At 34.9% G+C, this 72,089-nt stretch overlaps 1 protein-coding gene and 1 long non-coding RNA gene across 2 annotated transcripts; both read left to right on the forward strand.

The window, feature by feature from the left end:
* Nucleotides 1-34,133: 34,133 nt before the first annotated feature.
* LOC149264804 (uncharacterized) lies at nucleotides 34,134-34,480 on the forward strand. Its single transcript, XR_016250162.1, has 3 exons — nucleotides 34,134-34,195; nucleotides 34,279-34,310; nucleotides 34,464-34,480. It is a non-coding gene; the product is annotated as an uncharacterized LOC149264804 (long non-coding RNA).
* A 4,892-nt stretch (nucleotides 34,481-39,372) lies between these two features.
* LOC149264805 (lysine histidine transporter 2-like) lies at nucleotides 39,373-42,339 on the forward strand. The gene is made up of 7 exons (XM_089390414.1): nucleotides 39,373-39,425; nucleotides 39,710-40,093; nucleotides 40,720-41,113; nucleotides 41,339-41,444; nucleotides 41,559-41,650; nucleotides 41,897-41,965; nucleotides 42,241-42,339. Exons 1-7 carry the CDS (start codon nucleotides 39,373-39,375, stop codon nucleotides 42,337-42,339), a joined length of 1,197 nt encoding a protein of 398 aa, XP_089246540.1.
* The last annotated feature ends 29,750 nt before the right edge of the window (nucleotides 42,340-72,089 follow it).

Genomic DNA, 72,089 nt, shown 5'->3' on the forward strand with positions numbered 1-72,089 from the left:
TAATTACAATATTTTTTGTTGTTTATCACATTGCGATATTGTTCGTTGTTTATCACATTATGACATTGTTGGTTGTTCATCATGTTGTGACGTCATTTCTTGTTTGTCAAATTACAACAATGTTTCTTCTTCATCACACTATGACATCATTATTTTTTCTAACTATGACATTTCTTGTTATTCGTAACATTACAACTTTATTTGTTGTTTGTCACATTACAATATTGTTTTTTGTTCATTATATTGGGATGTTATTTGTTGTTTGTCATGTTGGGAGAAATATTAAAGACGATTCCCATGTTGACTATGATTTTCCATGGCACCCATGTTGACTATGATTGACTTTGATGCTCATGTTAACTATGGTATGTCATGTTAAACATAGCCAACCGTAGTCTACCATAGCTGACATGTTTTAATGTATAATTAACATGTTATCAATGTATAATAGAGCTTGTAAGCCTAGGTCAACCTAGTTGACTATGGTTGACGATGGTTACATATGGTTGACTTGGTAAACTTGGGTCAACCTTGTAAATGTAAATCAACCTAGTAAATGTAGGTCAACCTACTAAACCTAGTTCAAATTATGACAACATTTATTATTACTTAAATTGTGATGTCATTTGTTTTTCATCATATTGTGATGTCCTAGATTATTTTTATTTTGAAATGTTGTTTACGGTTTGTCACATTTCAATGTCATCACATTGCGATGTGGTTTTCCCATTTCCAAATTATGACATTGTTCATCATTCATCACATTGCGATGTCATGTCTTGTTAATCAAATTACAACATTATTTGTTGTTCATCACATTGCAACATTATTTGTTGTTCTTCACATTACAACATTTTCTCTTTTGTCAAATTACAACTTTGTTTTTTGTTTGTCACATTGTTTATTTTTTGTTACACTGTGATGTTGTTTGTTGTTTGTCATATAGGGAACAATACTAAGGTTAATGCCCATGGTGACTATGATTCATAAAGCATAGAATGACTATCATCTAACCTTTTTTTTTTGCTCTCATTTTAGATTGGAAATTATTTGCTTACCTTAATGTTTCTAGTTCATGACCTTTTGACTACCTATGCCTATATTGAGACGCATTTGTTTGATACATTTCAATGTTGATATTTATTTGTGATATTGCAATGTTAATACTCGAACATTGTTCTCTATGGTCAATAGTGGTTGTCACATTGCAATGCCAATTTTTTAGCATGGGTGTCTATGATTAAATATGGTTCACCATGTGTGAACATTGTTGACTATGGTTTTCAATGTTCTATTATAAATGCATATGGATGACCATGTTCATTATGGTTATCGATGTGCTCGATGGGCCCATGGTTACCATGGTTGACCATAGTTGAGCTAGTTTGTCCACATGGTTGAATATGATTGCACTGAATAAAAAAAATCCATAAAATTATTATTATAATTGATAAACCTTTTTAAGTTTTTTCCATGGACTATGGTCAATTATTGTCAAGCATGGTTGACTATAGTTGAATATGGTAGACTAAGGCTAGCTAAGAATGTGTTGGGCATAGTGTCTATGGTTAACTATAGGCATGCTAAACATAATTCTTCTCACTAATGATGGATGAACACACTATAAATAAGGACTATGATTGATTAAGTAATTCATGACTAACAAGCATTAATATGTAAACTAATATATTAAATTTAATGGATACCTTAATATCATAATGTGTATATTAATATGCTATTAATATGTAGATAAATGTAATTTTTTGTTTGTTTGTTAAGTAAAGTGAGTCTTGAGATGATTGACATATATAACCTGGGGCTCTAGTAGCCATGACCTAGGGGCATCTAAGTAGTCAAAATCACAAGGGGATCACACGAGGCCTAAGCTACACTAGCCCTTAGCATGGCTGAATTTTTCCCATGAGATTTCAAACCTATCACCTTTCCACCACATAATGCCTTAATAAAAAGTCATGCCATTATCTGTTCCATACCCATGGGAAATATATAAATTAATATATTAGAATAAAAATAAATGTATAGTTATTAATATATTATTATAAATTTATTAAAATTTAAAAATTATTGTAAAATTATTTATATTCTTAATAAAGTTAAGAGGCCTCATTGATAAAGGTTATTAAATGGTATTATTAAATATTATTGACAAAACTTATAAATCTCGTTAATAACTTTAAATTTTAATGTTTTTTCACAAACTTTATTAAAACTAAAATTTGTTAATAAAACTAAACATTATTAATAACTTGGTTAAAGAACCTTAAACGTTATTATTATTATTTAAAATTAAAAATGGTATATTGCTTGTGTTATATTTTTAAATTTTTTATAATGTTTGTTAGTTTGATATTACTAATATATTTTTAATAATTAATTTAAATAAAAAATAATTATTAAAATAAAAGTTATAAAAAAATTAAATCATATTTAAATTATTAAAATAAAATACTAAAAATTAAAATGATATATTATGTTTAAAAAAAATTATATTATGTTTAAAAAAATCTGAAATATGATATTATGCCTAGTGGTATCTATTTCTAAATTGGACTTGCAAATCCTTAGTTATATCATGGAGAAAAATTAGGTTTAGGGTTTAAATTTTAGGTTGAGGGAATTGCAAATCTTCCATCATTTAGATTTTATGTTGAAGGAATTTTGTTAGTGGGATATTAAAATGACTCAGCTTTATTTGTCAACCCATCATTTGGTGCATTCTCTGGTCTTTTCCTTTTTAATTAAATTTTTCCAATATTGTCGCTTGCGACTAATTTTCATGTCCAACTACAATTTCCTCACCCGATTGGAACCGCTGTCCGTCGATCGGTTTCAATCTTGGTCATTTCAATTCACAGTTTCGACATGTTTCCATCTTTCCATTGGCATTCTCTCGCTCTACCCACATCACTACAATTTCTACGAGGCATATCAAATTCAGGTCCAAAATTCATCACGTGTTTCTCTCTTTGGAGGAGGCCGAGTGAGAACACAGTGAATGGAGATGTCCGCAATGAGGAAAAATGCATTCGATTTATCAGTAAGGGATCAGGATGTGGTTAATGATTGTATCAACAATTTCTGTATGGCAATATGCACCTGCATATTTGTGGTTCTATTTCACGGCTTCAGAGTCGCCTGACCTTACTCGCGACATTCAGCTTTTGCAGGTGACATTCATTTTGTAGATTCGGTGACATTTTGATTATTGTTCATAACATGGATATCGAGTTTGGTAGCTCTAGTGTCCATTCAATTCTCTTTGTCTCTATCCATTCTCTTTGTATGTGCCTGTTTGTGCTTCTATTTCACGGTTTGAGAATCGCGTAAGTTTAGTTCCCCAACAACTCAATTCGTGGTATATTTGAATTCTGTTTACAGTCAAACTTGGCTCTACCCTATTATAATTTAGGGTTTTGTGTTCTGTTTGAATGTATATCATTAATATAAATCACTGAATTAGAGCCGTTAGAACTTTGAATGTCGTAAGTTGTGTGGACCATAGTGGATTTAAGTGCTGTGAATAACAGACCTTTAAGGTTACTAAGTACAGGCATTCAATTAGTATATCAGTTGTTTGTGGGTGAATCATACCATTTTTCTTACAAACGCATGAACATAATCATTGTATCACCCGCAAAACGTATTGAAATGTAACGGTTGAATTTAAACTTTAACAAAAGTGTTTTACTACCATGGTGTTTATGGCATCCTTATAGTTTATCGCTCGAGGTTTATAATCTCAATAAGTGTTTTCCTGGCATTGTGAAAATATTGCCACTATTCTTTTTCCATAGTTGTGCTAAAAGAAATGTTAGAGAGGATTCAATTGTTCATTATTGAGAGAGTCCGTAATTCTGCCGTGAGAAAACCTTAGAGAGAACTTTATCCTTAAAGAAACCATGTCTTCCGCGGTGAGTTACTGTTTACAATTTTATTGGTGGAAACCATGTCCTCCACATTGAGTTATTGTTTACCATTTTTTTGGTAGAGACGATGTCATCCATAGTGAGTTATTGAGTGACTCTCAAAACTTAAACCCTTATAACACCATATATACTCCCTCCTCCTTCTCACTTGGTTTAAGTTTTAATAAAGCAGTTCTGCACTAAACGATGGAATTGTATTCTATACAGATAACAATCAAACTAAGGATAAAACATTTTATATATGAACTCTACAATATTTTACATTTACATATTAGTTTACACATTTAATATATAACTCCATTTCAGGTTTAAGTTAACGTCGGGATGCTCATCTTACCCTGATTTGTATTTGTATTTAATTAATTAACTTTGAATTTAATTTCTAAATTAATATATTTTAATGAATTGAAATATTAATTAATATTTTAATCAATTAATTAAAATATATTTATTAGTATAATAATTACTTAATACGTAATTGATATATAACATAATTAACCTATTAATAGCATTAATAACATAATTAACATATTAATGTAACACTCAAGGGATAAATAACACAAGATACGAGATGATGATTGATGAAAATAATACTAAGTTGTGGTTCGAGACAAGATTGATGGTCATGTCTGAAGGAGGTTGAATGGATGATGGCTGAGATGGAACAGAGAACCGGCTGGGGTTAGGGTTTCGCCCAGTCTCTGCAGTTTTTACTGAACACCTATGGTCGCTTGCGCCTGCACCTCACAGCCCTCCCGTACACCGGCACCGTAATATCATCCACTCCTGTTGAACCGTTATGGTCTTTCCTTCATTCTTATCGTATAGGGTTTACCCACACCCTCCTCAACTCTACCCCGCCTGTTCCTAGTCACTAAATCAACAAGCACCCTTTGGTTCTAAAGGTAGCTAGCGCTGGAAAATAGCGATGGTTATGGAGGACCTAGTAGACTACTTGGAAGACCCACTAGCGGGTACTTCCATCTGGACATCTCCCCAGGTAAACCCAGCAAGCGGCTACCCTTACGGCTGTGATTTCTATGACATTGTTGCTTCGCTGCCGTCAATCTCAAGGCCTTTATGCTCGGTGGTTACCCTCTCAAAGGTCTCCCCCTTCATACCAGATCTCACTGGTCAACCTTTGTCACCATCTACCCTAAACTTTATGGACCAAACCTTGGAGCCTAGCCTTGGAATTTCCTCAGAGGATATCTCATCCTTCTCATTCTCCGATGGCTCCCGTGTTCCTTTGGCAACTCCCACCAATGACCTTGCTACCTTTGCTTCAAGGCACCCCGTGCCGCCCTACTCGGCCACCCCATCTAGTAATATTACTGAGATTCCCCCCATTTCCTGAGTATTCCCTTCTGAACCCCATTTGGACGTCCCTGCATCTGAGTCTAGCCCTTCCTAGGGCGTCCCCCAGACTACCTCACCTGATGAAGGAACCCGAAAAGCAAAGAAACCGAGGATCTTGAAACCAAAGGCTTTTTAGGTCTTCCTACATTTAGGTGAAGATTTTCAGTGGAGTGAGACCATGGACACATCCGATCGTGTGTTGGTAGGAAGAGTCAGGGGCAAGTCCTACAGCGCCTCTAGGCTGAAGCAGTGGGCGATAGAGGTATGGGGGCTTCATTTGGCTAAACCATCGTTTTTTCAAACCTTTGTGAGAGGATGGTTTTCGATTTGATTTGCCAGGGCAGAGCACACCAATTGGGTACTTTCAACAGTTTGGCATCTTGAACAGGCACCAGTGCTCCTTCGCAGGTGGACTACACTTTTTGGTCCATAACGAGAACACCTTGGAGCAAGCCCTCTTTGGGTCAGGCTACCTGGTTTTCCATTACAGTTTTGGTCAAAAGATATTTTCAGGCGTATAGGGAACTCCTTGGGAACTTACATAGAGTATGATAATTCCTATCTCTCGACAGGAAGGATGGCATATGCAAGAATATTGGTACACACTGATACCAGTGATGGGATTCAAGAATATATCACTATTCAATGGCGGAATTTCTCTCGGCAACCGAATTTGGACTATGAAGGGGTCCCCTTCAGATGTAGGAGATGTCACAAGGTTGGGCATCTCTATAGGAACTGCCCTCTCAATAGTAACAAAGGAAACGAAGATGTTGGGCGGATAATTCCTCCAAAGACAGTTCAGGATTAGGGGGAGTAGCCCCCCAGCAAAGAAGTAGGAAATCAAGCCGATCCATCTCAAGATGACATGACCCACTCTCAAGGGATCCTGAAGAAATGTGGGAGGCCTCCTCTTCGACCTCCCTCTGCTCCTCTCACCAGGGCAAGGGCAGCTGTTGGGGTGGTGGTTTCTTCGGGTATGAATTCCACTCCTCCTCGTCCCTCTAATATGTTTACATTTGATGGCTTAAATGAAATTCCTGCTGCTTGTAATATTAATGGTATTAGTATCATTCCCCTCCCTTCCCCTCTGGCCTACTCCTTTCGCACCCCGGCACAGACCTTCTCTAACACCACCCCATCTCTCCCGGATCCCCCCCCAGACATTACACCAACACCTAAAGCTGGACCTCCCTCCCTACGTTACCAAACTCGATCCAAGGCTAAGCAAAAGTTGAAGGCCCTAGATCATTTCTGGCTTGATCTTATATTGTCCCCTTTCCCTCCTAAGCTTCTTAGGGGACGACCCTCTTCCCTCTCAAAGGCTCAAATTCAGGTCAAAGGTGAGATCGCCATGGGCAGGCAATCAACCATTCACAGGGCACGTAGAACATTGAACCCCTCATCTGACCTCCCCCCATGAAGATTGTTTCCCTCAACTACAGAGGGTTGGATAGCCCCGATAAAAAACTAGCCCTTCGCAGATTGATCCTTGCCTCTCTCATTGATGTCATCTTCCTTCAAGAAACCCTGGGGCCTGCTGATTCCATTACTCATCCCCTTGAGGCTTTGTTCCTTAGATGGACCTTTATAGGCCTAGATGTTAATGGAAGATCCAGACGACTTGCCCTGGGATACAACAAGTGCTCCATCAACCTCTGTAACTGTTGGGGAGGATGTCGGCATATTGGGGCAGAATTTTGTTTCATCTACTCTGGGCATACAAGTGCGAGTCATAAATGCATATTGGCCATGCCAACACAGACTTTCCATATAGGACCATCTCCTCATTTCAGAAGTATTTCAAAAGGATTTCCAAATCTTGGGAGGGGATTTAAATTTCTCCATTGGACATTCTAAATCCTGGGGACACCATGCTCAACTGGACCCCTTATCTACCTATTTCGAGAACCTTCTGGATTCCCATAACTTGTTGGACATCCCCTCAGCCAAGCTATTACCTACTTGGAGGAATAATAGAGTCAAGGAGGATTGTCTTTCTCGAAGACTTGACCATTTCCTCATAAAGGAAGGCCTTCTGACCTTGGGACTTCTCCATAGATAGTGGGTGGGATCGGGGGAATCTCTGACCATCTGCCTATATTCATGGAGATCAGTGGGGGGCCTCAGAAACCCAAGGGACCTTTCAAGTTCAACTCCTCTTGGTTAAAGGATCCCACATATATTCACATGATTAGGGATTTATGGAAGACGCATCCCCCAGATGCCGGTGGGAACATAACAGAGGGTTTCACCCACAACCTTATAGAGATGAAGAGGCTCTCTAAAGTCTGGGCTCATAATAAGAGAACAAAGGATGATCAAACTCTAATGAATGCTGAAAAGGAAATTGCTGAGTTTGAAAATAACTTGGATGGGGTCTACAGAACAACCGAACATAAGGACAGACCCACTGAACTATATGCCATCGAGAGGAAAATCCTAATGGACCGTGAAGAAGCATGGAGTTTGAGAAGTATGGCAATCTAGTTGAACGAGGGTGATGACAATACAAAGTTCTATCATAAGTTTGCAAATGGAAGGAAAGCTATTAATACCATCTGGCATCTCTCCAATGAGCAAGGACACATTTTTAATACCTTCCCTCAACTAGCATCTTTGGTGACGTCACACTTTAAACAAATATACATAGCCCCCCAAGTGTAAATCTGGCCGAAAGCATTCAAGTAGCTTAATTATTCCCTCTATTTGTGGATTAGGAGGCGGGCAGGGAACTAACTAAGGCAATTGGTGAATTGGAAGCCACCCTCAAATGGTTCAAGAAGAACAAGAGTCCAGGGCTGGACGGATGATTGATCAAATTCTATCTAGCTTTCTTTGAAAACCTGGGGGCTAGTCTCCTTAAGGTTATTGACCACTCTAGAACTTGGGGCAAGATCCATGAATCCTTCACCTCAACTTTCATCGCTCTCATTCCAAAATATGATAATCCTTCCACTTTTGATGATTACATACCTATATCATTATGCAAATGCATCTATAAAATCATGGCTAAGATCATAGCCAATCGATTATGGCCCATCCTATCCGAATATATATCATTGGAGCAATTCGCCTTCCTACAAGATCAACAAATTCATGAGGCAGTGGGAACTACCCAAGAAGTCCTGCACTCTAAGAAAATAAAAGGTATGATCTTAAAGGTAGGCCTATCTAAAGCTTTTGACAGAACAAACTAGTTGTATATTAGAATACTTCTAACCCACCTAGGGTTCCCTTTTGATTTCATTAAATGGATCATGAGTTGCATCACTAACATTGCATTCATTGTGATAATTAACAGAGAAGCCTCACCATTATGTTATTCTGAAAGAGGTCTTACACAGGGCTGCCCCCTATCCCCATTAATTTTTCTCCTAATAATGGAAGGACTCAGCTGGCTGGTCAAAGAAGAGTTCAGAAGGGGCAGACTAAAGGGGATAAAAATCACAGACGAATGCACATTGACTCATCTGTTGTTTGTGGATGATGTCTTGCTATTTATCAATGGAAGCATAGGTTACTTGAAAATCATGAAGAACACTTTTGCACTATTCCAAACAGCCACTCGTATGGCTATAAACTGCAATAAGTTGAACCTCACAGAGGGTGGATGTTCCCCACCCGAAATCCATTTTTCACTGCAAAGGTTCCATTATACACTCCTTAGACTAGATGATGGACTCAAATATCTGGGTTACAAGCTGAAGCCATTGGGGTATAAAATCGCAGATTAGACTTGGCTTATTTCCAAGATGGAGAAAAGACTTAATATTTGGTACCACAAATCCCTCTCCAGGGCGGGCAGAGTCATCCTCATCAAAGTTTTCCTAGAGGCCACCCCAATCTATTGGATGTCTCTAGCATGGATCCCTCAGGATATACTCTCTATAATCCAGGCCTTATGCTGAAAATTCCTTTGGAAGCGACAACAGACAGGAAGAATTTTTGCATCGGTCAATTGGCAGGCCCTAAATATGCTCAAAAAATGGGGAGGATGGGGCATCAAGAAATTAGAGGACTTCTCCACTACTCTGGTAGCAAAACTTGGGTGGCAGCTTGTTACATCAAATAGTCTATGGACAAGGGTGGCCATTTCAAAACACATTTCCCCCTCAAATCTGATGGATTGGTTAAGCCAACCACAAAGAATACACTCAGGGGTATCAATCACATGGAAGGCGGTAATAAAATCCTTGGACATCATCAAAGCTGGCATCACATGGAAAATACAATTCAGAATGAATGTGAGGATTGGTATGGATCCATGGATCAGATGCGAGAATGCGCAAAGACTATCAGACGATCTTAGATCCTTTCTCAGAGACAACAATATTATCCATATCAGCCACATAGCCAACCTTGAACACTCCACCCTATTTCAGCAAGCCTGGAAATCGGCCCAGAGATTGAACATTCCCCATCAATGGAGACAACAGTGGAATGCATTGATCAAGGCCCTCCCTGAGGCTCACATTCAGATTAGCGAAGGAGAAGATGAAGTCATATGGGCACTCTCAAAAGCTCGGAAATATACCCCTAAGGACGGATACCTTGCCTTAGCTAAAGATCATTGTCCTCAAGCCTTAGAGTCATGGTGGAAGAATTTTCGGAAGCTAAATGCCTCCCCAAGGAGCAGACTACTCATGTGGAGCATACTTAAAAATAAAATCCCCACTTGGGACAACCTATTCAAGAGAGCTCATCATGGCCCTTTCTGGTGCCACCTAAGTAAATGTAACAATGAATCCGTCTCGCACCTATTCATTGAATGTCAGTTCGCTCAAGACCTTTGGCAATCGATAACAATCGTGATTCAATCCCCGATAAGGTGGCAAGGTGCGACTTTGAAGGAGACCTGGACAACCTGGTGGTTAAGAATTGCTCCAAATAAGCTCAGGAATCTCCCCCTATTAATCTTTTGAGGACTTTGGATCGCTCACAATAACATCATTTTCCTAAACTCCACTCTGCATTAGACTTCCATTGCATCCCGTATCATCTCTAACTACTTCATCATACCAGATGACCTCGAAACGGCTCGAGCCTAAACCATCGTACCCGAATCCATAAGTAACTCAAAGCCTTCGGCTTTTTTTGACGGTTCTACCCAAGAGGAAGGATGCGAGGGAGGGGCCATACCTCATCTCAATACTTCGCATTCCTTCCACATTCAAATGGGTCTAGGACGGGGTACAAAATTTTTTGCAGAACTATCCACTGCAAAATTCCTTATACAATATGCATTGAAAATCCAATGTCAAGACTTCTAACTCTTTGGGGACTCAAAAGTTTTTTGCGAATGGCTAAACAAAAAAAATAGATGTTATGCATACCCATTGACACATATTCTAGATGAGGCTCATCGTCTTATTATCTTTTTTTGACACATTTACATGTCATCACATTTACAGGGAACAAAATGCAGATGCTGACAGATTATCCAAAGAAGCTGCGCATAGGCCATCCGGCACTTGGATGATCCAAGAACACAGAGAGGGGACTTTTTACCAATACTACCATCGGTGTTTCATGGGCATAGATGATTAGCAAGCTCACAGGGAGCTTAGATCATGTTAACATTTTTTGTTTTAAATTACCATCTGTAAATATTCATATGCTCTCATTTTCAGCAAAGACCCATGGACACGTTTAATGGCTACAATTATTCATTTTTGATAAATAGTATGATGAATAGATCAGAAAATGATGCCTCCCTGCGTGGAAAAAAGTCATCAATAGTTAATATTTTTCTGGAACCCTAATTATCTGACAGGCATTGACTCTTACAACATATGCTTTTGCATATACAATACGTAATTTTCTCAATCAATGAAAATTATGCTTTTTCCAAGGGAAAAAAAAAAGAATATTAATATATTTAATTATGAAATAAATATAACATTAAGATATATATAACATAATTAACATATTAATGGAATTACTATAAAATTAAAATAATATTAATAAGATTTTATTATGACATAGTTACACATTGATAATATAAATATATACATTTATAATGTATTATATAAATTAATTTTTATATTAACACATGTTAACTATGGCTCGCATGGTCAAAAATAGTCAACATGAGTTTCATATTAAAAAATAGTCAATATGGCTACCATGGTGAACCATACTTACATTGGCATCATGGTCTATCTGTAGGTGACCTATAGTGAACGATAATGGATGGCCATGGTTGACCATGGAGGCCTATAGTGGATTACCATGGTTAACCATAGTTAAACCATGGTTAACCATCAACAACCACCATTGCAATGATAACCATAGTCAAATCATGGTCAACTATAGACAAAACATAGTCAAAATATGGTCAACCATAGTCAAATCGTATTCAAACTATGATCAACTATAGTCAATCATATTCAACTATGGTCGATCTTAATCAAACAATGGTCCAGTGATGGTCAATAATAGTCAAACCATGCTCACCCATAGTCAATCAAGATCAACCATAGTCATACAATCATTAAGCATAGGCATTCATAGTCAAAATATAGTTAGTGATTACACATAGTGAACATGGACAATTATTGTTAACTGTAGTCAACCATGGTCAAACAATTGCTAAACATAGTCAATCATAGATAGAAAATAGTTACTGATGTTTAAATATGGTGAACATGAAAGAGCATAATCATCCATGGTTAACCATAGTTAAACAACCATTAACCATAGTGAAAGCATAGTTAGCAATGTTTAAGAGTCATCACACATGGTAAACCATAAACTAACCATGATCAACCATATTCAATCATAGTCAACCATAGTTGACCAAAGTCAAGCATTTTCAACCATTATGGCCAATGTTTAAATAGCTGAACATGATCAAACTCAATATCAATCCTATGTTTACCGTATTTAACAATACTCAACCTTGTTCGCTCATAGTCATTCTCAGTGAGTGGAACTAAACCATATTCAATTATAGTCAAGCATGGTTCACTAAAGTCAAACATTGTCAAACATAGTCAACTAAGGTCAAAATTGGTTAGTCATAATCAAGATTTATAAAAGTTTAATCATATCAATGTTAATAAAGTTAATAGTTCATAAAAATATTAATATTGTGATGTTGGAATGGCACAAAAATATGTCCGACATTGCAATGTTACAAACATTGTCTCTATGATAAATTACAACGTGATTTGTCCAATATCACACTACGACATTACAAAATTACTAAACCACATTTACTAACGTGGTTGACTATGCTTGAATATGTTTGATATTCAACACTCTTTAACTTTGGCCAAACATAATTGCCTATTATTATTATTGATTAATATTAATAGTCAACCACATTAGTAAAACATAGTCAAACTTTATATTTAATGTTTAAATAGTTAATTATGATCAAACTTGGCCAATTATTTTTTACCATGTTTAACAATACTCAACCTTGCTCACTCATAGCCATCCCCAATCAGAAAAACTCAACCATATTCAATTACAGTCAATTGTGGTTGACCAAACTCAAATATTTTCAATCTTAGTCAATAAGGTCATCCTTGTTCGGTCACAAACAAGATTTACAAATGTGTAATAATAAGAATATTAAGATTATTAATTATAACTAATAATAATAATAATAATAATATAACATCAGAATGGGAGAGAAATCTAACGTCACAATGTGACAACACAAAAAAGTCAACCACATTTACCAATGTGGTTGATTATGTTCGTCTATGCTTGATAGTCAAGAACCTTTAAATTCAGTTAGAGATAATCACCTATTAATATTAATAATTAAACATAGTCAACCACATTAGCCAAACATAGTCAAACAATTTCAACCTTTTTAGCCAAATTATAAATAGTTGAACATGGTTAATCAGATGTTTGCCGTATTTAACATTAGTCAACCTTGTCCACTCATACTTGTTCTTAGCCAATGTAACTTAACCATATTCAATTATATTCAACCATTGGTGACCAAAGTTAAACATTTTCAACCTTAGTCAATTAAGGCCATCCTTGGTTGGTCACAATCAAGAATTTTATGTGTTTAATAATAATAATATTAATATAAATAAACCTGAATAATAATAATTATAATCATAATGATGTTGATTATATTATTATTAATATTATTATATGACTTGAACTATATTGTTATTGTTATTATTATTATATGATTGAATATATTATTAATAGTTGACATGATCAAACTTGGTCAACCATATAATAATAATTTTATAGGGTAGATGAACCTTATTCGAAATTGCTAATAAGATTTAATATTGAATAACAATATTAGGATTTGTGAATAAAGCTTAATATATAATAATTTTTTAATAATAATAAAAGTAAGAAAGTTACCAATAATAATAATAAGGTTGACTTTATTACCATCATATGAATGAATATATTGTTAATAGTTTATAATGAGTTAATTTGGTCAACCTTAATAGCCAACATTGTTCATTCATAGTCATACTTACTCGGCATATTTACGAATTTAATTATCTTAAACTGTGGTTGATCAAGGACATCCTTATCAAACCAAATCAACCTTGGATGGTCATAGTCATGCTTTAAAAATATTTAATAATAGTATTAATAATAATTATCTACTATTAATAATATTAATATGACCAAGATCAACCTTGATTGGTCATAGTCATGCTTTAAAAATGTTCAATGATAATAATATTAATATCAATAAAATTAACTATTAATAATATTTTTTACTATTAATAATATTAAGAGGAGACATGTGGTGGTGATGCCAATGCCATTTCTCTTTCCTTTTTTAACACATTGTCACCGAGTAGCATTTATTTATTGTGCAAGAATGACATAGGTTTATGTGTGAAAATAATATTCTTAGGAAATATATCTATATATATATATATATATGTCAAAAGTATTTAAAAGAATGAATAATGTTTTAAATTTTTTAATATAGAATTTATGTCTAATATCTATATATTAAAAATAACGCAAATTTATATTAATTTTATATTTATTATAAATACTTAAAGATTAATTTTTTTAATGAGAGATTTGTATTTAGAAAGATTTGTTTTTACCAGTTAAAATGGATATATATTATAGATAATAATAATATTCTTAATTTAAGAAAATAAAACTTGATGCCTGAGATATATTTGTAGGATAATGTACTTACTTTTCAATCTATGACTTATTATAAGAAAGCACATATTCTTAACTATTCAAAAAATTTAATAATGTGCCACATTTTTGGGAAAAATATGCAATTACTTTTATAATTAATATAGATATAACACACCACACATATTAGGGTAAGTAAAAAAAATTAAAACAAATCTCAAAAAATTAACAAAAATAAATAATTTTTTAATATATAATAAATTTGAAACTAAAATAGATTTAATTTTAAAAAAATAATGACATTTATTCAATAACTGAATCTATTAACTTAAATTATTATATATTAAATAAGAGGAAAAAATTATAATTAATTAGATGAATTAATCTTTTAATCCTATAATTTATAAAATTATAATCAAAATAATTATAACTACAAGTAAAGAAATCCAATATGCTAACTTTATACAAATAATCAACAAAATGCTTGCTTTCGTATCTTGGAAAGCCATGATGTTGATGTTCACCAAGATGAATAGTGCCAGCAATTTAAAGGTTAAATAATTATTAAACGAAACCCTCCATTAACTCGATAAACCTAATACTAATGACATTATCGATTTATAATTTACAGGTATCAGACCTTGACCTCATGCTATTTCATTGTTTCACAACATAGATAGAACTGACACGGGCCGTAAAGAATGATATAATATGTTGTATTTCTTCCCCAAAAATATGTCGCAAATATTACACTGAAATTCTTCGAACTTGGCAACGAATTATTCAGCTAATCTATCAACATCCCCATCAGACCTGGAATTTGACGTCACATGGAACGTATTTCATATTTTCGGATGTATTTGAAAGTTGTTGTAAATTTTTACATGTGCTTCATAAATAAAAAATCGTCATTTTGACATTTAATTTAGGATTTGTCTCGTCAAAATTTATAGTACCTATTGTAAGTTAAAAACACCAAAGTCAGACTAAGCCCAGGGTCATAACGCAAATGCATATAATACTTCTGGTTCACATGGCAATGGTGCATAGCACACTTTCATAGATTTAAATCATATAAAAAATTATCTGGCTATAGTCCTTTCGTAGATTTGAACTTTATGAAGGGAGATCTCGCCCTAGGCAACTAAGAACAACTATATTGTGATCTAGGTCTTACATTCAACAAACCGACCAACCAGTCTACATCAAGAATGTGAATTCAGCCATCAAACTGTAAGCTAGTACATGATTGAAAAATACTAACAATATACATGCATTTTTTGGTGTGTATAACACTGAGAAGGGGTAGTGTGCTTTTTTTTGTTCCATAGGCTTCCCTCAATCATTCCACACTCTCCCTCCTGTTTGATTTCACCATCTTCCAACATCTAAGAAGAAGTGCGATCGAAAAATAAAAGTAGTTGAGGAACAACTAGTGACATGAAGGGCAGTTGCAGTGTTTAATTCGACAACATCTTTGCCGAGGATTATCAGAAGTCACACCAAATCAGAAATAATGGTAGGGCTCCATGCTGTGAAAAAGTTGGGCTCAAGAAGGATCCTGGATGCCCGAAGAAAATCAGAAGCTCGATACTTACATACTGTATTATAGCCATGGAAGTTAGAGGACTCTGTGGCAAAAAGTTGGGTGCTAAGATCAGAAAGAACTAGAGATTGCATTGGGCTAACTATCTAAGACCAAATATCAAAGGGAAAAATTCAGCATGCAGGAAGAGAAGACTATTATTCAACTTCATGCTTTATTGGGAAATAGGTGGTTTTCCATTTCTACTCACCTTCCCAAGCAAACAAAAAATAATATAACAATGAAAAGGGGTGAGCAAAAGGTGGACCTCAAACTCATTCAAAATAGTAGTCACTGCCATGCTATTTTTTTGAAAAGCAAGGATAGTTATTGATTTGAAGCTCTTGCTATCTATATTATGTGTGGTGTTGTTTTTTGGAGTCATTGCATATAAATTTTTGGAATCGAAGTTTCGAACCATCTTGAGTGGTTCATGAACTACGAAGAATAGTTCGAAACCTCGATTCCAAAAATTTGTATATGATAAATACAAAAAACAACACCACAACCAAAAATAAGCCGCTAAAAATAAATGTTGGAGCTTTCTACTGAACTTGCCCTCATCATTTACTTCACAATCGACAAGATTTCCCAGTTTTCAAGTCCCAAGTAAGTTGCCTTCTTCAACCAGTTTCAATCTCATTCAGTTGTTGTTGTTTTTTATTTCTTTCTTAGTATTTGTTTCATGTGAAATAAATCTTGTGAAATTATATAGGCTTGTCAAAATGAATTTCTCTTTGGTCTGGGGTTGTAGGATTGACGGGACGAAGGTGGAGCGGAAGAACAGCGAGGGTTTCAGTTAGTCACAGAGGTTGACCTTCATGGAGGGGCGCAGAGGAGGGAGCTCCACTCCTTCCTACAAGGATGCCATAGCCATTAGAGGTAAGAAGCCTCTAGAAAATGACAATGATTCTGCAGAGGAAAGGAGAAGGAACCTGGAAGAGGAGATAGGAGGAACCAAAATGTTATGAAACCAGCTCAAGAAAAGATAGAAAAGATAGATCAACGCCTTAGAATTCAGCCTCTTCGAGGGGGCAACCTCCTTTACATTACATAAATGAACAATTCTTGGATGATACAAATAAAAAAACCTCCTTTCTATATATAGGAGTCTAAGGAGTCACAATATAATCCAGCCGACCTAACAATAATAATATAAAGCCACAAAAATAACAATAGAGAGATTCTATGGGGCACAGAAATAACAACATGGGGGTAATAGGGGCACAACAATATAAATAAGGGGTATAACTACAATAGTAATGGGGTAATGACTAGTATTATAGGGACCCAACATGCCCCTCTCATTCAAAAAAGTGTTTTCCTCAACGCTTGAGTAGTTCTGGATACTTCTGCATAAAATTCTCATCCTCCCATGTGGAATCTTCAGCAGATAAGTTCTTCCACTTGATAAGATACTCTGAAATTGATCGATTTCGTAGCTGTCAAGTTCTTGTTTATGTGACTGCTTCCGGTTCCAATATAATTTTTCCTTCCTCGTCAAGTTTTGGAAATATTGTTTGAACTGGGAGCTTGTCTCCTATAACCTTCTTTAGACATGAAACATGGAAAACTGGGTGCAATCGAGAAGTTGCAGGAAGCTCCAATTTGTATGCCATAGTACCAATCTTTTGCAACACCTTGTATAGACCATAATACTTCGGTGATAATTTATTATCCTTCTTAGCTTGCTTTAGGGACATTTGCTTATATGGTTGTAGCCGTAGGAATACCCAATAACCTACATCAAAACTTCTTTCACTGCGATGTTGATCTACCTGTTGTTTCATTCTATTTTGTGCCAACACGAGGTTATCCTTTAAGAGTTGGAGGACTTGTTGTTGATGTTCGATGTGATGTTCCACTGCCTGAACCTTAGAATTTTCTCTTAAATATGATGTGATGGATGGTGGTTGATACCCATAAAGTGCCATAAATGGGGTCATTTTTGTTGCTGTATGGAAGGAAGTGTTATACCACCATTCAGCCAGAGGCAACCATTTGACCCATTGTGTCTGTTTATCAGATACAAAGCAACGAAGATATCCTTCCAAACATTTGTTTACTATCTCAGTTTGCCCATCAGATTGAGGATGATAAGATGAGCTATGAGCTAACTGAGTACCAAGACAAGAAAATAATTCTGTCCAAAAATTTCCAGTGAAAATGGGATCTCTGTCACTTACAATAATCTTTGGGTTTCCATGTAGCTTTTGAATTGTTTCCATAAATGCAGTAGAAACTGTACTGGCTTTAAATGGATGTGATAATGCACAAAAGTGTGCATACTTGGTAAGTCTGTCAACTACCACCATGATGACACTCTTTCCCTCAGACTTGGGTAAACCTGTGATAAAATCCATTGAAACCTCCTCCCAACGTTGGCTTGGAATGGATAAAGGTTGTAATAGACCCGGTGTCTTAATTGTTTCAACTTTATTTTGTTGGCAAACCAAACATTCCGCCACAAACTTTTGAATATCTGATTTAAGGCCATCCCAAAAAAATTCCTTCTTAACCCTGTGGTAAGTTTTTAAAAATCCTGAGTGCCCTCCTAAGGGAGAAGTGTGCAATTCCATAAGAATCTTTTGTTTTAGCTGGGAATTCTTACAGAGGTATAAGCGATCTTTGTACCATAATGAATCATTTTGCCAGCTAAATGTATCAGACGTACTGGAATCTTGTTGTAGCTTTCGAATAAGTGCCCACAATTCTTCATCATTCCTCCCTTGCTTCGTTTATCCAATCTGGTTGGATAATAGAAATGGCGCACAACAATGCTTCCACATCCTCATCCTTTCTTGAGAGTGCATCTGCCACCACATTTTGCTTCCCTTTTTTGTAGATGATTTCAAAGTCATAACCCAACATCTTTGTGACCCACTTTTGTTGCTCTTCAGAGGATAATCTTTGTTCTAAAAAGTATTTAAGGCTATCATGATCCATTTTTACCTTGAAGTGTCTTCCCATTAGGTAGGGTCGCCATTTCTTAAGTGCATGGAGTATTGCCAACATTTCCTTCTCATAAATAGCTTTGCTTAAAAACTTTCCCTTGATTGGACGACTTTCAAAAGCAATGGGTCTTTCATCTTGCATTAGAACAGCACCAATTCCATTTCCTGAAGCATCACATTCCACAATAAAGGTTTTTGTGAAGTCCGGTGTAGCTAAGACCAGTGCTTGGCACATTGCCTCTTTAAGATGTTCAAAGGCCTTTGTTGCTTTTGGAGTCCATGAAAATTCATCTTTCTTCAATAATGTTGTTAGAGGTGTTGTTATTCTCCCATAATTCTTAACAAACTTGCGATAATACCCTGTCAACCCAAGAAATCCTCGCAGATGCTTTATGGATGTGGGGATTTTCCATTCCTTAATGGCTTTAATTTTGCTAGGGTCTACCTTAACTCCTTCATGAGATACAATATGACCCAAATATTCCACCTCCTGGACTCCAAAGAAACATTTGGATCTTTTTGCATATAATTGTTTCTCCTCCAATAGTTGTAGCACCCTGTCAACATGTTCAACATGATCCTTCCAAGACTTGCTGTAGATTAGTATATCATCAAAAATTACTAACACAAATTTTCTAAGGAATGGTTTGAAAATTGAATTCATCAAACCTTGAAATGTTGAAGGTGCATTGGTAAGGCCAAAAGGCATGACCAAAAATTCATAATGACCCTCATGAGTTCTAAATGCCGTTTTCGGAATGTCTTCAATCTTCATTCTGATTTGATGATATCCTGAACGAAGATCCAACTTGGTGAAGTAAATTGATCCATGCAATTCATCCAGTAATTCATCAATGACAGGAATGGGGAACTTATCTTTAATAGTGAGCTTGTTGAGCTCCCTATAATCCGGACACATGCGCCATGATCCATCCTTCTTGTGCACCAATACTACTGGAGCAGAGAAAGAACTTTGACTTGGTTGAATTATACCAGCCTCTAGCATTTCTGCAACCATACGTTCAATTTCACTTTTTTGGACATAGGGATATCTGTACGGCCTGATGTTTGGAGGAACACTTCCTGGAATCAGATGAATAGCATGATCATGATCACGCATAGGTGGGAGACCTTTGGGAGTCTCAAATACCTTGGAATGATTGTCCAGGACTTTTTGGAGATCTGGAGAAATAGATGATTCCAATGTGGAAACATCTAGCGAACATAATTGTGCAATTACACCTCTTTGCTCCTTTTTTAGAAGCTTTGTCATACCATTAGAGCTGATTATCTTTCCTCGTTTCCCTGCAATACCCCTTAATTCAACTTCCTTTCCTTCCGTAGAAAATTTGATGAAAAGTTCTTGAAAATTAAAAGCTATTGTACCCAAGGATTGTAGCCATTGGACTCCTAGTACAACATCAGCACCTCCCATTGGAATGGAAAGCATTGGGCTAGTCAATACATATTCTCCCATGGATAGCTTGATATTATGGCACCTTCTAGAGAAATTTATTGTTCCTCCATTTGCAATCATCACTTGACACTCTGGTGCTGGATATAGGAAGCAATTCAATTCTTTTGCTACCCTACAATGAATAAAATTGTGGGTGCTTCCTTTTTCTTCTTGATTTGTCCTTCTATCTTGATGGTTTTAGGAGTGGTAATTCCCGCCAATGCATTACAAGATATGGTCGGATTTATTTTTTCTTCATCTAGGCTTTGTTCCTGGAGTATATATTCTTCTTTTGACCTTTCTTGCTCCTTTTCTTCTTCCTCTTCACAATCTATGTAGAATAATTTCTTCTCAGCACACTTATGACCTTTAGTGTATTTGCTATCACAACTGTAACAAAGCCCTTTTGCTCTTTTTTTTTCCAATTGTTGTGGTGTCAACCTTATAGGTTGTGGAAGACTAGGGGCAACAACACTTCCATCTTTATAGTTGTGAGTGGTATGCTTCCTGGTTGCCATAATTTTGCTTTCCATTTTTCTTGCTAACCTGAATGCCTTCTCTAATGAATCAGGTTCCCAAAGGCGAACATCATGTTGGATATTATCCTTTAAAGACCCTATGAACACATCAATCCTATGCTCCTCTGGAATATCTTTTACCCTTATGTTCAATTTTTGGAACTCCTCAATGTGCTCCATTACTGAACCCTTTTGTTTGAGACTTATCAATTGGCTAAAAAAAGTGTTGCTTTTTGTATCTTCATAATGTGCTATCAATTCTTCCGTAAAAATTGCCCAAGTGATAAATTGTTTACGAGAGCAAAGCCATTGATACCATACAAACTGATTTGGTTCCAAATATACAGTTGCCATATATACCTTTTGTGTGTTTTGCACATTATTGAGATCGAAGAACTGCTCCATCTGTAATATCCATGTGGCGGGATCCTTGCCATCAAACTTCCTCATATCGATTTTTGGAATATGGTGGGTCTTCAATCCAACATTAGAGTCTATGGAATCATGATTAACATTTCTTTTGTTCTCATTATGAGTTTTCTTTACTACCCTTTCACCATTAGTGACCCTTTCTTGTAGCAACTTCTTCAATTCTTCCATGTTTGTCTTCAAATTTGTCTTTAAATATGCCATGTCTCTCTTCAAATCTGTCTTTGAATCATCCATCTTAGCTCCATGCCCTTTATCTTAGATTCCATGCCATTTATCTTAGATTCCACACCATTTATCTTAGCTTCTGTTAGCTTTTGTGAGCGTGACATTTGTTGCACTTGTTCTTGTAATTTTGATATATCATGTAGCATTTCTTCCTCTTCTTCATGAGTCATGCTAGAGCTTTCAGGTTCCTTACTAGGTGTTTGCATTTTCTTTTCTCGGGGCATCAGTTACCGATAATAATGCTTTACTATGCCCTTTGAATTCTGTTAAACCAAGCTTACACAAAAATTAAAAAAAACTACACACCTTTTTTCACTTTATAGAAGCCTGATATTGAATCTGATGTATCTCTGTAATTTCAGATCATCCAGTTCTGAAATTGTGACCTGTAGTAGCCTTCTGCGTCCTCCTTCCAATGCCACAAGTCTGAACCAAATTGGATTCTCCAAGGAAGAGTTATGTGAAATCTCCCACAGTGACTTGCTTTTAGACTAGTTCAGTAGAGCGAACTTGTACGACGTGCCACGAGTCACTGTTTCAACCTTTGGATCTGAAACATGCATACAAGAAACTACAATCCATCCTCTTTCTGTACCTTCTTACGAAATTTCAATCCAATCCCCAGAGAGAAAGTTATGATGATTTTTCCCAAGTCACCTGTTTTGAATGTAATTCAGGAGTCTGCAAAAAGACCAACTTCCTCAGATCATATCTCCGCAAATATCGTGAGAAAAGCTCTGAAATTCGGACCCAAGGTTCAGCGTGATTTCTTCTCAAATGGGTTTTTTTTGCGACTTCTGAAACGCCAAAAAAAAAAATTATAGCGAAAATGCCACGATGACCTGTTTGGAGCAGCGAAACCCTAGAATCCAAAGCTCTGATACCAAATGTTATGAAACCAGCTCAAGAAAAGATAGAAAAGATAGATCAACGCCTTAGAATTCAGCCTCTTCGAGGGGGCAACCTCCTTTACATTACATAAATGAACAATTCTTGGATGATACAAATGAAAAAAGCTCCTTTCTATATATAGGAGTCTAAGGAGTCACAATATAATCCAGCCGACCTAACAATAATAATATAAAGCCACAAAAATAAAAATAGAGGGATTCTATGGGGCACAGAAATAACAACATGGGGGTAATAGGGGCACAACAATATAAATAAGGGGTATAACTACAATAGTAATGGGGTAATCACTAGTATTATAGGGACCCAACACAAAACCAAGAAAAATAACAATGTAAAAGACAAGGAGGCAGAAGACAAAATGCAGGAAGCAAAAGACAAAAAACAAAAGGGACCATGTAAACCCAACGCTGAGATTACACCCAGGGTAGTCCTAAATGATCCTACTCTGCAGGTGCACAGGGATCACATGATGACTTATGTTATTATCTGCAAATTCATGGGATTATGGCCCACTGAAAAAGCTCTACAAACTTGGATTAAATACCACTGGAAACCTAAAGGAAGCATTGACCTACACCTTGGGTCAAAGGGATTCTTCATGGTAGTGTTCACAAATATTGAAGACAAAGACAGAGTGTTTGAAGGAGGGCCCTACTTCTATGCAGTAGCTGGCCTTTATATGCGGCCATGGATGATGAATTTTGTCCTGGAGCGCGAAACTTTTACTTCTGTACCAGTCTGGGTAAGGCTCTATTCTTTACCTCTTGATTACTGGCAAACATAATCGTTAGCGGCTATAGGCAATAAATTAGGTCGTTTTGTCAGAGCCTCTGAAGCCACAAGGAGAGGAAAATACACTTCCTTTGCAAGGATATGTGTAGAAATGGATCTATCTCGAGCCCTTCTGGATAAGGTAATCTTGGAAGTTTATGATGAAGAATGGGTGCAAATAATAGATTATGAGCATACCCTGTTCAGATGTCATAGATGCCATGAACATGGGCACCTTTTTAGAGACTTCCCCCTCAGTAAGGCAAAAAACAAGGCCAAAGCTAATACAATGAAGGAAAAAGATAGTTTTCACAAAGTGGTAAATAAAGGAAAATGAGGAAAAAGAGGGCCAAAGCAACATCTAAATGAAGGGAAAAAAGTCAGTCAGAACAAGTTCCAAGTTCTTGAGGAGGATGAAGTGAGTACAAAATAAGATCAAGCAATGGAAGAAAGTCCCGAGGAAAAGGAGAAAGAAGATAATCAGAAACAAATACAGGATATTAATAATCAGAAAGAGACTATGATAAGTGATGCAGAACTGGAGATGGACCAAGAAATGACCCAAAGCGATATGGAACTGGAGGACCAGGAGCTTCAAGAGATTCTTGACAAGGAACACCTAGATCTTGAGGGGTTCTTGATTCAGGGAACCACGGGAGGGGTAGATTTGGTACCTCAAGAAGAGCTCAATAGAATACAATAGTTGTTTTTATGGAAAACTCAGGCTAAGGGGTTTGAGAAAGGAAAAAGCAGTAACAAGTAGGATAATAAAGGTGTGAAAACAATGAAAATAACCCCTAGATTAGCAACCATAAATCCAGGAAAAAAAGGAGGTAGAAAAAAGCAGAATGAGCTTTTGATGGAGTGTGGAAAGATAATGATAGACTCAAGTAAGATGAAAGATTTAGCCAGCTACTCCTTTACAAATCTTTAATTATGAAGTTCATATCTTGGAATACTATGGGTTTAGGTAGTAAAATAAAACACAGAATGCTTAGTAATAGAATGAAACAAGAGGCGTCAGACATAATCTTCATCCAGGAAACAAAATGTTCCATTCAAAAATTAAGACAAATTCATAGCAAATGGCTCAATAGATTTGAGTTTCTAGAAGTCAAAGCAGAGAATATAGCAGGGGGCATCCTCACTCTTTGGAACCCCCAAAAAATTGGCATAATAGATGTAGAGGCATCTAGGAATTATTTATTAGTAGTTATTCAGCCTGAAGGAGATAGGGATACCTATTTGGTCACGAATGTTTATGGCCCCCAAAGAACAGAGGATAAACTCAAGTTTCTAGATTTCCTTGTGGATCTCAGGGACAGACATGCAGGAATTCCTTGGATCATGGGAGGGGATTTCAACATGATCAAACCTCTTTCATAAAAAAAGGGGCAACCAAATTTCTAATTAAAGACTTTGTTGCATTTCAAACCTTTTCAGATAATATGAATCTTTCTAACACTGAAATGAACAATGGCCTCTTTACTTGGAATAATAAAAGAGGAGGAGAGGCTCAGGTCACCTCCAAATTAGATAGATTCATTATCTTAGAAGACCTTATGCTGATAGATAAGGAAATAACAGCGAGAGTTCTTCCTTTTGGAGGCTCAGATCATTGGCCGGTTCAACTAGAAATCAAGGGCATAGGTACTCCCAGGAACAAACCTTTCCGATTTGAGAAAATATGGCTTTCTCACCCAGAATTCATCAGCAACATTGAAAAATGGTGGTCAAAAGATTTGCAGATTCAAGGAACAAGAATGTTCCTTCTACACAAAAGGTTAAAGCACATCAAACACAGGCTTAAGGATTGGAACAAGAATGATTCTGGCAATATTTTTGTGGGAAAAGAATCAGTGGAAATCAAAACACAGGAACTCAATCAAGCTCTAATTACGAGAGGCTTTGATAAAGTCAAAAGTGAACAAGTTGATAGACATCATCAAGAATGGGAGAATTTGTGCAAACAAGAGCAAACATTTTGGAGGTAAAAATCAAGAGTTCAATGGTTGAAATAAGGAGAGCGTAACACTAAATTTTTTCACAAACCTACCATGGATAATAGGGCTCACAACAGAATCTCTTCAATCAAGGACAAGGATGGGAAGATTCATATCTCCCATGAGGATATAGATTCTGTTTTGGTTCAGCACTTTTGTGGCATAACTTAGGAAAACAATTCAAAAAGAGAGCAGTTCATGAGGGAAGTAACCAATCACATTCCTAAGCTAGTGTCTAGAGAGGAAAGTTTCAACCTTAACAGGCTAGTAACAAAAGAGGAATTCAGCGAGGTCCTCAAAGAAATGAAAAATGGAAAATCACCCTACCTGGATGGTTTTAATGTGGATTTCTTTAAAACTTGCTGGAATATAGTTAAACAAAATATTTTAAATGTTGTGGAGGATTCCAGGTTGAACAGAACTATTCTGAAAGTGCTCAATACCTCCTTCATCTCCCTAATCCCTAAACAAGACATCGCACAAACTCCTTACAAGTATAGACCCATAGCTTTATGTAATGTGGTTTACAAGATCATATCCAAGGTAGTAGCCAATAGGCTCAAAGCTCTACTTCCTTCACTTGTTTAAGGGGAGAAATCAGGTTATGTGGAAGGAAGATAAATTCTAAATAACATTATTCAAGCTCACGAGGTGGTTCACTTGTGAACTACAAAGAGGCAGGCAGGAATGATCATGCAACTGGATATTGCCAAAACTTATGACAAGGTGAACTAGACCTACATCAAGAAAGTTCTAATTGCCTTTGGTTTTGATCATAATTGGGTTAGATGGGTTATGGCCCTTGTGACTTCCTCAAGCTTTTCAAAATTGGTGAATGGATCTCCCTCTGAGATTTTCATTCCTTCTAGAGGCCTCAGGCAGGGAGACCCACTTTCTCCATTTCTTTTCATCCTCATGATGGAAGGACTTGGTCGGTCTATCAAGCATGCTAAAGCAACGGGTAAGATCAAGGGCCTCCAACTAACAGAGAATGGTCAGGCTTTGACTCATCAACAATTTGTAGATGATACCATGTTACAGGGAATCCCCACAGTTAAAGAAGCTACAACCTACAAACAAATCCTGAATGACTTTGCCAAGGCTACAGGTATGGAAGTCAATCTCTCCAAATCAAAAATCTTTTTCTTTAATACCAATATTGCTATTCAGAGAAATATCTCCAGAATTCTAGGTTTTCAACGGGACTCCCTCCCCTCAAAATATTTGGGAGTCCCTCTAACTGCTAAACCGATGCACAAGAGCATTTGGGAACCGTTGATCAATAAGATGCAGGACAAAGTTAGAAAATGGACCAACAGAGCTTTAAATTTGGTAGGCAGGTTGGTTCTTACTAAGGCTATTCTACAAGCTATCCCTGTTTTTATGTTATCATCTCTCCCAGCTCCAAAAGGAGTTTTGCAGCAATTCAGAAATATCCAAAGAGACTTTCTCTGGGGTAAAGAGGAGACTAGGAAGAAATGGGCCTTAGTTTCATGGGAAAAAATCTGTAGACCCAAGCACCATGGGGGCCTTGGCTTGGATGACCAAGAGATTCTCAGTAATGTTTTAGGGGCCAAACTATGGTGGCATTGGGTTCATGATCCAAAAGCTCAATGGGAAAGTATTTGGAAAGAAAAATATGCCAACTCCTGGCAAACTAGTGACCTCATAAGAATGTCCGGAAATATAAAGGGGTCATACATCTGGAATAAAGCCTAGGAGAATAGGAGCCTAGTACAAAAAAAACAACTTCTAGGAAATCAAAGAGGGAGATCTAGCACTCTTCTGGGAGGATAGATGGCGGCAAGAACCAACATTAAAAGACGACTTTTCGAGCCTTAAGAACAAAACAGACACCCAAGGCTTAAACAAGGTAAAGGATTTCTGGGATCATACTCAGAACACAGAAAACTGGAGAATCTGGAGAAATATTAATTGCGGAGAAGACAGACCCTTGAAAACAAAAGCAGAAGAACTTAGGAGAATGTTGGATCAAAGGATGATCTTAGTAGCAGGGGGGCAGGACCAACTAAGATGGGGCAACAATAAAGAGGGCACCTTCAATCTAAAGGAAGCAAAAGGTATTCTCTTAGAGCTGGATTCCCATGTTCCGGATAAGATCTGGTAGAACCTTTGGAAGCACCAAGGGTGGATGAAGATAAAACTCTTCATGTGGCTGGTTCTTCAAAAGAAGATCTTAACTTGGGACAATATTAGAAAGAGGGGTATTATAGGCCCTTGTATGTGCTAGCTCTGTAAAGCTCAAGAGGAGACAATGGAACATATTCTCAATAGCTGCATCTTCACCTCCTGGTTATGGGATTCATTCGCTACCATTTTCCAAAAGACCAATAGGGACAAAGAGAGTATCATTAATACACTAAATAATTGGAGTAGAAACCTCTTAGACAATGAATTCCTCAGCTCGGCTTGGGTCCTAACGCAAAGCTTCATTATATGGAATGTCTGGAAAGAAAGGAACAAGAGAATATTCAAGGATGAAAAGAATCCCCCTCATCGACTGTTTGAGCTAACCTTGAAACAGCTTAAGGAGACAGTTGGCTCCACAGTTCGTAATCACCCCAAGAATCCTCCCTCAGAGGCTAATTTAAGAATCCTCAAACAATTGGGTTTGCAAGGGCTCATTCCTCAAGGCTTGGATAGGAAGGGGATCACAGAGGAAGTGGAGAAGGACTTTTGGCATCCTCCTCCGATAGGTTTTTTGAAATTCAACATTGATGGTGCTTCAAAAGGCAACCCAAGAATTGCTAGTTTTGGAGGGGTTTCAAGGGATGAAGAAGGAAACATCATCCTTATCTTCTATTGACATTTAGGTAGGGCTACCAACAACATGGCAGAATTAAAGGCTTTGGAACAATGCTTAGAGTTTATGAAGCAGTTTAACCGCTTAAATGTAATTATAGAAGTGGACTCCAGGTTAACCATTAATTAAGTGAAAAGAATTAGCTGTGGAGCTGTGACAGAGAAAGTTTCAAAACACTGGAGGCTAATTAGGGTTATCCAAAGAAATCAAAGTCACCTACTTGGTCTTCGCACAGCTAGTTTCAACCATGTTCGTAAAAAAGTCGATTAGTTGGCGGATACTCTCGCCAAACAAGGAGTGTGTTGTAAAGAAGGCAAGGATTTGAGGAAGTGGCAGGAGATGCCTCAGAGCAGACTAAAGGCTCTTTGTACCAAGCAAGTGGATGAGGATATGGATGTATTTTGTAAAAGAGCCAAGGAAGTGAGTACGAAATGACTATCTCGCAATATGATTCACCTTTGTTCTTTAGACTGTACGTTGGAGGTTGGCCTTGGAAAACCTCAGCATTCATTAACAGGCGTTCTCAATTTTCCGGGTGGGCGCACCATGGTAAGGATCACATCATTCTAGGGTTTCATGGCAGGCACAGACGATAGATTGCGAGGGGCGAGAAGTACAACTTTTCCGACAACCGCAAGTTCCATTATTTCCTTTTTTGGAAAGGAAAACTGCTGCTATGGTGATTTTCAGGTGATTGCACGTCCCTTAGGCAGGAAATAGTTTTTGTGTTTTGGGAGCGATTTCATTTGGCTTCCTACACGTGGCAGCGGGGGTGGAAATGAATACCGCCCTCCCCGGGCACTATTGTTCGGATACCTTGTTCTGTGCGATATGCTTCCCAACCGTTGGATTTCGCGGGGCAGATCCACGGTCAGGAATGATCGTGCAGTTTGGTGGGGCTGGACTGGTAAAACTTCGTTTTACTTCATTGGGCGATTTCTTCCTCTATCGATGGATTGCTCGTGGTGATTGGATGGCTAAGATCCATAATGCAAGTTAGGGGAGTAGGAGTTCAGATGACTCTGCGGTTTTCTTCTGTTTTTCTGTCCACGTGGTGCAAACTTTGTTTATTTTTCAAGGGTTCGGAGGTAATCTGTGTTAGGTTTAAGGTCATGCCTTAGGCGGTTAGCATTTTTCTGCCAAAGTCCACGGTGTTGGTGGACTTTTGTATACTATGTAAATTTTTGTTGGCTTAATGATATAGAAGGTAATACTCTTTCTTTAGCGAAAAAAAAAAAATTTGTCTTTGGTCTATTCTTTTACAGGAATAATATATCATGTCACATTAAAAAAATGTCCTAAATATTAGAAAAATAGCTTGTGATCATAATGAAGTGCTCAATTACCATTTTGAAAAGCCCATGCTTATTTTTTCTACTTTTGTTTTTTTTAGTGCCTTGGCTTATTTTGACTAAAAATGGCTTGTGATTTATTCCATAAAGCTTTCAATTACCATTGTGAAAACCCCGGGGTTATTTTGACTATTTTTATTTTGTTGAGCGCCTTAGCTTATTTTGAGTAATTTTGTATTTTGAGTGTTTTACTTAATGCTTTGAGATCAATTTCATTTTGACTATAGTGAATTTCTCTTTAAAAAAATAATTATATAATTATTAAACTAAACTTCTCTTACAATACAAATAATTATTGAAGATGTTACATACTCATATTTATTTAATATACCTATTTAGATTGTCAACCACTTCTAATATAGTTGTATTTGGAGGATTCAACTCGTACTAAGGACATGAATATAATAAGTGATGGTATTTTGTAGGGCAATGTTTAATAGGAAGGATTGCTTTGTGTAATTGGTTGGGTTGTATATTTCATCTATGATGTGGACAATAATGTGAATCTAATTTTTTAAGATGAGGAAATCATAGGCTCATATTTAAGATATTATGAACATGATTAGTTAACAATGTTCAAATGCAGATGCTAAGTTGATTACCTCATGAATAGATTGTAGAGTTTACCTCGTAGATTGCAGAGTTTGCTTAGTCTTGACAATTTTCAGCGTCATGGTTTATTCAGTAAATAAAATATGTAGTGAGTAAATAAAGATGTGTGAGCCCATCTGTAAAATAAGATATTTGGTGAAAATAAGTTATTAAGAAATAGTTAAATATGTAATTATATGTTTAATAAATTTGACACATGTAGTAGATTATTGGATTTAAATAAATTATAAAAAGGGATAGTATTTAAATTCTTGATATTCAAAAAAAATAAATCTATCTCATTTACTAGCAGTTGAGGATCGTCATCATTGTAATTATATGGCTTTCTTTAGTTTCTTTCATATGGAAAAATTTATGTACATAATCAAAATTATTAACTCCCACAAGCTAAAAACCTTTATAAAATCTTTAAAATATGGATGTATACTAGGTGAAAACACATTTGCTAAGTTAGGAAGAAACAAGGTACTCTAAGAGGGAGATTAAAGGAAGTGGAGATATGGTGAAACACATACACTGAAAAAAGCAAGACACTCTCATAGGAAGATTGAAAAAAACAAGACACTATCATAGGAAGATTAAAGGAAGTTGAGATGAAAGAATAATTGTAAGAGAATTTCTAGATAAAGAGAAGTCGACACTCACAAATTTAAGTAGAATATAAAATAAAAATCACAAAAAAATACCAAAACGTCATCAAATTTTCATTTTACGAGCAGAGAACATTTGAAATTCGAAGCCTGATCCTATCACCATCCATAAATCGATCGGTGTTTTTTCTCACATTATTTGCGCTGTTGCGAGATTACCAATGCAAACAACGGTCTCTTTATTCTCTGTACTGTTGATTGACCAACTCTTCTGCTTTCACTGAAGAGGAAGACGACATCGACGTTGAAGGATGGAATTGCGTTTGGATTGATAACGCCAGACGATGGCGGTGCTGACGAGAAATTTATGGAAGATAGATGAATGCTAACTCGCTGCCTGTCAGTAACAGTTGGGCACAGTTACATGTGTGTCCACCAATGAAATCTTAATAGCGTCGAACGTGATAAACGAGTAGCACAGCCTGCCATTGACAAGACCAAGAAGGCGCGCCTCGGGTTATGTAGTTCTGGTGATGGCTGCGAATCGCGATTCTACAACAGCCTAAAAAATTTGAAAGCCAAAGTTAAAATTTGAAAATGCAGAAATACATAATAACAAGAGCATTTGGTGACAATGTCTGGTTTTGCTTTTTCGCAGATTGTCACCGTTTGAATTTTGTTTATTATGCAGTTTTGTACTCTTATATTTATTATCTGTCATAATATTTCTGGATTATATAGTTTTCATACATGATATAAGCATGTATTTTATAATATTTTATTCAAAATTTAAATAAATTTAAATAATAAAATGATTTACAAATTAGCATAAAGAAAGTTATCAGAATCTATATTCTGGAACATTAAGACACAAAAAGAAAAAGTATAACAAAAAATTGTAAATTTCACTTGTATAAAGAATATTTATATTGAAATTTAGTCTTCTACCAAAATTTGAAATTGCATTACATAAATAAACTAAGCTTATTATATATAATGTTGAAATGATATATTTACAGTGATTGTGCATGAACAAGGACAGGTGACGTTTGACTTATTTTTAATGGTAAAAATGAACTTTATTTTGAATAAAACTCGAGAAGTTATTATGTTGAAGTTTGTGAATAAATTTAAGCTTAGGAAAAGAATTAAATCAAATTTTTTCCAATTATTATTATTTTAAATTTAAAATTACATTCTAAATATTAAATGTTACGTAAATTTAACATTTATTATTAATCATAATTCTTTTTATATATTAATTTTAATATAGATAAATTTTATATTTATTTCTTATTATATTTTCAAAATTAACCAAAAAAAAAAATAATAATAATAATAATATTTCAACAACAAACCAATAACAATGATGAATAATTCTTATTTATGAGCGATCATTTAAATTTTGATATCTCATTTCTATATAAAAATCTATAATATGTTATTCAAAAATATTGTTTTCCCAATCAAAATTTATAAATTTTTATGGGAAAAATTCTAAATAAATTACTTGAAAATTAAATAAATATCTAAATCATTTATTAATCAGCAAATTTAAAATCAAGTTGTGTTTAGTGAAACTTTTTGAAAGCTTTTTTGGTGAGTTTTTTAGGTGAAATTTCTCTAAAATCTGATTTATTGAAATTACAAGCTTTATAGATAACCCCTACACAATCAAAATACCCTAGAGTTTTTCAAAATTTTCAAAATGCTGAATCTATATATATTCAAAACCCTAATTTAAATAAAACAAATTAAAATTTCACTCCAATTTTCTCTACCAAAATTTAATACAACGCACTAAAACCAACTCTATTTAAAATAGATGGTGAATGAAATTAACCCTTTCAATATATCCACTAACGAGAGATTTGGTGTCTGCGTCTTTGATTTCAAATATTATTGTGTTTATTATAAAGTTGTGAACGGATTTTATTTCGGGTTCAGAACCATGATAAGATATATTGTAATGTTGTAATAAAGTTTTCACTTTGTAAAAGTGGGGCGAGGATTTAATTTGTTTTAATATTGGACTACAATGTAAAACCTAATGGGTGCGTGACATATTTTGCAAATGGCGGGTTGTTTTATATTATAAGAAGGTTTTAACTATATAATACGCAGATGGAAAATTTGCTAGTTCGAAGGTGCCGTATGAAGCCAAATAATAGATAGGGTGGGGGGGTTTATAATTCTTCGGGTGAAGGCGGGGCTACAGCATGATAAAATGGTAATAGAAATGGGCTTTCAAGCGACCGGTGGTTCCCCAATCCCTTTAAAGGGCTCAAGTGGAAAAACAGCGCGCTCAAATGGTTATAAAATTGCTGAACCAGTTTACTAGACCTCGTCTCTGAATTGTGTATAATTGACGGGGTCCTCGTACACGTCGATCGACGGGTATCTGACTCCGCTGGGGAGCATCGAACGTGACAAAAATGATGTGCAGCATTAAATGTTCGGTAGGCATAATTGACACGTGTTGAGTAAGTAGTCAGCCAACGTGGATGGATATGGAAAAGAGTTAATCGGATGGATGAGGCGGGTTGAAAATATATAACATGCTATGGAGTATTAAAATGGGGTAAAAATAGACATATAGAGCCACTACCCAATTAATACGGTTGTATATGTAGATACGTTGACAGTTAGTTCTTGGGATAATCTATTTAACAAGGGGTTTGTCGAGAAGATGGGAGCATTTATTGTGAAGCTTCACACAAAAAGGGCCGAATACATCAAGCAGATGAAGAAGCAATCTGTCCCATAGGCTATCTTTAGCCTCGTGGACATTAAAATAATTTTTTCTTCTTCTATGCTTATTATTAGTCCCTGATTGGGACTATTAGAGATCTATCGTTGACCGAGTATTAGTTTATACTTTGACCGATTTTTTTTTCGGTGTTTTTGCGTTTTAAACTAAGTTTAATGCTCCCAATTTCATTCAACAAAATTTTAAGCAAAGTTTTTGTTTCAGAAAACAATTGAGGTCTTATTACAGCCTTCACGTTGCCCGATGCAAAAAGATTGCCGCAATATCATCTTATCCAAAGTAGGCTGTGGAGGCAAAGTTTGCAATATCATCTTATCCAAAGTAGGCTGGTTGAAGCAAAGTTCTGCTGGTTTGGCCCATTTCGAAACTTAGGTCAGTCATTACACGTGTGCAGTGTGGCCCAAACTGATTGCCACGTTACTAATACGTGTGGTTTTATCCGTAACTGTGTTATGGTTTGCAGGCTATTAGAATAATCCACAGACTTGAAGAAAAAGGTTATGGCAATGGAGAAGCCAAGAGGTAGTGTTCGGTTTGATGGTCCAAACGTGGATGTTCTGGTGGACTTGGGCCATCCTCTTCTCAACAGGGTGGTTGATGGTTTTATCAAAGTGGATGGGGTAAGTACAGGCTTCACTTTATTTTCCTTTTTCATTTTTTTCTCCCCTTCTGATGTTTGTGTAGATGATTATGATGTTGGTTTTGGGTGTGTGGTTTTTGCCCAGATTGGTGCTCTGAATGCTGCCTCTCAAGATGCCTACAAGTTGGTTTTGCAAGGTGAGGAAGAGTTGGACATAATTTTTTTATATGAGTTTTGTATTGTGTTGTATTATTGATCAGAAAAATTTTGGTTTTTGCAGAAGAAGCCAACAAGGCTTCGTTCGAGAACATGGTATGAGTTTTAGTTTTGTGCTCGTAGTTTCTGTATTTTGTGTGTTCTTCCCAATAAAATCTCAGACAGGTTTGATTTCTGTAGTTTCTGTATCTTGTGTTGTGTTCTACCCAACAAAATCTCATAGACAGGTTTGATTTCTGTGGTTTTTAGGTTCAGAACATGGGCAAGCAATCTCTCCAGTGGGGTAAGTTATGCTATATGAAACATTTTGGATGCAATTTGTTAGTTTGTGGTTCCAATGATTTTCTGGGCTTTTGATAGGGACTATTAGCGATCGCTTGATCTAACATTAGTCTTTTAACATTAACTGCCAGTATAATCTTATAAATGCAGGCGTATAATCTTATAAATGTTGGTTTTGGTTTCCTGCCATTTGGCTTGTTTTTGCCTGCCACTTAGCTTGTTATTTTCTTTTGCTGCCACTTGGCTTGTTTGTCATTTCTGGCTGCAGCTATCAAGTTTTATGGGTATTTTCCCCTCTCATTTTCATTCTTGAAAAGTAGTGGCAGTTAGCCAAGAGGAACACTACCCACGGCTAGAACCAATTTCCACTGTTGGGGAGATGTGGTTATTCCCCTCTCTCCGACCTTTAGTAATATGAATCAGTCTTCTCAATGGGCGTGCAGGCAGAAGATGTTAAGTTTTATTCATTTTTCTGAGTACTCCATATCTACAATATGCCAGACTCTCTTATATGATTGTTCATTTAAGCCTATAAAATACACATAATATCTAATTCTTTTAGTAAAACTTGATTTGCAGTCAAATAGTCTGGCAAGGTCTCCGCAGTCTACCTTATCTACAGTTGGCAGTTGGTCCAGGGGAAGCTCGAAGGGTCCTTCACAGGTCTCATCCCCGCCAACAACTCCTTTGACAGAGAATACTGATGCATGGGATTTGCTCTATACAGCGACCAGCGAAGCTGTCGGGCTGGAGATGGATGGAGCTAATCCAATATCCACATCTCCGATGCATGCCCAAGGGTTTCAAAGGCATGTTAGAAGGCAAAACTTCTCTGCATCACAGTCTCCAGCTTTTCTGAATAAAGACCTCGCGTGAAAGAGCTGTAGTTTCTATGCGCTCTCTTCCAAGGACAGAATCAATAGTTCCCAAATTCTCCAGAGAAGTTGGAGTGACTAAATTTTTTTGTTTTCAAGCCCTAATCTAAATTTTTGTAACAAATTGCACACTGAATTTGCAACGCCATGCAGATAGCAAGAGAGACACTGAATTTGCAACACCATGCGGATAGCGCTTACGCATAAGCAGAGAGATTTATGAACCAGTCTCGAATAAAAGTGAACAACATGCTCTTTTACGTCGAACTGCATGAAAAATATATGAAACGTGGCAGAGTCCTTTTGACAGATATAAGAAATGTGGCATTGTCTTTTTGACGCGTGATATTATCATCTTCACATTTGTTCGTATTTATTTGCTTGGATTACAAAACTTTAAGGAATTTTGTTTTATTTTTTGATTTCATAGATTTAAAAATAATGACTTAATTTAGATTTAAGATGACTACATGGCTGGTTTGGCCAGCCAGATTGCTCATGCCATGCTTGATGATGATGAAAACAGTGATATGAATCAGTCTTCTCAGTGGGCGTGTAGGCAGAAGATGTTAAGTCGGCCATACTCTTTTATATGATTGTTCATATTCTTTTAGTAAAACTTGATTTGCAGTCAAATAGTCTGACAAGGTCTCCATTGTCTATCTTATCTGCAGTTGGCAGTTGGTCCAGGGGAATCTCGAAGGGTCCTTCATACGTCTCATCCCCGCCAACAACTCCTTTGACAACGAATACTGATGCATGGGATTTGCTCTATGAAGCGGCCGCCGAAGTTGTCAAGTTGGAGATGGATGGAGCTAATCCAATATCCACATCTCCGATGCATGCCCAAGGGTTTCAAGGGCATGTTAGAAGGAAAAACTTATCTGCATCACAGTCTCCAGCTTTTCTGAATAAAGACCTCGCGGGAAAGAGCTGTAGTTTCTCTGCGCTATCTTCCAAGGACAGAATCAATAGTTCCAAAATTCTCCAAAGAAGTTCGAGTGACTAAATATTTTTATTTTCAAGCCCTAATATGAATTTTTGTAACAAATTACACACTGAATTTGCAACGCCATGCAGACAACAAGATCTTTCAGGGAAGGTAGCAAGTTTGTTCAAACCAAACAGAATAAGTGATGAGCACTTGGTTCAAACCAAACAGTTCTATGATCTCTTAATATGCTCAGTAATAGAGTGAACTTATGAGCATGATAATTATATTGAGTGTGTAGACATGTTGCACAGAGCCTTTGTATTCTGTTGTTATGGGAGACCCCAGCAGAGACTACCGCCATGGTAGTGGCTCCCTTGTTAAATTTTAGTTTTGGTAAAATCAAAAAATAAACATATACAACCACCACCCAATTAATACCCTATAACATACTCAAAACATTTGTTGCTTATAAGACCACTATGCGCACTCGTGGTTCTGCTGCCATTGGACTCAGACAGAATGTTTTTGGATGCTGGGTGGTCTCCGATGTCTGCTCTTAATTAAGGCGGGTCCGTGCCTTATTAAAACTTGCTGACGTATTGCCTCGGGCCAGGGAGCCCTAGTGCCCTTGGAGGGCAAACTGTAAAAAAAAAAAATTAGTTGCTTTTTTAAATTAAGGTTAACATTACACTGTATAAAAAGTTCCATTGTATTATACAAATTAATACATCAACGTGATTACTAAATGTCACTATGAGTTACCATAAATATTTATTACTTTTAAGTTAACTAGTCAGTTTAGTTAATGGAGTTGATGTCAATTATTTAGGTGCAATTGAAAATATGTCAATTTGTGTTTATCAATTACATTTTATTAAAGTCATTATTCTAATATATTAAAACAATACATAATGAGATACGTTACATATAAGGGTAATTGTTTGGCCATAAATCTGAAATTAAAATTAAAGTTCAATAGGCTTTGTTTTATTCTGTTTAGGCCATGGATTGAATGAGTTTGAATGGAATAAAATTAACGTTCAGAAAGACCCACGGTTAGACAAAGCCTGAATATTTTTAAAGTTTGGAAGGCACAAGACCAATAGAAGTCGCTTATCAAAATTAAAATTATAATCAACCCGTCCTATCTAAAAATTTCTCCATTATTCCGGAAAAAAACTGCAATATTTGAAAATTAAAATTATACTTTAGTTGACCTACCTTAAAATATCTGAAGTTTTAAAAAATAATCGGCTCGTCCACACTTAAACTTCCTCCATTTTTCTGTAATAAAAACAACCATATGAAACAGTCTTTTATTCTGACCTTTCAAAAAATAATCTGGTCGTCTTAGCTTAAAATTCTTCCATTTTTCTTGTAATAAAAACAACCCTAGGAAGCAGTCCTTTATTCTTTGACTAAATTACACTGTGCGTGCTGTGTTGGATCCCTCGGCAAGATATTTGGAGGTGCTTTACTATGTAATATGGATAAACTAGAGCAACAGTTGTCGTCTGTTCGTATAAGATTAAAATTTCTCCATTATTCAGAAATAAAGTTTGTATTTGTAACGGCCGCCTTTTACTGAAATATAGATAAATATCAAGTGGACAAGATTAGTAGTGGCAAATTATTATTTTATTATATATGATTTAAAGTATTATTGTTATTTAATTTTAAAGTTATTATGAAGTTAGATATTAAATTGCTGTATGAGATTTTTTGTTTATGGGGCAAGAGATACACTAGACTATTTGACTGCTACGTCTATGAGATCTTTTGTTTATGGGGCAAGAGACTTACTAGGCGATTTGACTGCTAAAGCTAAGAATGCATACATACTCTACCCCCTCTTGTAGATGTCACATTTGACTGCTAAGTCTACTAAGGCATACATACTCTACCCCTCTGGTTTTGAACCTGTGACCTATTAGAAGGAAACACGTGCTCTTAACCATTAGACCCACTCAAGCTGTAAAGATGTTACATCATATTGTGACCAAACTATGGGTAACTGAAACTTGGTATCTAAATCACCCTTAAAGCATATATATTCTATCCATTTGGTTTTGACCCTGTTACCTCTTAGAATAAAACACATACTCTTAACTATTAGAACCATTCAAACTATAAAAATATCACAAAATTATAAATTACTTAAACTTGATATCAATATCACCCCTAGTAAATTGTTTTTGTTTTATGATCCACTCAAATTTACTCATACTTTAATTAATAGAAAAGAAAACCGACGTATTTTTATGATAATAAATTAAACGTCAATCCTATCCTAAGTTTGTAATAGGCAGAGTTCTGAATCTATCTAAATTTTGATTACAGAAAAAGTAAGAAATCTTCCTACACGTCTAATAAAGTACACTGTTATATCACAAGAATTTGGCCGGTTTTTTAAGTCAAATTTTTATTATGTAACAGTAATTTAACCGTTGCAATTTCGTCTTCCAAAGATAAGTTTATCATCTAAGATTCCGTCATAACTTCAAAACTCGTCTACTTATTCCAACCATAGAACACTTTATTATTTTCTAAGCTTTAATCGGAGAACTTATCCGCTTCTCTTGGCCCATGGAAATTAAATAAAAACATTTTTTTCCGGGTAAGTGCTAACTGAATTGCAGAAATTTGAAGTCTGTTTTCAATTTTTTCAATGTTGAAATAGTATTTAAAATTAGATAGCTATTTATTAAGTCACGTTTCGTGAAGTAATTATTTAATTTAGTGTGTGGTTGTATGTTATTTTATTTTAGATTATTAATTATTTTGAAAAGGTTTAAATACTTTTCATTAGATTCATGGTAATTATCCATTTTTAATTTTTGTGTGATCAATTAATATTAATGTGTACGTAAATTTTTGTATTATTTTATCTTGAGTTTCTAACATTTTATTTATTAAGTTTTGAAGATGGTTATAATACTTCTCGCAGAAACATGCAAAAGGCACCAGAGGCACTAAAACAACTGGAAAATCTGACGAGGATTGGCGGCCAATTACATCATCTCGTCATGCCAAGTGGTGGTACTCAACATTCCACAATGTCACTGCCATGGTGGGGGCTGGAGTCCTCAGCTTGCCCTCTGCGATGGCAAGCTTAGGATGGTAAATTCATTAACTTTTACTATAGAATTTTCTGAAACGGTACAGTGATGACACAATACACCTATGCATCTCATTCTCATACATGAAGTCATGAAGTCATTCCATGGACTGACTCTGTAGGTGGCAGCTTCCATTTATGTTTTCAAGCGAAAATGCTAGCATGTTTATTGTACTTTATGCTAGATTTTATGTTTTTGTGATAGAAATATTTAGTCATATTTGAATACACATCATTCATCAGGATTATCTCACTACATTTCTGAACAGTCTTGATTGTTTTGCAGGGGCCCGGGTGTTGTAGTGCTTATCCTATCATGGGTAATTACTCTATATACACTTTGGCAGATGGTGGAGATGCATGAGATGATTCCAGGAAAACGTTTTGATCGGTATCATGAGTTGGGGCAGGAAGCTTTTGGCCAAAAACTTGGTTTATGGATTGTTGTTCCACAGCAATTGATAGTTGAAGTTGGTGTTGATATAGTCTACATGGTTGCTGGGGGCAAGTCATTGAAGAAGTTTCATGATATTGTTTGTCCAAGTTGTAAACAAATAAGGGAGTCATACTTCATCGCTATTTTTGGTTCAGTCCATTTTGTGCTAGCACAACTGCCCAATTTCAATTCAATTGCTGGAATTTCGCTGGCTGCAGCGATCATGTCTCTAAGGTATGCTTTTGAGGAGTCGTTGCGAGAAGTAAATGCTGCTGTTGTAATTTGAGTGTCCGAAAATTATTGGTTGCGTTTGCACACTGGTTTTCTGCTTTTAATTGTTGGAAATAGTAAATTACTCCATGCCATGCATAGAGAGATAAGGGTAACTGGGGTTGAATATTACAGTGCATGGAGAGATAAGCTGAGGTAAGTCTAGTCTAATATTAGAGTGTGAGTTTGTTAAATATGATTTAGTTGGAGAAAAGGAATTTCAAGTTAGAGTATGTCATGATTTTATATTTAGTGAATGTGTTCTTTATATATTTTGCAATTCAGGTTATGGAAATGTATGTGCAAACTAATAACAACGATTTTATAAATAACTATTTATGTGAGAAATTTAATAATTTGTTTTATATGTATTGTGTGCTTTCCTTTTCTGCCTTTCCATCATTAATTACATTATTAATTAAGTGTATCAACTTTTCCCCAACAAATTATTTTTATCATTGGACTAAAAAGTTGAATTTCACTTAACCAATTACATTTCTTCTCCTTTCTCTGGGCAACTATGCAAAATTAATATAAGAAAGTATGTTTTTGAGGAGCCATACTGATTTTACTCCGATTGGACTGCTCAGCTACTCTACAATTGCTTGGGTAGCCTCTGCTCATAAAGGACGATCGCCGGATGTGGATTATGGTATTCCAAACACATCAGCTAAGAATGTTGTCTTTAATGTGTTCAATGCCTTGGGAGACGTTGCCTTTGCTTATGCAGGACATAATGTAGTCTTAGAGATCCAAGCTACTATTCCTTCGAAACCAGGGATGCCATCCAAGATCCCTATGTGGCGAGGAGTTGTTTTTGCGTATATTATAGTTGCTCTCTGTTTTTTTCCAGTTGCATTAGTCGGCTATTGGACCTTCGGAAATTCCGTTGACGACGATATTCTTCTTACACTTCGAACGCCCACATGGCTTATTGCAATGGCCAATATTATGGTGGTAGTCCATATGATTGGAGGCTATCAGGTATACTCTAATATTTTGCTGTTTATAGTAATTGCCTCACATTATTGGATTATAACCTAGTACAAATATGCATATTTCTCGCAGTTCCATAAATCTTTTTACTCGAATTCATGAATTTAAGTGGGTGCCAAGAACCATCTACATCAATTTTTCATTTCGAGGCGCAGCTTGGTAAATATCAGTGTAACTTGTTGAGTTCCTGAAATTGTTTAGTGTTTCTTGTAGATTTTTGCTATGCCAGTATTTGATATGATGGAAACAGTGCTGGTCAAGAAACTTCACTTTACTCCAGGACTTCCGCTTCGTTTGGTTTCTCGCTCAACCTACGTCGGTAAGTGGAATCGGTCTTACCGAAAAATAAGCAGAAACTTTGCGTTCTCACAAACAATTTAAATTACTTTCTATGGATGAAATGTTGTTCTAACTCACTTTTTCTTAATACCAGCTCTAACATGCTTCGTTGGCATATCATTTCCTTTCTTTGGGAGTCTGCTTGGGTTCTTTGGAGGATTTGCTTTTTTTCCGACAACTTACTTTGTAAGTACTCTATAATAATGAAGACAAGACTTTCATCAGGTTTAGTTTATTGACCTTGCTTGATTCATTCTTTACTCTGTAATAATGAAGTTGAAACTTTCATCTTCTAGTCATCAAGTTTAGTTTATTGAAATATATATATCAGCAAGTCATAATTAGTTAATTGACCACAAGAATGACTCAAACAAGTTCAATAATATATATATTTATTGTCATTAACTTGTGTTATACGTCTCCCTATTGCAGCTTCCTTGCACCATGTGGCTCGCAATATACAAACCAAAAAGATACAGCTTGTCGTGGATAACCAATTGGGTTAGTATTCTGAAACGTGCTTGAAGGCATCACCCTGTACTGCGTTAGAATAAACTTTCCAATGGTCAAAAAAGAGAAACGGAACAATATAAAGGATATACGAGCACACTGAGGAAAAAATCATGAAGAAAAGAAGAAAAGGGGATAAGAATTCATGAAAGTTCTTTAGCATGTATAATGCAAATAAATATTATTGACTTTTCTAAAATGCGCAGAACTAAGAAATAACATTCGGAAGCATATACATACTTCTAATGTATTTACTTTTTATGCAGATATGCATCATCTTGGGGGTTCTACTCATGTGTGTGGCATCTATCGGTGGTTTATACAATATCATTAAAACCGCAAAGACATACAGGTTCTACTCTTAGGTAGAAATATGACACTGCTCTGTCATCTATGGGCGGTTTATAAAATATCATTAAAACCGAAAAGATATAAAAATTCTACTCTAGTCTCAAGTAGAAAGATAACACTGAATATAGCAATTAATGCGCAGTAGCAGAGAAAATATATCATGTGTATTATTTTGGGACAGTTGTCCAAACTTATCTTGTAAGAGTATCTGTATTCGTCCAACCTGTGGTTTCCTTTTCTTGGCTTTTCTGTAAGATTATCTAGCTAAACCCAGCCTTGGCTTCTTTTTCTTGTATTTTGCATCGTCTTAGAATCAGCTAAGATATTGAACTGAACATCTGTTCGCTTGAAAGAAGAGTTTTATATTACATTAAATTTTAATATAACACAACTTGCTTAAAATCTGTTTTGCCCAAATCTGGTCACAAAATATTTTAGTAGAATTGATTGTGTAAATGTTATGAGATCCTGGGAAGTAGTACTAATATGAAACAAAACGTATTTGCATTATGCAGATGTAAAATCTTAAGAGGACACTGTTACAGCTTCTTCACTTTCAGGTTTTTCTTCTAAAAAGTCTAATAAAGCATAGACTGGTTGTTATTAGAAGTTCTAAATCTATATGAAGGAAACTTTGAATTTTAAAGTAGATGTTATAACTTTGAGATCTAAAATAGATGTTATAAGGAGAATAAAAATAAGAGTTAAAATAAAAAATGAGATGAACTTTTCAAAAAATGAAAGAAAACTATTTATCTTTTAATTGTATTTTTTTTAATTTCCTCATATGTTTATTCACATATTCAAATCTCAAGTGTATGGGAATTTTTCATGCAGAATTTAATTATGATCTAATGAGTACCTACTCTTTATCGACATAATTTTGAGTAGAACTGTACCAAAAGGAATTGAAAATGCATGTAACATTTTGTTTCATATATTTTCAATTTTATTAAGTAGGTGTACTTAAAATTAGAGTTGGTACTTGTTTGATGTAGAATGCCTTTATTTGACATTTGGGTAAACCAATAAGGAGATAAACTAAAAATACATTTAAAAAAATTATCTTTGTCGCCTTTTCTCCAAAAATCTTTACCTTTGCACATACATCATCACCTTGAATCTTATTGGTTATTTGAAAATCAATTTTTTAGTATTTTTTTTTGTTTTGAGACCCTTTTTTAATGGCAAAAGTACCCCAATGATTGGTCATTATTCATATGTTTCATCAACTAACCAAGTGGGATATTTATGAGATTTATTGGGGGTATGAGTTTGGTGAGATTAAAGAAGGCATAGATTTTGATGGTCCAAATTTGAACGAGATCAAAATATTTTGAGATGAAGTTGGAAATGGATCCATTAAGACTTGTATGATCTCCATTGGATATGTGACTTATTTATCATTGATTAGAGGCACATGTTTAAGCAGAGAACATGACATGTTTTGGAGGATAAGGGAATGATTAATCTTGGAGGCACATCAATTTCATTAGTAGAAAAAATAAAGGAAGAAACCATTTAAGCCATGATAAAGGAAAATATGTAGCCATGGTGTGCACCTCATTGTAGCTCACTTCAAACTCTAGTAAAACCATTAAAAGCGTTCCCTTAATTAATAATATAATCAAAACTATGGACATAAATCATGAATTGTATACAATTTCTAGCTGGTGAACTACGATAAACACCTATATGTTTTATTAACTGAGGGGATAAACAAAAAACCATATAATAATGAGACCAAAAAGTGATATTGTGATGAGCATAAATATAAAGACATTGGAATCAATTTGTAATAGGAACAAAGCTCATGTTAGGTAATAAGTCTTTATGGTAATTGGGGCTTGGATCCCCAATATTATTCGCTAGTGTAACAAATTTGATGATAAAAAAGCCATGGTATCTTTTCGGCTTTAGTTTCTTATCAACTTCAAAATTATGAGTGTCAAAATAATATTTTTTCATTGCATTGTGTATGTTGGAGGGGCCATTAATTGATTCTCCCTCTTATTTCTTTGACTACTTGATAGACCCAATTGCATAGTTGAAATTTTGATCTTTGGTATTGTTGTAAGTATTTAAAACAAGTATAGGAGGAACCAAACGGTTCTCTACTCAAGGTGCATTGGTCACCTCCCTAAAAATCTAGTGGTTGTCAAAATTTTACCATTTGCATCTATATCTTATACAATATAACAATAACTTTCAAGGACATGTTCACACTCTTTAGGAAGTTTTCAAACAATGATAAAACTTCACCATGTTACAGTTTACTTAATTAAAAAAAAATGCTTAAATATTCCGCAATGAGGTCTAAGCTTGGATAACCTATAAAAGTTTATATCTTAAGAGGTTTTTTTCGTAGGTAATGGTTTTAGGGTGAAATTGAACATGTAAGGAATCAGCCCACCCTAGACATACTTGGTAAAGGGAAAAAACTTTTTAAATTTTTGAGAGATTTACATTAAGACTGAAGATAAATAGGTTTTTGAATCCTTATGTGTCCCATACATACTTTGAAAAAGGAAATAACCATAATATATTATCAAAACTTCAACACAATATCAAATAGCTAGGTTTATAAATCCCAAAGTGGGTAAATCTCCTTTTTACAAGTAGGCATCCCCTTATTAATGATTAGGTAAAGTAAGTTTTTTTAGAGTTCCATGATAATATTTTTCATCTTTTAATTTGGAGCTTCATGATTTCTTCAGTCAATCATAAAGTATAGGTCTTCACCACATCCACTTCTATCCATCTACATATCTGCACTTGATGAAAGACATAGTCATGTTATTTTTTAGTCCCAACACTAGGTCGTATGAGCTTGAAGGCCTAACTTGGCTAAGAGTGAGTCATGTCCTAAATTATCTTGTTTGGAATTATCAACACATACTTGAGCTTCAACTTTGACTGCAACACCAAATCTCTCACCTTATTATTCAACAAATCTTTGCTAGAAATAATTCCTTCCTTGTATGACACAAAGGAAATATGTGTCGTTATGCAATAAAGAACCAAAGAACTCTAGTAATATACAAAAAAAAGTCCATAAAAAAGAAGCATATATGGTTTAAATTTGTATACTTTCTATTCATATCATAAAGTATTCTAACATTTTATAATGAGACACTGTGAAGTAATTTTGTGTGCTCTTATCAGTGTAAATGAAAGTTACATGTGCTAGTCACATTAGTGCACAAAAGAGAAATTAGAAGCACAAGGAAGAGAATATATATGAGATTTTGAAATGGTGATTTGTAAATGAGTTATGACCTTACAATAAACATGTACAAGAAATTTATTACTTAATTAAATTAGGTGGTCATGAATAACCAATCTTTGGTGTTGTGTTTAAGACTGATCATTATTTCAAGTTTATTAAGCACAAAAAAACTCCAAGGAAATAATTCTAAGTCAATTTGATGCGTACATTGATGCATGAAATGAATCCACATATATTGCACACTAACTTTTTAGTTCTAGTCAGAGAACATTATTGACATATCAACCTCTAATAGTGAGAATTCGACAACCTTTAGACATATTGGGATAACCCTCTTTTCCATTAAGAGCTAATCTCTCAACGCATGCCCATTATGAAATGACATTGGTGTAACCACATTGAAGAATATTTTCTTGCTCCATATATAATGAATATATAATTATCATTATAATAGGAGACTAATGTTCCTTGTAGCCATTTTGTATCTATATGTAATTAACGTTGTTAGATAAACAAGGTTACAATCAATTGACCTAATTTATTTTATGGTTAGCTATAATTTTCTTGTTGGCCTTACATTTTCATTCAAAATTGTCTTGTATGATTATCCTTTATTTATTCTCTATTGTTATTCATATTCTTACTTTTAGCTATGTTCTAACCAAATATATATGATACTTCAAAATAATAATTTAGTTAATCTTCAACAGATGACTTAGTTATCTCATAAAACCATTGGTTTCGTTGTTTTAGTGATATTGTTCTAACATATAAAAGAGATTTTTTTTTTTTCATGATTTTCGTTGTCATTATTGCATAAAGGTTGCAAGATACAAGTCTCATTAATGGGTGGGAAAGTGTTGGGTTGCTTAGTTGTTCCTAAAAGACCAACTGGCCTGTATACATTAAATCGTCAGCCTGGAGCTTTGTCTGTTTATTTCAAGGTTGTCCACACAGTATGTGCAAGCGATAGTGCTAATCATGGAAAATTTTAGGGGCTAATGTTCGCCCAGTGGGCTAATTTTCCATGATTTTTCCACAAAAAAGATTCGCCAATTTCCAATTTTATAAAAGACAATTCGCCCAAATTTTAGAATATAAAATTATTTTACCTTAAAAATCGCCAACATTATAGAGAGACTATATATAAAATAATTATAAATTTGATTAATTTTACAAATATATCAATAAAAATTTATAATTTGCATATTAGGGATTAGTGAGATTCGCCAATGTTTTAAACTTCAAGAAAATATTCCATCCTTAAAATTTTCCTTGGTGCTAATATTATCTAATCCTAATGAAAGGTAAATGCATGTGAATAAAAGGAACAACTAAGATCTACCGAAAAGGACAATTCACTCACAACTTATGGGTTTCAAGGATAAACAATTAAAACTGCTAAAGGAATCAAAGCATTAAATATTTTACCAAAAACAATGAAGTAAGCATTAAATATTCTACCAAGAATATTAAAATAACCCTCCTAACACAAATTTGTTTCCTAGGAAACTGCATCTATAAGGAAGGAACAACACTCTTGAAATGAATCCGCTAAAAGAAATATAGAATCTTCAAGATTAACGACTCTTCATTAATCATAGGAAACAACATAATAGATAAAACTTGAAGAACCAACTATAATAAAACCAATTCTGTGATCTTTCATTGTGATTTCTGCAGAAACTAATACTGTAATGACAAATACAATAACCATCGATTAGATCTATAAATGAATTTGAATGATTATAAAATAATAATTGAAAGCTAAACGTATATGTAATAACACAAGAAAGGAAAATAGTTGTTCCAGGACTAGGCCCAAGATCGTTGGAATTCAACTACCTCATAGCTAATTCAGTGCAATAAGTTAAGCTTGAACCATGAAAATCTCCATTAAATTAATATGAACAACTTAAAAAATATGTCTATAAAAAAATTATACCACAGATTAAAATGACAGTAATCCCCCACTAAACTACCGAGGTTCAATTCCTCGTTTTTATATTACAATCAAGTCTATTTTCAAAATAGAGAAGCAATCCTGAGAATCTAAAGATTCTCAGGATACTTAATTCAAATTGAGAAATCTCCAACGTTTCCCAGAATAGCAGGCCAAGATATTTTCTTCAACTGATCTTTCAAATCAGGTTATAAAAAACCCGCACAACTCCACATAACTCGTTCTTCTTCGACTATTCCAGGGTACAATATCTGATATCGAATATCCTTGTCAATTATTAGTTCGAATCATAAGTATATTGTGTCTTTCTATAATTTAAATTAACTCTTTAAAGAATAAAATGATCAAAAGCTTATTGACTTCTTCCTAGATAAGGAAATATGGTAAGAGAATATATCAATGATAAAGCCCAACATCATACCCCAACTTACCTATTTGCATGATCCCATGGAAACAAGTGATTGACATGAAGGACAATTAAAGAATAGGATGCATAAGGGTTTTCTCCATAATGCTGAAATCCATTTCTACTCTGGATATCTTGAAAAGAAACATACTTACCTACCTAGGTCAAATAATACGTAGACTTATAATCATCTTGAGGTCACTAGATTATAGGACTTCTGTACTTGCACCCTATCCAATTAGGGCCTTCTTCTAATACAAAATGAGCATAATCATGTGCCCTACTCATTGCAGCCTAGAAATTTTGATAATTAAAGGGTTCTCTATTTTTAATTTCTCCAGATGGCACTTGTCATCTTTGTTTGGCTCCTCGAAGAGCCTTGACCTTGATATCTAATAGATATTCCAATCCTGACCTGCAAGACATCATTGTAAATAGGTGCCAAAGCACCGAAAATGCCAGATTGTTCCATGAACCTCTTATGATGTATAAGTGTATGCAAGGGGCTTCATGTCTCTCCTCTAAACCAAAGGTTGAGGTGTAGCTCTCTTCTTTTATATACATCATATGCTTTTTCCCATTTTATCTGATTTCCAGAAAATGATATAAAGGATTGGAACTGTACATCCCCTATAAATGGGGCAGGATTCTCATCTCTCTGCTCTTCTAAGAAGAAGTTGTGCATGCAAAGTTCACATAAAAATTACTTTGTATTATCATCTTTGTTATGGAAATAATTAACAAAACTCTGAAATGTTCTATAATTCGTAAGGTTGCCCAGACCGAACGGCCTTAACCTTAAGCAATAAATACCATTCTAGGAAAAATAAGGCATAATTTCTAGCTGGAGACCTGCATGATAGAGCATCTGATTATATAAAGCAGACTTCTTTCATTTGTTCCGTGGCTTTTTCATGTTGACTCTCCAAAGACTGAATCATTTTCTTGGCTGCTCTCATGTTGGCATAAGTTTCGTCCTCTATACCTGACAATGTCTTAAACATTTCAAGCAACTCATGATGTTCCTTTTAAGGTACTACCCCTTTTTTACATCGCTCTCTCATTTTTCATATTTTTATTTGAAACCTGAATGGTGGCTTCCATGATTAAAGGAGTCTATGTTTCTCCTGTAATAGAAATTGGTAAACCTGTTTGAGTTCCAAATTCAATAGTTAAAACATCAATATTGGATGTATCTGACTCGCTCTGAGTTCCCACACTAAAGATAAAAGCAAAATATTTAGTTTCAATTTAGGTTTCATTCTCCCGAACTACCTTCTTTTTGTCATTTGTCTTCTCATAATGCCTTTGGGCCATACTATTTCGCAACCACTTTTTAAGTTTCCATACCATTCTTTGTAACTTCCTATTTTCTTTCTTCAATGAATTCAATGCCTTACTAGCCTCACTTTTCTATTCCTTAGACCTTTGTTAACATTCTCTATGAAATTCCTGGCTAGGGTAATTGGAGAAGAGGAAACATCAGCTATGGCCATTGGGCTTCCAATCATCAATTCCTTGGTAGGCTCAATTGTGGCATCAGTTATAGGTTCAACAAGGTCTCTATCATCCTAGGGTCCCATTGGAGAGTCAGTGTTGACTTCTCATTTCGTGTTTTATGGAGGAGATTATAAGGCCACTTCTTTAGGAGAGGAGGGTTCTAGGACGATTACAACAGAATCAACAGAGTATTCTCGAAGAAACATATTCTCAGGTTCTCCTGAAGGTTCTAAAATGATAGTAGTTATGGAATTTGGAGGAGAGGTTGAAGAAACAAGTGATTCCCTTTGATCAAGAGGATTTCTTGAGCAACCTGTAGCTTCTTCAAAGTCCATAGAATTCAAAAAAATTCCAATCATTCCAAAACTTGAGATACCTCCATTTCCTGCTCCTGAGGAGGATCCTCCTTATGGGTTTTCCTTATATTTAGAAATTTTTTAGGTCCACTTCCCTCCAATGGTTGTTTTGAAGAGTCTATATAATTTCAAGACTTAGCCCACCTATATGATCTTCTTTGTTTCCTATGTAAGGAGGCCAAGAGGGAATACATCCTTTTTTCTACCCTTGTTAATTGTTGGAGGGATGGAGTTTGTGATTTTTCCTGTAAGGTCCCTTCTACCATAACATTCTCATTTTGATTGACTTCTTCATTTTCTTTTGGCTACTTATCATTAGATGGAATGTTTCTAGGTTCTTCAATGGGTGCTTCTGTTTTTGGTGGAGCCTCAAGGTTTCCCAATAACTCTTCCCAGTTCAATTATGCTTGGTTTAAACTTCTAATAATTATCAATTTTATGAGCCCATGGTGGCTGACCACTAAGTCTTTATCCTTGGATCTCTTGAGTATTACTTAGGTCTCATGCAATAATGAATTCATAAAATGAGCTAGGTTTAGGATTACCTTCCGTCTTAATGTTACCATCAACTTTAGATGTCATCCCCTTACCACGTCATATCGACCATCACAGGTAATGTACCTTTGGACAACATTTGCTAGTTCTTTCCACAACTCTAGCAATGAGGCATGATTGTACTATTTTCCTTTTCTCACCAATTCTTCTCCAGGGTTCACAAACAAGGATGTTGCGCTCTGTAGCGGAGTATGCATCTCAAACCATTTCTCACCTTTTGTGGGTAGGCCTATTGCTTCCGCTAGAACTTCTTCATTAACTTGTATTTGTCTTCCCTTTATCATTGTTGTTTCATTGTTCAAATTCTTCATAAATTCAAGGCAACTTCACTATCAAAGCCTTGTAGCCATAGGAAGTAGTATGCCCACCCTACCTAGTCCAGAATACTGCGTTATTTCTGAGAGACCCCACAGTTGGGAAGGTTCACTATGCACTGAGTGGCCACCCATTTCGGCTATTCTGTCAGGAGAAACTTGGGACTAGAAATAACAAGGTTTAGTACATACAGGAACATAAATGTTGCATATATTAGGAAATTAAAAAAGCATAGCATGCAATGATGTTAAAGATTTTGTAAGCGTCCGATTATGTGTTTAACTTTTCACCCCCCAATGAAATTAGAGGTCGTTCATGACCATTCATTATGCATTTGATTTGACAATATAGTTTACATGACTAATCAGATATGAGTGCATTAATTAGGAATAATGGAGAAACCATCAGAAAAATAATAAAAAACTAGACATGACTAAACATTGATGACACCTAGAGAATTAAAGTCAGAAAAGATAATTTCGAGATATCTTGAACCCAAAACATGGATAAGATAAATTTCGCCAAAACATTTCCTTTAGAGAGAAAACAGGGAAGAAATTTAAAATAAAGTTAATAATTATCCAAGAGGTTACATCCTTGACATGTAAAATTAAAATTAATCATTCATACATGTTCATCATCACCACCTTCCAAGGGAATAATTTAATAAGTTCCCACAGTAATTCAATGATTTTCCTTTATTATTACTAAGTAAGATTAAAATTTCAAATGTACTTCAATACCACAGGCATGTCCTCTACTGTGAATAGGAATCTATAGCCTCGATAGGGTTTCCTTTAACCCATTGATATGCCAGTATCCCATTCCACTAAAAGGGATTCATATTTTTTTATTTTTCAATTTTCAACAAAAGGGCATTGTTCTGACATGGTGACCAGTCGATAATAATGTCATTCACCAGAGGTAATGAGACGAACAAGAAGACTCATGATGACACCTCTTATCCTTCGACTTAATGGTCGGAGGGCTTAACCCTGGCTCGGTAACCAGAGTGGTAATGTTGCCACATTAAGTGCTATGATCATGGTAGGCTAGCTCGTGATGAGACCTCCTATCCATTGTCCAATACTCTTCTTCTATTTGTACTTATCATTATTTTTTCTTGTTTTTTTTTATGACAAAATATTAGTGAATGGGGTGTATCATCAAATCCTTAAGAGTTAGGGATGGTGTAAAAAATATTGCAATAATTACCCTTTTAACTTGCCATTTTGCTTCCCAAAATTTATTTTTTAAGGAGATCAAAGAATTATAGGAAACTAAAGGGAAACAAAACTCTTCTGGTGGTGCTGGAGGAAATGAATTATAAACATCTTTATGAATTTACAATATTAGGGTTGTTTTAAAGTTTTAGGAGTTTTTATGGGTCTACTTAAAAGTTTCTTATAAAATATTTTCTTATGGAAATCACTCTGGGAGCTTATCACTTTACCATGATATCAAAGGAGAGATTCAAAATCATACTAAAAAGAATAACTATTTCTAGAAAAACAAATATGGCTAGAAAACAACAATTATGAGTAAGAGAGTAACATCTGTAACTAAGGAAACAAGAACCGCAACCAAGGGAAAAACAATTGCAACTAAAGGAAAAACAACTGCGACCAAGGGAACAACAACTGTGACTAAGGAAACAACAATTGCAACCAAGGGAACAATAGCTATGACTAAGGGAACATCAACCACGACCAAGGGAACAACAACTTTAACTAAGGGAACATAAATTCTTGCTAAGGGAACAACAATTGTTATTAAGGGAAAATTAACTATTGTTAAGGGAGTAGCAACAACGACCAAGGGAACATAATTTGTGTGTAAGGGAACAACAACTGTTGCTCAAGGAACAACAACTGCCCCACCCCCCTTTTTTTAATCTATATTCAAAAAAGGTTTTCACAAAAGGTATATACACTATGTACATAATGAAAGAGATTAAAAAACAAAATTTTTCAGTTGGTTGTACAAGCGGGGTTCCCTCCCTGGTCAGCTATAACCTGCATATTAGATTCATTTCTTACCTCACGAAGAAAATAATCATGTGTAAGTGGTTGGTAATATAGGCATAGTCGGTTTCCATTGGAAACGAAAGATATGCCAGAACCATCCATCATAGTAAGGCTCACTGTATCGTTGTCATAAAAGTTGATGACCTCATATGCTCCCATCCATCTAGTTTGGAGATTCCCTCAGAAATCCTGAAATCTAGAATCATATAATAGCACCCAATCGCCTTTTTGAAAAGTCTTATTTTTTATGAGCTGATCATGCCAATTGGCCCTTTGCTGTTGAATAATAGTTGTGCATTGCAAGGCCAATAGGTGCATTTCGTCCAGTTCATTAAGCTGTTGCAGGCATTATTTTTGTGCTTTTGTCAAATCCAACTCGACTTCCCTTTCAGTTTTGAGAGTCTTAATTTCGAATTCTATCAAAAAAATGGGCTCCTTATAAAAAAAAATATCGTATGGTGAATAACCAGTAGTGTTGTGCCAAGTTGTTTGATAGGCCCATAGGGAGTCAAAGATTTTGGCAAGCTAGTTCCGGCGGTTCACAGATACTGTTTTTATTAAAACCGCCTCTAAAAATTTATTGGTAGTTTCCACCTGCCCATTTTCTTGAGGATGGTAAGGGGAAGTAACCCTATGTTTAATGTGATACTCCTACAAGGTAGCATAATTTTTGTGGGTAGTGAACTGTGAACCCCTATCTCTAGGGAATTCACACTGCACAAACAGTTCAAACAAGAAGTTAATAACTGACTCTTCTCTAGTCTTTGAGAGTGCTACTTCCTCAACCCATTTAGTTACATAATATGTGCAAACCAGAATATATGTATTTTGGTTCAAAGAGCGGTTGAAGGGGCCCACAAAATCCAATGACCATCTTTCAAAGGGTTTGAGTACAATTTGGGGCTGCAGGCAAATTTCATCAACTTGAATGGGGTGACCCATGTTTTGACAACTATCATAGCTCTGGACATATTTCTTTGCATCCTTGAATATTGTGGGCTAGTAATATCCAATTTGTAAGACTTTATGCCTAGTGTTTTGATCAGCAAAATGCCCACCTAGGGTTCGTCATGGAAAGCCTTAATAATATTGTAAACTTCATCTTTCTCTGATGCATCTGCAGATTTGAAAATTAGATCCTGTATGGAAAAGATATTCGTCAATCCAAGAGAATTGTGCACTGCGTTGAATAATGAGCTTGTTTTCTCGGAACGATAAATGTGCAGATAATTTTCCTATTGCTAGATAATTTTCCACATCTGCATACCAGGGTGTTTTCACTGTCACGGAAAAAATATGTTCATCCGGAAACTGATCTTCCACAGGTAAATAATCAACCACTATCGGAACTTTGGACAAAAAATCTGCAACAAGATTCTCCTTTCCTGGTCGATCCTTTATGCTAATATCAAATTCATGTAATAACAACAACCAACACATTATCCAACTATTAGTAACATGTTTATTATCTAAATACCTAATGGCATAATGATTAGTGTATAAAAATATTGGGTATCATGTTATGTAGTGACAAAATACTGGGTATCAGCTCCACTTGCGTAATATTCTTGCTGATGTAATAAATAACATAAGGCTTCTTGTCTTCTTCATATCGAAGTACAACTCCTATGGATCTCTCTTATGCATGAGATGAAATGTGGAATGGTAAACTCCAATTTGACCCTCGTAACATAGGGGTTGTAGAGACCAGTTTCTTAAGATCTGCAAAAGCAACATCACAGCTCGAAGTCCATTCAAATTCCACATCTCATGTCAATACACATAATGATGCTACTATTTTTGAAAAATTTTCTATAAAGAAACAATAATAAGAAACATAGCCAATGAAACTACACACCTTACTTGGCGTACAGGGAGCAAGTAGTGTAAGAATTACATCAATCTTTGTTGGGTCTACTTGGATACCTGTAGCAGAGATATAATTCCCCAAAACTATGCCTTCGGTCATATTCATATGAAATTTTTCATTACTAAGGAATAATATGGTGGTAATGCATCGTTCAAGAACTTTTTTTAGGTTCTTTAAGGCTTGCTTGAATTCAATACCATATATGGTGAAATCATCCATGTATAGTTCAAGTACTTCACTGATTAAATAAAAATAAATAAAAATATTTCTTTCTAGAAGGTGGCTAATCTATTGCACAACCTGAATGGTAAAACCTTGTATGTAAAGGTTCCCCAAGACAGGTAGACGTGGTTTCATCCTGATCTTTGAGAGAAATATGGATTTGATTATATCCACTAAAACCATCTAGGAAAGAGAAAAATTTCTTTCCAACAAGAGTATCAAGTAATTGATCTACAAATGGAAGAGAGAAGTGATATTTTTGTGTAGCTTTATTCAATTCTCTATAATCCACACAAATTCTCCATTTTACATTTTTCTTAGGGACCACAACCAACAGCGAAAACCATTGGCTTTCAAAGATAGGATATATAAAATTAACATCAAGAAGCTTGTAAAAATCCTATTTTACTATATCCCTAATGTGTGGATTCAATCTTCTTTGTGGCTGGTGAATGACACAGGGATCTTTCTCTATACAAATGTGGTGTGTGCATAATTGAGGATCGATGCCTCTCATATCAGAGTATTCCCAAGAAAAAGCCTTTTTATATTTCTGGAGGATTTAAAATTAATCTTTTAAATTACCAATCATCCATATTAGCATTAATGTTCAAAATCTTATCAGGTTCAATTTCAATGTGAATACTATTATGAACTATAGTTTTGGGTATATGATCGTTATTCAAAACATGTAGTGGATCTTCGTAGGCCTCATTGTCAAGAATTACTTTTAACATTTGGCATGTTGGATTCCCATTTTCCACTCCCTTTGTTTTCTCTCTTACCTTGCGTTTGCCTCACCACCCGCATGGTTGTGCAATGCTCACACCTATAAATAGGAGTAGTTTCATGGTGCCAAACCTAGTTTACACTCACAACTCTCACAGCCAGCCCATCGAGCTAGGTTACCATCACTCCCAATCGCATTGCCTTCCCTCACCCTTCTACCGAGTGCTACTGCATCACTCCTCTGCCCAGAAGCGCTACCTCACTTTTCTGCCCCTCACATGACCATCGCTCATACTTAAACTCAGTCTCACCACCCACATTGGGATACCAACTGTCGCGTCCGCTCACAGGAGGGATCTCTAATTCCCAACCCCGGGTTTCTCTCATGACTCTCGCCTGCAGCCCAGGCACGATCACCATCACCCCAAGCTTATGCTGGTCTCCTTGGTCATCCCCCCAATTTCCCTCCCCTATCATCTCCCACACCCCCGACCATAAGTCAACATAGTTGTCCTAGTAAGGGGCTTGAAAGGCCAAGATACATACCCGGGAATGCTTCACTGAAACCGTTTCTGGTATCTCCATAGACTTGCGCCCTCTCTCCTCTGTCTACCCACAATATCAACAGTACTCCTTTCTATGTCCTGATTTTTTTCATATTCCCATTCAACCTTTCTCTGTCACATCACCCGACTTTCCTTAGCTGCCTCACCTCCTTCTCTGTCATGGCCATGCCTGCGACTTCTCCCATCTCCTCGGTCAGGTAGCATGCGGGAGGCCACCGCACCCATCGCCATGAGCGTGTGGGGGGCAGTGGGTGGTAACCTGCCTTTAAACATCATAACTACCATATATGTCCCTTGTCCTCTCCTGCCTTGAGCACGCACCCCGATCGAGGGAACTTACTAGTCAAATCTAACTACCCTATATTAATATTAGTTTTTTTATAATCTTAGTTGATTTTAAAATTATTATTAAATTATAAATTATAAATTTTATAATTTCAATTAAATTATATATAAATATCATAGTAGTTTATAACATACTAAACCAATTTTAGTCCTTGGATTTGATTGTGTTAAAGTAGCTTTTGAGAAAAGTATTATTATTAATGATTTTTTTATATCCAATTTCTTTGTACTTTATATTTATTTAATCTATTAGTTGTTTCCCATGATTCGATTAGAGCCATTATTTTATACTTTATATTTATTTAATTTATTATTTCTTGTTTGTTAAGTTTTCTTTTATAAATTAAGATTCCATCATTGTTAGATAAAATTATTGACATTTTTTACATTTTACATTTATATATATTTTTATATATTTATATATTACATCTACATATCTATCCTATACTGCAATATAGAGCACATATAAATAATTGTAAAATGAAATTATTTGATATTAATTTATATTTTACATATACATATTTTTTAATTTTAATTTTATCATTTATTTTTCCTATATATATTTTTCATCGGGAATCATGACAGAAGGCCCTTTTCACCGGGAATGGTGACAGAACGCCTAGACCACCCAAGAATTTCTCCATGGAACTAGTCGCCATAGTCACATGAAGTCCTGGGCTTAAATCGACTACTTCAAGGACACCAACAACTTCTTATACTACTTAATTATGTCAGCAAAACTGTAGTGGAGGTCAAACTCCAAGCCTGGTTAATTATGTCAGCAAAAGTGTAGCGGAGAACAGAACAAGGGTAAAGCACAGTGCCGTTTTATTCCTGTCAGCGATGGGTGGGACGCGAGATCGGGAAGCGACGTGGAGAGACATGATTGATTGAAAAATATGTGTTTGGAGCTTGCGATATTTCTTTGTCAAATAGGTCAACCTCTGCGGAGATTAACTCGCCATAAATCTCATGTCTCTACTCCCTTTGCCTATTTCCAGCAGCTGCTGTATAAGTATTGGTTGAATTAGAATTCGCAGAGGAAGATTTCATTTAAGATCGACCATGGCTTCCGAGAACGCAGTGGACGTCGGTTCTTTTGTCGTACAGGTCGGTGCGCTTCTGTTTCTGTAAAAATTTACTAGTTTTATGTCCGCCCGATCGTGCGACTCTCAAATTTTGATTTCTAAACGCTGAAATTGCTCTAATTGCTTCAATTTTACTCGTTAACTAAATTATTTTATATTTCTTTCTCATAGATTAATATCATTCATATCGAAATGTATACACATACAGTATTTATTACTCTATCCCTATTGATGAATGTATAATGTTTGCCCTTTTGTTTGTCATTTAATACACAGTGCGTGCAGTGTTAGATAAGTGCCAAGATCTTAGATAAGTGAAGGTTCTTCATCATACGCAGAGAAACAGAAATTATATCTACAGTTGGAATCTGCTACTCTTAGATATAATATCTTCAGGCCTAAAAGCTTTCAAATCCTCAATTGTTCAGGCTTAAAAGCTAGTATCTTCAAAAATTAAAGCTATAATCTGCTCGTTTTAGTTTTAAATCTCTCCATTGCCGCAGGAGAAAAGCTACAATATTCAATATTTAAAGTTATAATCTGGTTGACTTAGGTTAAAATTTCAATTTTTCAGATACAAAATCTACAATATTCGGGAATTAAAGTCATAATCTCCTCCTCGTACGTCAAAATTTTCCATTGTTTAGTAAAAGCTGCAATCCTGAATCTTTTAATGTTTGAGTAACTTAATTACGAAGTACGTTTTGTGTTAGATTCCCGGGCAAGATATTTGGAGGGGCTTAGTATGTGCATATAGATAAATTAGGGAAACACTTCCAATCTCCTGTAACATTAGATATTATAATAAAGGTTATAATATTTAGAAATTAGGATAATTTTATTAGTAAATATAGTTGATATACACTATATTTTCATATATTGGTTAGCATATAAAAAGTGGAAAATGTTGTCATATATTTATGTGGTTGTCCTAGTAGATGACTAACATAATTGGTGTGGGTTCATAGTCCGTGATTGAGTATGTTTTATGTTGGCTATTTATGGTCAAAAATGGTTATCAAAGATTGATAATGGTTCACAATGGTTAACAATGTTTGACCATGGTAGCTGAGGGTTGTTGATGGTTGATGATGGTTCATGAGGTTGACCGAGAGTTGATTAAGGTTGACCATGATTGAGCGTCATCAACAATTAATGTAACAATGTATTTATGTTACATTAAACTAACAATCTTATGTTAATGTTGATGATTGTTACATTATTGCATTCATGTTACATTAATGTTGACCATGGTTGATGTTACGTTAATATTAATGCTAATATTACAATAATATTATAGCAATGGTTACATGAATGGTTGAAGATGGTTGGTGAGGTTGATCACGGTTGATAAGGTTGACCATGGTTGATTGCGATAGATCTTGATCGACTAAGGTTAACCTTGATTGAGTATGGTTGGTTATGGTTGACCTTAATTGACCATTGTCAACCATAGTTGACCATGATTACCATGGTTGACAAGGGATGAAGATGATAGATTATGGTGGAATAAGCATGACCATTGACGACCATTTTAGCCATGTTTAACTTGGTGACCATGGGTGACCATTGTTGAGATTGTTTGACAAAGGCATGTTATGATTTACTATGAATGACCATGGGTGAACATGGTCGACCATGGTCGTCAATATTTAACTATAAATTACTATGGTTGACCATCAGGGTTATAATTAACCATCTAGACCACCCCACCATTTTGGACCATGGTGAACTATGTTAGACATGTTGACGATGCCTAAGCATCATATAACCAAGTTCATGATGGTTGACCTTATTGTCTATGGTTGTTTATAGTGGATAATAGATGAACATGTTAACGATGTTTAACCACATTATTAAATGTGGTTGACCATGGTTGACCAACTAAAGTAAGCATGGTAATGATGGCCATGATTGACTATAGTTGAGTTGGTTTGAGCATGATTGACTATGATTCAACTTATTGACTTATGTAAACCTAGTAATCATAACTAAACCTAATAAACATACTAGTGTCAAATTTTGATTTCTTAACACTGAAATTGCTCTAATTCCAACCACAGTTTGAAGCATCAGGCATTTACTCTTTCAAAAAATTATTTAATATGATAGTAGAGAAATTATTATCATTCATATTGAAAAGTATACATAATTATAAGAAGATTCTTCCTTATATATATATATATATATATCACATACAAGACTCATTAGTCGATCCCTATTGATGAATCTATAATGTTTGTGATTTAATACATAGTGATTGCAGAGTTAGATAATTTCCAATATAATATAATTGAAGGTTCTTCATCATATGCAGTTAAACATAAATTATAACAACAGTTGGAATGTTCTCCTGTTAGCTTAAAACATCTCCACTACACAAATTGATGATATAATATGCTCAACATAGCTTTAAATTTCTCCATTGTTCAGAGTTAAAAGCTAGTATCTTCAAAATTTTAAGTTATATTTTGTTCATGTTAGCTTTAAATTTCTCCACTACTTTAGGAGAAAAAGCTACAATATTCAAGAGTTTAAAGTTATAGTCTAGTCGACTTAGCTTAAAATTTCAAACTTTCAAATCTGAAATCTGGAATAATCGGGAATTAAAGTCATTATCTTCTCATCTTAGCTCAAATCTCTCCATTATTTAGTAAAATCTACAATCATCAGGAATCTTTTAATCTTTTACAAACTTATTTACAAAGTACATTTTTTGGTAGATTCCCACGAAAGCTATGTGGAGGCCCTTAGTATATTCATAGCAACAAACTTTGGAAACACTTGCAATTTGCTCATCCAACCTAAAACTATCTCCATTATTATGAGATAAAGGTGACAAATTATGGAAACACTTGCAATCCGCTTGTACAATCTAAAACTATCTCCATTATTCTGAAATAAAGTTGACAATATCCAAGATCTAGCACAACCACATGTTTGATATATGTTTTTTCATACACCAATTGATATGTAAAAGGTGGAAAATGCCATTGATCAGTGCATATCAACCACATTTATTAATATGGTTATGCTAGGAGACGGGGTGGATTCATAGAGCATAATTGGGTATGGTTCATGTTGGCTAATTATGCTTAAATTTTTTTATCAAGGGTTGATGATGGTTAATAATGGTTGGCCATAGTAGATGAGGATTCTTGATGGTTGATAATGGTTGACCATGGTCGAAGAGGGTTGATGAGATTGAAGAGAGTTAATTAAGGTTGACCGCGGTTGTCAACATTTAACTATAAATGCCTATGGTTTATCATGTAGGGCACCCCACCATGTTTGACCATGGTTAATTATGTTATCCATTTTGACCGCTCCCAAGAATTATTTAAACGAGTTCATCATGGTTGAGCATATTGTCTAGTGTTAATTATTGGTTCATAATAGATGAATATGTTGACCATGCTTAAACACATTAGTACATGTGGTTGAAAATGGTGACCATAGTTTAATATAGTTGATTTTCTTTGAGCATGTTGACTATGATTGAACTTGTTGACTCATGTAAACCTAGTAATGCAAGTTAAACCCAGTAAACCTATTAAACATAGAAAACTTAGGTAAAGCTAGTAAACTTATCTCAATATAGTAAACCTATGTCAATTGGGTAAGCATAATACATTTAGTTCAACCTAGTAAACCTAGTAAAGCGAAGCCAACCTAGTGAACCTTGTAAACCAAGACTGACTTAGTAAATATAGTAAACCTAGAAAATTTAAGTCAACCTAGTATACCTAGTAAAACTAGGTGAGCCTAATAAACAGTGTAAACCTAATAAACCAAGTAAACCTAAGTCTACCTAGTAAACATAGGTCAACTTAATAACCCTAATTGAAACTATTAAATCTAGTAAACCTAGTGGACCTACTAAACGTTATAAACTGATTCAATGTAGGCCAACCTAGCAAATGTATGTCAAACTAGTAAATCTTGTAAAGCTAGTAATCATAAGTCAACCTACTAAACTTAGTAAATCTAGTAAATCTAGATAGAAAAACTAATAAGCCAAGCTCAACTTAGGTCCCCATAGGTCAACCTAATAAACATATGTCAACCTATTAAACCTAGGTTAACCTATTAAACTTATTAAACCTAGAAAGCCTAGGTAAACCCAGTAAACCTATGAAGCACATGACAACCTACATCAACCTAAGACAATTTAGTAAGCCTAGGTCTACTTGGAAAAATTAAAATCTTAGCTCAATTTGGTAAACAATGGTTAAGCTAGTAAACTAAGGTCAAATTAGTGAATCTAGTAAACCTATTAAAATGTAGGTCAACCTAATAGACATATGTCAACCTAGTAAATTGTGTAAACTTAGGTAAACTTGGTAAACCAATTAAACCTAAGTAAATCTCTGAACCTATGTAAAATTAAGTCAACCTAGTAAACCTAGTAAACCATGATTAACATAGTAAATAGAGAATAACCTAGTAAGGCAAAGTCAATATAAACATAGGTTGACTTAATAAACATAGGTCAAGATAGCAAACTCAGGTCAAATTGGTAAACCTAGTAAACATATGTCAACCTAGTAAACCATGATTAAGCTAGTTAAATTACATAAAAATTAGAAAACTAGTAAACCTATGTCAACCTAGTAAAGTGAGTTCAACATAGTTGACTATGGTTGACTATGGTTTATTGATGTGGTTGTCACATTACGAAATTTTTTTGTTCATCATTTTATGATGAAATTTCTTATCTATTAAATTACAATATTATTTTTTGATCATCATATTGTGATGACATTGTTTCGTCCAATTACGACATTCTGTATTATTTGTGACATTACAACCTTATTTGTTGTTTGTCACCTTGAGAAGTTGTCTATTATTCATTACATTCTGACATTTTTTGTTCTTTCTCGTGCTTTGAGTGATATTAAAGTTCATGTCCATTTTGACCATGATTTACTTTGATGCTCATGTTGATTATGATTTACCATGTTAATCATATCCAATCATATTCAACAATAAATTACATTTGCTAATGTATATATTAATGTATAGTTAATATGTTATTAATGTATAATAGGTCTTCTAAACATAGCTTAACCTAGTTGAGCATAGTTGAATATGATTTACGAAGTAAGCTTGGGTCAACTGAATAAACCTACAAAATCTACTTTAGATTGTGATGACATTTATTATTTGTTAAATTGCATGGTCATTTGTTGTTCATCATATTTTGATGTCTTTTGGTCTTTTTTACTTAATTTTGAAATGTTGTTTGTAATTTGTCAAATTTTAATATTGTCACATTGTGACACGGTTTATTGATTGTCACATTAATACATTTGTTTGTTTTTCATCACATCATAATGTCATTTCTTGTTTTTAAAATTACAATATTTTTTGTTGTTTATCACATTGCGATATTGTTTTCTTTTTATCACATTATGGCATTGTTGGTTGTTCATCATGTTGTGATGTCATTTCTTGTTTATCAAATTACAACAATGTTTCTTCTTCATCACATTATGACATCGTTATTTTGTCTAACTATGAAGTTTTTTGTTATTTGTAACATTACAACTTTATTTGTTGTTTGTCACATTACAACATTGTTTTTTGTTCGTCATATTGTGATGCTGTTTGTTGTTTGTCACGTTGGGAGAAATCTTAAAGACAATTCCCATGGCGACTATGGTTTTCCATGGCACCCATGTTGACTATGATTGACTTTGATGCTCATGTTAGCTATGGTATGTCATGTTAAACATATCCAACCATAGTCAACCATAGTTGACATGTTTTAATCTATAGTTAACATGTTATCAATGTATAATAGAGCTTGTAAACCTAGGTCAACCTAGTTGATTAAGGTTGACAATGGTTACATATGGTTGACTTGGTAAACTTGGGTCAACCCTGGAAACATAAATCAACCTAGTAAATGTAGGTCAACCTACTAAACCTAGTTCAAATTGTGACAACATTTATTATTAGTGAAATTTTGATGTCCTTTGTTGTCCATCATATTGTGATGTCCTAGATTTTTTTTTTGAAATATTGTTTACTGTTTGTCGTATTTCAATGTCATCACATTGTGACGTGGTTTGCCAATTCCCAAATTATGACATTGTTCATGATTCATCACAATGTGATGTCATTTCTTGTTGATCAAATTACAACATTGTTTGTTGTTCATCACATTGCAACATTATTTTTTGTTCTTCACATTACGACTTTTTTTTTTATCTTTTGTCAAATTAGGACTTTCTTTGTTGTTTTTCACATTGTCACTTTGTTTTTGTTTGTTAGATAGGGAACAATACTAAGGTTAATACCCATGGTGACTATGGTTCATAGAGCATAGCATGGTTATCATCTAACCTTTGCTTTTGCTCTCGTTTTAGATTGGAAATTGTTTGCTTACCTTAATCTTATCTAGTTCATGACCTTTTGACCACATCTATCCATATTGAGACCCATTTGTTTGATACATTTCGATGTTGATATTTATTTGTGATATTGCAATGCTAGTACTCGGACATTGTTCTTTATAGTCAATAGTGGTTGTCACATTGCAATGTCAATTTCTAAACATGGGTGTCTATGATTAAATATGGTTCACCACATGTGAAAATTGTTGACTATTGTTCTCAATGTTTTGTTATAAATGCACATGGTTGACCATGGTCATTATGGTTATCCATGTGCACCATGGGCCCATGGTGACCATGGTTGACCATAGTTGAGCTAGTTTTACCACATGGTCGAATATGATTGCACCAAATAAAAAAAATCCATAAAATTATTATTATAATTGTTAAACCTTTTTAAGCTTTTTCCATGGTTCACTAAAATTGACTATCGTCGATTATTGTCAACCATATTGGTTGACTATAGTTGAATATGGTAGACTAAGGCTAACTAAGAATATGATGGCCATAATGTCTATGGTTAATTATCGGCATGCTAAACATAATTCTTCTCCCTAATGATGGATGAACACAATATAGATAAGGACTATGATTGATTAAGTAATTCATGACTGAGAAGTGTTAATATGTAAACTAATATATCATATTTAATGGATAGCTTAATATCATAATGTGTATATTAATATGCTATTAATATGTAGATAAATGTAATTTTTTGTTTGTTTGTTAAGTAAGGTAAGTCTTGAGATAATTGGCATATATAACCTGTGGCTCTAGTAGCTATGACCTAGGGGCATCTAAGTAGTCAAAATCACGAGGGGATCACACCAGGCCTGGAATACTCTAGCCCTTAGCATGGCTGAATTTTTGCCCATGGGGTTTCAAACCTGTCAACTTTTCACCACATAGCGCCTTAACAAAAAATCGTTTCATTGTCTATTCTATGCCCATGAGAAATATGTAAATTAATAAATTAATAATATATTATAATATAAATAAATTTATAGTTATTAATATATTATTATAAATTTATTAAAATTTGGAAACTATTCTAAAATAGTTTATATTCCTAATAAAGTTAATAAGCTTCATTAATAAAGGTTATTAAATCTTATTATTAAATATTATAAACAAAACTTATAAATCTTATTAATAACTTTAAATTTTAATGATTATTCATAAAATTTATTAGGATTAAAATGTGTTAATAAAACGAAACATTATTAATAACCTTGTTAAAGAACCTTAAACATCATCATCATCATCATCATCATCATCATCATCATCATCATCATCATCATCATCATCATCATCATCATCATCATCATCATCATCATCATCATCATCATCATCATCATCATCATCATCATCATCATCATCATCATCATCATCATCATCATCATCATCATCATCATCATCATCATCATCATCATCATCATCATTATTAAAAATGGTATATTTTTAATGTTTTTTTATAATGTTTGTTAGTTTGATATTATAAATTAATATATTTTTAATAATAAATTTAAATATAAAATAATTATTAAAACAAAAATTATAAAAATTTAAATCATATTAAAATTATTAAATTAAAATACTAAAATTAAAGTGATATATTATGTTTAAAAAAATTATATTATATTTAAAAAAATATTATATTTAAAAAAAAAAATATGATATTTATGCCGAGTGGTATCCATTTCAAAATCGGACTTAAAAATATTTAATTATATTATGGAGAAAAAATAGGTTTACGGTTTAGATTTTAAGTTGAGGAAATTGCAAATCCTTAATTATATTATGAAGAAAAATTAGGTTTAGGGTTTAGATTTTAAGTTGAAAGAATTTTGTTAATGGGACTGAGATTAATTTGTCAATTATCATTTTGTGTATTCTCTTATTTTTTCCTTTTAATTAAATTTACCCAATATTATCTTCTGCTACTAATTTTCATGTCCAACTACAATTTCCTCACCCGATTAGAACTGTTGTCCATCGTTCAGTTTCACTATTGGTCATTCCAATTCATAGTTTCGACATATTTCCATATTTCCATTGGCATTCCCTCACTCTACCCACATCACTACAATTTCTACGAGGTATATCATATTCACGTCGAAATTCATCACTTGTTTCTCTCTTTGGAGGAGGCCGAGTGAGAACACAGTGAATGTAGATGTGCGCAATGAGGAAAAATGGATTCGATTGTGTTGGAAAGGCGGAGGAGACAAAAGCATGAATTCACACATAAAACACGAGTTTTTGCTCTTCTATTGATCACACAAAACATGATGATTACAATGAACCTGGTGAAGGGTATTTAAACCTTTTCCAACTAGCTAATTGCCTAACATATATTGACATGCAATCACACACTCAAATTCATCTATCACTTAACTTGACTTGACTCAACTATCAAACACTCCACTACTCAATCACTCATTTAACTGACTCTCTATGTTTATCCAACTCCACATGTAGGAGTAATTATCTTATTTTAACAACCCCCCTTAATTACGATTGCTAAACTAAAACATGACTCATGAAAACTTGAACATGCATGTTGTTCTATGTCTCAGCTAGGCTTAGAACACCCAAGTTTCTTCTATGAAACTCAAACACATCTTGTGCTAATGACTTAGTAAATATATCTACCAATTGATCACTAGATTTACAAGGCTTCAAGTGAACTTCTCCATTACTCACAAGTTCTCTAATAAAGTGACATCTAGTATCAATATGCTTGCTCTTCTGATGAAACACACTATTCTTGGATAGTGAAATCATTGAGGTTTTTTCATAATATATTGTTGTTGATCCTTGTTGTTTTTGATCGAGTCCATCAAATACTCTTCTTAACCACACTACTTGACATGCTGCTGATGTTGCTGCTACATATTGTACTTCTGCTGATGAAAGTGTCACAACGGACTACTTCTTAGATTCCCATGAAATCACACATGAACCAAGGTGGAACACAAAACCAGAAGTGCTCTTCCTATCACCCAAAATTCTTGCAAAATCTCTATCCATGTATCCAATCAAATCCTTATTTTATGTGCTTGCATACATAATGCCACAATCTCTAGTTCTTGTTATGTATCTCAGAATTCTTTTTCCTACAGTCCAATGTGTGTCTTATGGATTCTCCATAAATTTGGAAATCGAACTTACTCCCTGCATGATATGTGGTCTTGTAGCTGTGAGATACATGAGGCTACCAATCGATCTTTTGAATAAAGTTGGATTGACATCTGATCCTTCATCAGCCTTGCTTAACTTTCTACCTGTTGCAACTAGAGTAGGGATAGATTTTCAATTTTCCATCCTGAATTTTTTTAATAAATATTTGGAATATTTATTTTGACAAATAAAAATTCCCTTTTCAGATTGCTCAACTTCTATGCCAAGAAAATATTTCATGAGACCAAGATCTGTCATCTCAAATTCTTTCATCACGACTGCTTTAAATTCATCTATGTCAAAATCACTTGTAAAAATCATGTCATTAACATATAAGCAAACAATCAAAATTTGTCCATGCTCATTTACCTTTTTGTATAAGGTAGGCTCAATGTTTCTTTTGCAAAATCCATTCTTAATCATGTAGCTGTCGATTCTGCTATACCAAGATCTAGCCGCTTACTTCAGTCCATAGAGTAGTTTCTTCAGCCTGTAAACTTTTTCTTCGTTAATCTTAACTTCATTTCCCGGAGGTTGCTGCACATAAATTTATTCTTCTATAGTTCCATTCAAGAAGGCTGATTTCACATCCATTTGATATACTTTCCACTTGTTCTGAGTTGTTGTGGCTAGAACTGCTCTTACAATATCCAATTTGGCTACCGGAGAAAATGTTTCTCCAAAATATATTCCTGGTTGCTGTGAGAATCCTTTTCCTACAAGTCTAGTTTTAAATATCTCAATTTCACCTTTCTCACTCAACTTTGTCTTGTACACACACTTCACACAAATGAGATTTTTATCCTTTGGTAAATCAACCAAATCCCATGTGTCATTCTTTTCAATAGCTTCAATTTCTTCATCCATGGCTTGCACCCAATTTTCATCTCTGATTGCTTATTCAAACGAAGAAGGTTGGAATGACAACAATGAAAAATTTGAACTAACATCCAAATCATCATAAATATCTTTCAAACTTCTCATATTTCTCTTAACATTGCTTGATTCATTACCTAATTGATTGTTGGGAGAATCTTGATCTGCTGATCTCCTTGAGGATCCATGCTGCTCTGAAAATCTTGGAGTCCTTGTTGGTGTGTCTCTATTTGGTGTCTTCACCTGTGATTCTTTCTACTCCTTTTCTGCTACATCATCTTCTTCCATCAGTGGCACTGTGCATCAATTGTTTTGTCTACAGTTCCATTCCATGATTCTTGTTCTTTGAACACAACATCTCTGTTAATTATGGTCTTCTTTGTTATAGGGTTATATAATTTGTAAGCTTTTTATTGCTCACTATAACCAATGAATATGCATTTTTCACTTTTATCATCCAATTTGCCTCTTTGCTCCTTAGGCACATGTGCATAATCTACACATCCAAATACTAACAGATGAGATACGCTGGAATACATACCTATCCTTGTTCTGGTACTCGGTTGATTACACACTTTGTAGGATATCTATTGATCACATAAATAGCACATGCAACTGCTTCTTCCCAATACTCATTAGACAAGTTTCTTCCTTTCAAAATGCTTTTTACCATGTTCATAATTGTCATGTTCTTTCTCTTTTCTACCCCATTCTACTATGGTGTGTACCTGGTTGTAAACTATATTCTGATCCCATGTCGTTTGCAGTAATCATGGAATGCATTTGAGTCATATTCTCCACCATGAGCTGAACTCAATACCTTGATCTATCAATCACTTTGGTTCTCTACTAATGCTTTCAATTCTTTTCACTTTATAAAAGTTTTAGACTTCTGCTTCAAGAAGTAAACCCAAGTCTTTCTGTTGTAGTCATCAATGAAAGTGAGGAAGTAGCAAATTCCACCAATCAACGGTGTCCTCATAGGTCCACACAAGTCTGTATGCACTATCTCAAGAGGTTTCTTTGCTCTATATGCAACTCCCTTTGGAAAAATTTCATGGTATTGTTTTCGCAAGATGCAGAACTCACAAGTACTAGGAGGCTCTTTGATGGGAGGCAATCCTATGACTATCTGTTTTTGCTGCAACAATCTTAAACCAGAAAAGTGAAAGTATCCAAATCGAAAGTTCCATAACCAATAATCATCAGAACATGAAACTGTAAAAGAAATCACCTAACCACTGTAATTCAAAATTAGAGGAAAGAGTATTTTCCTCATCATCTGCACCTTTTCTATCAGCTGCTTGCTTGGGGGCTTGTCATATATAACACATTCTTGACCTTGAAAGATAACTCTGTATCCTTTCTGTGTCAATTGACCAACACTTAACAAATTATGTTTGAGACTAGGAACATAATATACCTCTGATATTGTCTTCGGCTCCCCGGGCTTGGTCAGAATGTTGACCACTCCCTTTCCATCTACTTCCATAGTCTTGTCAGTGGCCAACATTACCTCTGCTTTCACAGATTGATTGAAATTTGCAACCAAATCCTTGTTGCTTGTCATGTGGTTACTGCAACCATTGTCTAACAGCCACACACTAGCAGAAGGTCCATGAATGGTATGGCAAGCTAGGAACATGGAGTTAGCTCTTTGTAGTGACATTAGCTCTCTAGTTCCCTTGATAAGCTATCTTCTTCCCGCAATCATGAGCATAGTGACCAAATTTATTGCAATAATAGCATCTCACCTTTGATTTGTCAACTCTTTTATTATTGTTGAAGCTTTTGTAGTTGCTTCCACTTGCATGTTCATGCTCTTCTCGACCGTCTTTCTGACCACCATATCTTCCACTTCTTCCTCTGCCTCTCAATCTACTTCTATCTCGACCTAAGTCTTTTGAAATAGAAACCTGACTTTTGAAAGCAGTCTCTAAAGTGGAATCCTTATTTCTGTCTATCCTTGTCTCATGTGATAGAAGTGATCCCATCAGCTCATCAACTGTCAGTGATGTTAAATCCTTGGCTTCTTCTATGGTTTTTAGCACAACATCAAATTTGGTAGACAAAGATCGGAGGACCTTTTCAACCACTCTTTGATATTTTATATCTTCACCATAAATCTTTAACTCATTTATGACAGTTATGACCTGATTCATGAAAGAATCGATGTCCTCTGTTTCCTTCATCTGCAAACTTTCAAAATCTCTTCTAGTATTCTCCAACTTAACAATATTGAATTTGGCCATACCTGTATAGTTTGTTGCCAAAGTATCTCATGCTACTTTTGCTGAAAACATGATCATAATCTTCTGGAACACTACTCGGTCCACTCCTTGCTGAATAAGCTGCAACACATGTGCATTATTCTTCTTGTCTTTCTTCCATTGTTCCCTCTTTGTATCACTGAAAGCTTGTTCTTCTTCTTCGTTCTTAGGTTTTGAAAACCCAAACTTGACATAATCCCAAACATCATGTACCTGCAACGTGGTCACCATTTTAATGGCCCACACGTCATAATATTTCCTTGTAAACAGTGGGAAATGGGGTTGGAAATTTGAGAAAACCATCTTTCTCTAAAAATTTCTCTTTAAAAAAAATAAAAACAAAAAACAAAAAATTTCTCCGCTTCGCAAAGTTTTTTTTTTTTTTTAAATACTCTTTCAATAAAACCCTAAATTTTAATTTAAAAAAAAAATAAAAAAAACTTTTGAAAAAACCTTTTTGAAAACTCTTAATAACTTTTTATATATAAAAGAATTTTTTAAAAAATATCTTTATATATAGAAAATAAAAAACCTTTATATAACCTTTCAAAAACAACTTTATTTTAAAGCCTCACGTGAACTGCATAAACTTTTATGAAAAAAATAGGAGTTGTCTATAATGCGACTTTTTGGAGATTCCGGTGACAGAATCCGGCGAAAGAAATTGAGGTTAAATCTTGACTTGTTGCAGTTAAAATGGTTTTTTCATTGCATATTTGGATTCAACACCCTGGAAAACCCCTGGGACGCTTTGATTGTGCAAAAACTAGCTATCAAACTTGCAATTCCAATAAATTGCTGCCGGATTTTGACTGGAAAAGCCCACCGGAAAAGCTTTCAAAAAGTCGCATTATAGACAACTGCAAAAAAATATAATAGTAAGCCTTATTACTCCCACGACTCCCACGTGATTTTTTCATGCTCCTAACAAAAAACGACCCACGTGACTTAAACTTTTAACGCGTTTGTCATGAACTTGTTGTAACTTCTCATGCGATTAATGCACCACACATTGACCAGAACCGACATTAGTCTATTAACGCCATGGAAACGAGCTTGAACCACGTGCTTGGAAAAGCGCGAAAATCAAGGACTATTAATCCACGAGAAAAATCATATTTCTCCTCTCACACACATTGCTACTAATATGTTCTCTGTATCTCTTTGTAACTTCTCTATGATACCAATTTGTTGGAAAGATGAAGGAGACAAAACATCAATTCACACATAAAATACGAGTTGTTGCTCTTCTATTGATCACACAAAACATGATGATTACAATGAACGTAGTGAACAATGTTTAAACCTTTTCTAACTAGCTAATTGCCTAAAATATCTTGACATGCAGTCACATGCAATCACACACTCAAAGTCATCTATCACTTGACTTGACTCAACATTAAAACACTCAACGACTCAACTACTTAGTTAACCGACTCTCTATGTTTAGCCAACTCCACATGCAGGAGTAATTATCTTATTTTAACAGAGTGATCAGTAATGGTTCAGAATGTGGTTAATGATTGTATCAACAATTTCTATATGGCAATATGCCCCTGCCTATTTGTGGTTCTATTTCACATCTTCAGAATTTCTTGACCTTACTCGCGACATTTAGTTTTTGCAGGTGACATTCATTTTGTAGATTCGGTGAGATTTTGATTATTGTTTAGAACATGGATATCGCATTTTGTAGCTTTCAGTGTCCATTCAATTCTCTTTGTGTATGTCTGTTCTTTTTGTATGTGCTTGTTTGTGCTTTTATTTCACGATTGGAGAATCACCTAAGCTTAGTTGCGGGCCTAAGGACTATGCCAAACAACTCAATTTGTGGTATATTTGAGTTCTTTTTACAGTCAAACT

The sequence above is a fragment of the Pinus tabuliformis genome, chromosome 6 (assembly GCF_031772625.1).
Source record: "Pinus tabuliformis cultivar Carrire ecotype Pingquan chromosome 6, CPIR1, whole genome shotgun sequence".
Lineage (NCBI taxonomy): Eukaryota > Viridiplantae > Streptophyta > Pinopsida > Pinales > Pinaceae > Pinus > Pinus tabuliformis.

Excerpts from the sequence above, each read along its gene's own strand:
- LOC149264805 (XM_089390414.1), top strand. The coding sequence starts at position 39,373 with ATGGTGGGGGCTGGAGTCCTCAGCTTGCCCTCTGCGATGGCAAGCTTA. Across the intron at positions 39,426-39,709 it reads GCGATGGCAAGCTTAGGATG|GGGCCCGGGTGTTGTAGTGC; the intron begins GTAAATTCATTA and ends ATTGTTTTGCAG. Across the intron at positions 41,114-41,338 it reads ATATGATTGGAGGCTATCAG|ATTTTTGCTATGCCAGTATT; the intron begins GTATACTCTAAT and ends TGTTTCTTGTAG.